Source organism: Amblyomma maculatum, chromosome 4 (genome assembly GCF_055883805.1).
Source record: "Amblyomma maculatum isolate TAMU_Amacu chromosome 4, ASM5588380v1, whole genome shotgun sequence".
Taxonomy (NCBI): domain Eukaryota; kingdom Metazoa; phylum Arthropoda; class Arachnida; order Ixodida; family Ixodidae; genus Amblyomma; species Amblyomma maculatum.
Window position 1 is genome coordinate 124,325,261 of NC_139347.1, and position 63,913 is coordinate 124,389,173.

Genomic DNA, 63,913 nt, shown 5'->3' on the forward strand with positions numbered 1-63,913 from the left:
GGCGATACACGATAAGGGCTTTGGCGCAGAGGTCGGTCGTGTTCGTCCGTTATAATGCGGTGCTTGGCCAGTGGTGTTTGTCGTACCTTCAATGATGACGAAAAGCACTCCCTGTAGTTTCGAAGAAGACTGCGAATCTGGTTTTTTATGCTGTGTGTCAATATGGGTTGATGTCAAATGTGGGCTGACGCAATTGGTCCGGTGCGTCTTCCAGTGGTTGGTTGTGGAGGGCGAATACGTCTTTGAGGTCCGCTAATTCGTCGAGAAAAGCGATGGTCGTGCCCTTGTTGAGATGCCGGTATTCTTCAGTGAAGTTTGTTACCAGCACCTGAGCTTGACCTCTCCGGAGTTTCGTGATGCCTCTTGCAATGCCGATACCTCGTTCCAAGAGTAATTGGATATTTCCTTCTACGATGCCTTCAGCGGTTTCGATGTCTGTGCTACCTACGCTGACGGCGACGCTTGAGCGGGGCGGCACGGTCAATTCTCCGTCAAGGACGTTTAGAGCGACGTGTTGCGTCAAAGTCGTCGTAGCAGGTATGGCTTTGTCTGCAGAGAGCTTGATGAGCTTGGATCGGAGGTCGATGATAGCCCTATTTTCATTTAGGAAGTCCATGCCTAAAATCACGTCGTGGGAGCACTGCTGCAAGACCACAAAGCTGGTGGGTTAAGTACGCCCATTTACGGTTTTTCTTGCAGTGCATCGTCCCGATGGAGTAATCAGGTTGCCACCTGCGGTGCGAATCAGCGGGCCATCCCAAGCGGTGGTAACTTTTCTGAGCTGAGAGGCTAACGGTCCACTAATGACTGAATAGTCAGCTCCGGTGTCTACTAGCGCAGTGACTCTGCGACCGTCGATATCAACTTCAAGGTCACTTGTTCGCGTCCTCGCATTGCACGTGGGCCTTAGCGTCCAATCTCGGCTGCGTCGTTTCTTCAGGTGATGGCCGGGGCATACCGTTGTTACTTCGCTGGGCGGCGGTGTCGGCTTGCACTCTGGTCGTGTTGTCGTCGGTGTCGTCGTGTGGAGCGGCGATGAAATGGTTGCGTCGTCGTTAGTGGTCGTCTGCGGCGGAGGATGTTCGTCGTTTCGCCGTTGAGCAACCTCACCTCCAAAGGTTGCTCTGTTTAGTTTTCCCTGCGCGGGCTTGGGGACCTTCCGCGCATACTCTCATCATAGGTACGGCCTGGCGACGCAAAGCGGGCCCTGTACGGCGATGGAGATCTGAGCCGACGGCTTGGTGGCGCAATCTCACCGCTACGCAGATAGTTGTCAATTTCTTCTGGTCGTTCACCTGGGCGTGGTCGGGGAGCGTCGACTGCAAATCCGCGAAGACCGATTCGTCGGTACGGGCAGTGGCGCAGAATGTGGCCGGCCTCACCGCAGTGGAAGCATAATGGCCGGTTGTTTGCAGTCCTCCAGGCGTCGCACTTCCTGGGGTTTGGGGGCGTTCGTATGCTTTGCGGGCGGGGGCCAAGGGGCGGTTTTCAGGAACAGGACGGTAGCGGCAAGGGTTCGGAAAGTCATCACGTCGGGGCGCAGGGCGACGTAATGCACCAGCGTAGTTCATTCCTGTTGCCTCTTGTGCTGGAACAGTCGCAGCCGTCGCTTGACGAACGCCCAGCGGCTGCTGTACTTCTTCACGGACGACGTCCGCGAGCGTCGCCACCTGGGGTTGTTGCGATGATGGCATCAATCGGCGGAGCTCCTCTCGCACGATCTCCCGGATGAGGTCCCGAAGGTTCTCTCCACTCGCAGATGCGCTGGGGTAGTGGCTTGAGTAGTCTGGCTGAAGTGGTCGCTCGTAGTGGCAAATCCGGGTGTACAACGTCTTCTCGATGGCAGACGCTTCCGTTTCAAATTCCGCCACGGTTTTTGCCGGATTTCGGACAAGATTTGCAAAAAGCGATTCTTTGACGCCTCGCATTAAAAATTTGACTCTCTCACCTTCAGTCATGTTAGGGTCGGCGCGGCGAAAGAGGCGCTTCATCTCTTCAAGGTACGCCAGGACAGGCTCGTTAGGAAGTTGAAGTTTTGACTGAAGGAGGGCCTGGGCTCTTTCCTTTCGGACGACGCTTGAAAAGGCTGTCAAAACGCTTCCTTGAAAATGTTCCAATCCTTCAGAGCTGCCTCATGATTTTCGAACCAAACTCGGGCATGTCCAGAAAGCACAAAGTAGACCTGCCTGAGTTTCGCAGCGTCGTTCCAGCCTTTGAATTCTGCCATACAGTCGAAAAGGTCCATCCAATCTCCAGCATCTTCATCCGGTCGTCCATGGAAGCAAGGGGGCTCACGGGGTTGGATGAAAACAACCGGTGCTGTAGGCTGGGCCATTGTCAGCGTCGATGCCTTCCGAGATCGAATGGGGTCAGGCAGCAGACCGTGTTCGGGTTGTAGGCCTTGAAATCGGCGGCTGGCTCGGTGACCTGTAGGCTGGTCTTCCAGGGCGACAGGAACACGGCTTGGGTCTTCGCTTGAAGGATCAAAGGCAGCACCTCCACCAGATGTCACGTAGTGGTGACGAGGTCGACGACACAAATGAAGGGTCGATGATTGCACTAAAGAAGCTCTTTATTTGGGCTGACTTGCGCCCTTAAAAGAACTAAGAAACTCGGCGGCGGCGATAGAAACAAACGTGATCGTCGATCGTCGAACAAAGAATGCCCGCCATACTCGGCAACGCTCAATTTAAAGGCTTAACAGAAAAATCTAGATAACGTCGCAAACAGCTACCAGCACGGGCTGGAACATTGTGGAAAGACACCCGAGTGGCCGGAACCTTCGAGACAGATCTCGGTGCATCTTGCGCTACGTCAAAACTGATAAAGGTGGGACTCGCGACATCGAGCATTAACAAACAAAGATTACAGAGCTGATACGCGGTCCGGAATCAGTTATAAGCCCGCATGCCGGCGGCTGTTAAAAAACAACAAATACAGTTTTGAAGGTTTCGCGGCAATATGATCGATAGTAGAGTACCGTTTCCGAAAACCTGCTTGATTCTTTGCTTGATTGCAGTCTAAGGTTGTCCTGATTCTATTAGCGATTACCTTAGTAAATACCTTATACGTAACCGACAGTAAGCTGATTGATCTGTAATTTGTAAGGTCCTTAGAGTCCCCTTGCTTATGAATGAGCCTAATGTTTGCATTCTTCCATGGTTCCAGTACCGTCGATTACACCAGGCACTGTGTATAAAGGATGGCCAGTTTTTCTCGTACGATATCCCCCCCCCCTTCGTCCTTTAACAAATCTGTAGTTATCTGGTCTTCTCGAACTGATTTCCCCCTTTTCATATTCTAATGCTTTCTTGACATCGTCCTTCGCCACTGCTGAAACGTTGGACTGTTTTTTCCTGCCGCTAATCTCATTACGGCGAACCCTATAGCGAATAATTAATGAAATAAAAAAGATACAATCCAAAATGACCATTCTCGAAGTAAACCTTGACGAACTTGTGAAGCTACAAGAAACAGTGTTGGGCACAAAAAAATTGACTGAGCACTTATCCCTCAACTATGAATAGCTTAAAACCGCCCTGCAGCTACAAGACAAACACATAACTGGCTTTCGTTTCTGAGTAGAAGCTGTCGAACAATCACAAGAAGGAACAGGTCTTTCTAAACTAAGGGATGCAGTTAGTGAGCTTGAGCAGCACAGCCACCGCCTGAACCTTGATATGCACGGCCTCGAGCCAAACGACCGAGCAGGCCGTTCTGAAGAAGATAACAAAGTAGCGGAGCGCTTAAGAATTGAACCTTTTTCTGAGAACAATGTTTTAAGAACTACTGCATCCACGTCTACACAAAAAAAGAAAGACCGAGTAATTATTCTAAGGTTATTTTCTAACAATGTGGAGACCACTGGTATAAGAGTTTGGTCGTGTTGCAAAAAAAGAGTTAGGGGCGAAGAAAGGAAGCGGGGATGAACGTCTTCGAAACTCGGATGGCCGCAAACAAGCGACGTCTCCAGGTGGCAGACCAAAAAACTAGAGAATTACCAGTTTGCATGAGCCACCGAGGGAAGTGTCTCTGTTTCCAAACAGCGTGGTTTAACTGTGAACAGGTATTTCAACAAAGATTATTTGAAGAAAATTGTCGGAATTGATTCCAGCTTGAATGTTCCAGAATTACAACATGCAGACGCCTATCAAAATTGCTTCCTTACGTGATGTAAGACTCGGGGTTTAATACATGTCCGCTTTTTCTCTCCGCTCATCTACGAATCTGGCGGTAACTTTACATCGGGGCGATGCTCCACAGGGGGGACAGGACACTTGTGTTACTAGTTTTAAGGAAGACCGCTTTCAGTAGAGGCAGAGGGTGTAGAAGTGTATCCAAACGCTTAGTGCGGTCTTTCAGCCGCTGTAGTAGTTATTCGCACTTCTGCATTCTGTGTAAGAGCGGTTACAATATTACACTGCATCAGTTTTACTCTGATCCCTTCTCTTCTGAAACCCTCCATCCGTTACGGCCAGAAGCAAAAAACAGACGCAATGCCAAATTTACTTAAATTAAATATCAAGAATCTTAAGACAGACCTCAAATATAATTGTACAAAATACATAATGTAGTTTTTATTATAGTAAGGCCTTTGGGATACAGTGTATCTCCGATGCTGTCTTTTTAGTGATGCAGATGAAATACCGATCAGTATTGCCACTGCCGAAATAAACGACAAGTGCAAAGTATATACCCACCTGTCATGAACAGCCAGATGCTATATTTCTAGATTTTTAATACATGTTGTCATTCCCTTCTTTGATTTGAAGCTCGCGTTGCCTCTTCTACTGCCTTTGAAATTACTAAAACACCCACCAGAGAGCACAGCTTATAGAATACTCCCTCCACAAGAACGCAAAAGAACACAAGGAAATCAGAAGGATCACAACGTACTTTATTTCGTTTGGCCAACTTTGTCAAAAACCTTAAATTCTTGCCTACGTTGTCCTTCGCACAACTTCCGGAGCTGCGTATTTATTTCATTTGAGCATATGAAACATGTGACATCGATTGCTTATAATCTCGACATTCGGCCTACAGCTACTTAGAGAAGGCAGACTAACGCGTATATATACACTAATGAATTTTTATTGTGCCCACGGAGATACATGTCAGATACATGTCATGTCACAACATACATGTCAGATAGGCCAGAGAAACGGCTTCTCTAGAGCTGCGAGTCATCTTTCGCGCTACTGGCCATTTTATATTTTGCAATTAACTAATTAGTAATAAAGTAATTGTTCTCATTTTCTAAGCATCGTATTTAGACAATGAATGTAATTCCCAAAAGATAAAGGTTGCCTTCTAAAACCCCCTTATATTTATTTTTTATAAAGAAAGCCTCACATGTATAGTTTTTCCAACCTTTAAAGACCGCGAAATACAAAATAATATATCGCGTGACAAACGCATTCGTAAGCCACGACTGTGCTGCTCTCAATCGTGGTTTGAGTGAACGAAATCCGTTGCGGCTGTCACTCTGTAGCCCCGTCCCGATGGTAGGCTTATATGTTGGAGATGGTTGCATCCAGCTCAGTGAGTTCGGTGCGGCGTGCACGGTCATGTGCGCCGACTGCCTCAAGCGGACGAAGAAATCACCACAGACATATCGACCTGCCGCTGTAACAGGATCGGGGAGTCAAAGCTGAAGCTGATTCGTTCACTGCAATATAGATTGAGAGCAGCACAATCGTGGCACACGAATGCACCAGTCAAGAATGGGCCCAGCAGGATGTGACGCCCACGAGAGTGCAATGAGTGCAAGCTAATTACCACATAAGGCGTTTGCTCATGCAGAACTGACGAAAGGTGTCTTGTTGTTATGCCGGGCCCACATATGGTTTTGACCAATACCTATGAGTTTTTCGGTACATCGATGCTATTGCTTTGAGGAGATGTCGAGCAAAATTCTGGTCCCGATCCCTCTGTCACGGAATTGCTTTATAACTTATTGAAGGGCAGCAAGCTACACGCAGTCAATGTAGCCACTAGGCCAGTACACATAGAAAAAGCTCTCACAATATTTGGCCTGCGCGTGAACCAGTTTGAGGAAGACGTGAGAATAATAGCCACAATAACGAGTAGTAGAATGCGTACATGAAAGCTTAGCAGAAGTCCAAGAATCATTAAAATTACAGGTTGCAAGGTTACTTAATCAAGACAATAAAAGTCACAGGAGCAATTTGATTGTGTTTAGCATTAAAAAATAAACCGAGAGTGAAGAAATATTGCGCCGTAAGATAATCGACGAAGTTTTCTACGATAAACTTGGACTTACATGTAATTCTGTTTCCCGCAGTCACAGGTTAGTTCGCCGAGATCCGAATTCATCAGTTATCTTAACTTCCAGTAATACTTTGAAAAACAACAGGTTTGGAGCCGTGTTGGAAAGCTAAAGGGACCGGAGTGTCTATTCAAAAGCACTATTCTGCAGATACAATTAAAAGGCAAATTACTTTGGCTGAGTAAAGAATGAAGGCGATAGCGACAAGAAGGTTTCTTGCCAGCGCCTATCCGAGGAGGCGAGACTTCTGAAAGATAGAGGTTCCAGGCCCAAGCGCATGATCTACGCTTGTTGTCCTTTAAAGCCAGAAGTATCATTAACTACTACTACTTTCTTATGACCCACAAGTTCTTGTTCTTTTTGAAACAAGGTTGCATGATAAAATGAGAAAGGACGAGATTACTCCCCCTGGCTATCACATATTTAGAAGGGATCGTGGTTCAAGGGGTGGGGGTGTCGCAGTAATTGCGAAGTCATTTTTGCAGGTCACTGTTCTCGACCAGATTCCTGATCATGAAAGTCTGTTTTTAAATGTGAGGTGTTGAAATTTGGCCTTTTTATTATGCGCAGTTTGCCGCTCTCCTGACACTAAAATCGCATTTCTTGAGAGCCTGCATGATCACCTGCTAGCCAAGTGTGAAAATAATGTGATTATGACGGGGGATTTTCATTTACCAGGCTTGGACTGGTTGAATTTAGCTTACGGGACCTGTCTTTCTGGTGATGTAATTAAGGACATTATGTTAGCCTTAAACCTTAAGCAAACTGTGTGCGACTAACTGCACCCGTAACAATACTCTATTAGGTTTGATTTTTTTTCAGTGATTTGTTCTCTACAGGTGAATATAGAGTTGAACCTGGTATTTTGGATCACCATTTGTTATTTTTTTTTGTCCTACTGATTACGTTAAATATACGAGAAATTGATCTACTGCCTATGTACATAATTTTCATCATTCTGACGACACATAGATTATTGAATATTTGGATGATTCCTTTTGCTAATAAGAACCAACTCGCCCAGAAGAAAGTATTTATTAGTGATTCCTCTGCACACTTTCTTGCCATCCACAAGGTCGTTTGCAACGCTTTGTAGCCGGGCCAAAACGGCGGTGATACCAGCAGTGCGGCCCTTCGTGACGCTGCTCAGCAAGATTAAGAATGGGTGGTGGGTAAAACGGGAGCCGCAGTTGCGGGTTTGACTCAGATGATGCCTCTGGGGACGAAATCAAATACAAGCAACACCTTATCTGTAAGACCATACAACGCCAGCAACGAGGTGTTTATAATTACGCCTGACGTTGAGCAGTTCCGCAAGTTCCTGAGAAAACGCCGTGCATGTTGGAGCACTAGGTGGCAGCGGATGTTCCACAGCTCAAGAAGCGGCATATGCCACAGATACGGGCCCTTTTTGAGTGTGGCGATGTCCACGATCTTATCCGCATGCTCGACTAAACTTCCAAGTGGCTTGTCAGTTCCTGTCGCCCATGATATCTGCACCGTAAGCAGAAGGGTTTCCAGGAAGAGCTTCCGAAAGAGCTGAATGCCAATAGCGGCGGCGCGGTCACCAAGCAAGCACTGCATTTCCCGAAGAAGTTGGGATGGACGCCGGTCGCTGAGCTCTGCCGCGGAAAGGATCTGCTGCAGCCGCTTACGATCGGATGGCGAAGTGCGTTCCAGAACGAGACTCTCAATTTGTCGTTTGTTTCTGCTGCTAGGGGAGTTGCCAGAATTTCAAGGGCCTTGAACTCAACCTTGACGGGCAGCGAGGCCTGAAGGTGGCCGACACGACATTTTCTAGAGGTAATGTTCTCAAAGCGAAAACGGTTTTCGGCTTGTATACACCATAGGCAGGAACAACGAACAGCACAGGAGTCAACGAAGGGGGCATGGGATGGCGTAGCCTGGAAATGTCATTGTGCGCAGCGTTGCTACCCACACCCGGGTCGCCAGTGTACAAGGTGTTGCATCCAAAATAAGCGAAAGTGACTGATTTATTGTAGCTCTGCGCGTAGGTTACTTCAGTCTTGTTCAAAGCGCGTGGAGCGAAACGCGATGCCACAGAAATAGCATGATGAAGCTGAAGTGTTATTTATTACGTTTGCCGTACTGTTTCTGTTTCTAATCAGTTTCTACATGTAAATCCTAAGAAATATATGTGCGGAAGGTAACAACAAGGATGGTTTCAGACTGGGATCACCAGAGGTTTAAATGTAATTCGCATATATTTCTTGGCATGGAAGTGCCATGGTTTGTGTTATAGTATGTTCGCTACCTTCGTACCTCCGCTCGCTGCACTTTCTTCTCTTGTACGAAAGATTTACAGAATATCTCATCTCCATTACGTCACTATTGAACTAAACTGCTACGAACTACCGCGCCTACTAGTGGGCCGTGTACCCAGCAGCGATAGCTTGGCCGGTTGGTTGACGTTCATGTAGAAGTAACAGCGGAAACGGGCAAGGAGGATGGAGAAGAACAATGTGCACATGCGCTGTCCATCCCGTCTACTTTTATTGCCTCTTTTCGCTGTTTGTAATCACTGCTTCATTCGCACGTATATATTTAGAACGTGGTATGCTTTCTCATTTGGGTACCCTTCACAGATTACGGTATATTTTAAGGTATGTTCCGTGCCCATTTTTCTTGTCGTCAAGTATCTGAACATCGCTTCCTACAAACTCATATACTGTGGTACAGTTTTCTATAAAAGGAAACGGAATCAAAACATATTTCCCAATCAATGCAGCGTTCTTATAACTCACGAGAAAAGAAACAGACTTCTCTGGCGTCAAGCTAAGGCTGTTTTCATTTTTTTTTCTACAATTCTTTGCAAAGCGTTTTGAATTTTCAAAGCAAGCTAAATAATGCATTATATGCAACAGCGCTAATATTCCAGATCTAGTAAAATTCAAAATTGGCCTAAATATCTTCTTATTTTTAAGGTTTTTATGTGTTTCATATCAAGCTTGTTATCTACAATGACATTCTCACATTTCATTACTTAGGATACGCATGTAAGTCTGTCTTGCTTAGGAAGATCTAGCCTGAACCTTGGGATGATGAGCAATTAAGACAATATTTTCGATGCGCTGAAACCATATAATTAAGGCAGCTCCGGAAGTATTTAAATCTAAACTTAGGCAAAGCTTTTGCGGTTGCTCCCAACTCTCTTTGAAAAAGATGAAGACCGCTGTCTTCCTTCCGATTTTTCTGTTGCTCTTGATGTTCTTCTGGACTAAGTATTTTCCTATCAACGGTGCTATATGGTGAATGTTTTTCATAATTACGAAGCCCGTTTCACAGGAAATGCGAACGTTCGAGTCGAACAGGGGAATTGTAACCGGGAGAACGAAACGATGGCTTGCATAATAATTATGACGAAATATAGGCATGTGCTTATTTAACAGGTGCGGGCATAGCTTGTGCTTGCACACAAATATACATGCGAATAATCAGCGCTGTGATGTAAGCAGCAGCGTTCCTCAACGCTATTTCTCGTGCACTAAAACGAAGATCGCAGTGGACGGTAGATCCTTATAAACTATAAACGCCCTAATATAATAAAAAAACTGTAATTTTTATTTTCTGTAATCGATATTCATGTCTGTCTTAAGAGTTCTAATAGTGAATTCTTTTGCCTTCTTTACATACGTAAAGTACTACCTTCATTTTATGCCTCCGGCCGGGACGGCTGCAGGCTTTTTGAAGCAAAGGGTACAGTAGAGAAAACTCAGCTAATGTAATAGTTTGCTGTGCATACATCGACTTTGCATTGTCTGTACATTGTCTGTGCATACAGGCAATATACAGGCAGTACTGTTTAATAAACTCAGTAATAACGTTTGCCTTCCTATATTATGTGCAACACTGCCTCTTTTTTAAACGTGCAACTGGTTATGATTTACTTGCTTGGTCACCACAGGTAGCGGTGCAGCTGAAAATATCCTTGACTACCTACTTTCTTTTCATATAGGTGGTTATATATTTTGCATATGGGTGGTCATATGCTTTGCACGTGGACGTATATGCTTATCATTTGAGCAAGCTTAAGAAGGGGTATGTCCGCAGAGGGGGGGGGGGGGGGGGGGGGGATTATTCCATCGCGCACGCAAGCGCATTCATACATAACAGAGGCACCTCCTGAGCATGGAGGCCACTCCATGCGCATCGCGAAACTCTTGCGATCACGAAATAGGCTATGCAATTCTGAGGCTGCTAACAACTTCATTGTAGCGCTCATACTGCTAGTAGACGTGAAAAGGGCCACGAAGGAACAAATAATTAAGACCCGAAAGACACCAGTTAAGGAAATCTTCCGGTTGAAATAGCGTACGTAGTAACGCTAATCGAGAAGTTTTCCTGTGCTTTAAAGGGCACCAAAGCCCCCGCGAAGCAACAGCTGCGACCGTTGTGGAAAATGAACAGCTGCGCTGAAATCTGCAAGCTCCAGCTTTGAAAGCCGTTTTATCTTTTACATACTCAGAAATAAAGCAATAAAATGCTAATATAACCGAATTATTTTTTTCCACAAATAGATAAAATACCAAAGCTTCGCAATTTTCGTGCACAATATTTGTGTTTCTACCGTTTTCCTACGTGTCATATGAAAAACCAGTTGCAGAAACCATGGTCCCTTTCTGCACTCTGTAAATGCGTTTTGTACACAAAATGTATCAACAATGTTTGGGAAGGAAGTCAATGGCGTCTTTTAAGACCTGCCTAAATTTTATAATGGCATCATAATACCTTGATACTAGACTGATTTGTGCCCGTTTCTTATCTAAGGCGGGCTGGTGTGACCATTGATGGCAAGGACCAAACATAAAATTGAATAAAATGGGCAGGAAAAATGCAAGGTCAAAAATGCCAAAATATGATGACGAGAATCTCTAGGGCAACCTAACTTACTATTACGATACTGCCTAAACAAAATTTGAGCGCTGCTGGCAGCAGCCGCTAAAGTCAGACCTCCGCTCAGGCAAAGCTTTGTTGTGACATCATCAGTAGTGTGACTATGGCGCAGTAGTGCAGTGTACCACGGCGAAATTCGAGTACACTGTAGCACGGGGACTTGTCGCGGTGAGTAACCATAAGCAAAGTTATTTTACCCCACGATGTGCTATATTGCCTCTAATTTCCGTTTACACCTATTAGATAGCGCTTCTCTCTGGCGCAATTCCTCTGGCCGGGTGGCTCAGTCAACTTCCGTTCCTCCTGCATAGGTAGCCACGATGACTTGGGCAAGCAGCCGAACAAACGCGCTACTTTTGTGCGGCTGGTCGCGGGCTCAGATTTCAAACCGATACTGCTGACGTTATACTTTCCCCCTGCGCTTTCCTCCATGGGATCTGTTCTTTTTTGGCTCCTGTCATTTTCCGCTGGGCCTCGCTTTTCCACTCTCTGAACAGCTGCGCTCATTCTCGCTGCCGCTTGCAAGTGCTACGGCAAGGGTCGCCGCTCAACCCGCGAGAATGCTGTGAAGAGCTGCGGTCTTAAATGCTACTCACGGAGATCCGAACTTTTCCCATAAGGTCGCATAAGATTTATACAGCCGAATTGTTTCCTTTCCTCAACATATCTTCATCACACATAACATAACATCACACATAAGGGACCCGCCATACCTATTGGGGCGAACAGCTCATTCCAATTACATTCAGCCTCAGTTAGTGTATGAACTGCTTACAGTGGTAATTTTAAGCTGCATTATATGGTTCCGGTCTAAAACGTACGATGGTAATAGAAACTTTACGGACGAAGCTTAGAACTTTTTAAGATTGTGAAAATGAAAGCCACGTTTGGACGTTACAATAAACTATTACACCTAATAATCAGACTCCATGGCATCAAACCATCCCAGTACTCACTTCAATCACCGCAGTATATATCTTTCTCATTCCCCTCCCGACACCGGTTACGACGAGTGGCATTTCAAGCTACGCCTTTCCCGGTCTTACCTGCGTGCAACTGGGGTCTGTTGCGTCGTTAACCGTAGTTCTGTTTAATAAAATTCACGGTACACACATCGACCCATATAAGGCGGGCGAGCGTGCTGCCGTCGTTGGCTTGTCCCTCCAGTGGTGTTTACTCCGGTTCCACCTGTGAGATTTCTTCCTCCTAGCCCTGCTCCTCCTTCACGTTATTTGATTTTTGTTTCACTCAAGGCTGTTAGGTGTTCTCATGCTGTACACATAAAATTATGGAGTCATTCTCGACAGGTTGGCGTGGAGTAGCGGTCAGCGCGCTTGACGATTGGAGCAAGGAAGCACATTATTTCGAGTTCTAGCGTGGACACAATTAAGTTAGCCTTATCTCTTTCACGTGATCCTGTGGCTAGGCACGTTTTTGGACGCATATTGCTGTCAGGCTTTGAAAAACATTCCCACCTCTCGGGAGCCGGCAGGAGGCTTTAGCGTTGATCAATGTGGCTATGAATGTTGATTTCTTTGAACACCAGAGAACTGCCGGAAAATATTAGACATATTAGACCAATAGCGACGAGGATAAAATTTGACGTCCTAAAGCTGAAGGGGCTAGTAGGATTTTTACGAGTGCATAAGGTTAACATATCAGGTCACATCAGCAGCGAGGGGTGCCGTAGGGGACATGCACACACAGTACACCAACGCGTTGACTTGGCTTCATTGCAACACGGCTGCTTTAGCTGCACTTACGCTCAAGTTTCATGCACATCAGTCGTGTTCCCTATCCGCGTGCTTCCACGAATGGGAAATCACACAAAAAAAGAAAGCATGTTAGTTGTTCTAATATTGCATATTAAATACACTTGCTGCTCTTGAATAAAGCCTTGCTTCTCTCAAGATGGAAAAGCCTTCAAAGACGCGCTGTGGTTATTATTTCTAAATTTTCTGCCTTTTGACTAAAACACCATAAGCATTTTAGCATCAACGCGGTTTATAAGAGAGCCTACTAAATTACGCACACGACGAAAAATAACTTTCAAGTCGTTAAAAATAAAAACATGGGACCGCTATTCATTTTTAATGCGTACTGCGTTTCTAGAATTTACCAGGCCACAAGTTCCGCTTCCCAATCATCTACTGATACATTAACATCTGCCCCGAGGTACAAAAACGCCGTAGTTCAGAGAGTGCACAGGTTTATCCTTCATGGTCTTCCTCAGCCAGAAAGCTTACTACCTCCTTTCGCATACGCGCCTGGACGAGGAAAAGCGCACGTCGGCACCGGCTTAAGGCGACAGCCTCGCAACGGTTGCGCAATAACGCAAACGCGCTAGCTACGATCAGCAATCGTGTGAAGCGACCATGAGGACGTCTATCATTTATCTGAAATCGATTGATGGAAAGACTTCTGAAACTGACATGAACTGCCTTCCAAGAGACACAAGCAACGACGCATTGCTGGGCCATGTGACTATTAGAATCTTCTGGCAGAAACGATGTTGTGATTGGTAACCAAGAAATAGAATCCTCCCTTCTCCTGCGTTCTGCAGGCATGATCGGAAGAAGTATAGTTCCCACTGACTCTACTACTCTGTTCGCCGAGATGTCTAAATCCGGGCAGACATAGCGGGCGTGGCGCCAAAAGGCCACCATAGACGAATAAAGAACAGCATCAAGAAAGCCTGTGGACCCCTGCTGAGCGGTATATCAAGGCCAAGTTCCCTAAAACTTGTACCTAAAAAATATAAATCGAGCACCTGCGCTGGGTACTCATCTCCTTGCAGAAAGTGAAGAAGGTAGCGCAGAGCCAGCAGCCAGCAACAGACAGACAAAGAAGGGAAGGCAAGCCCACCCTTCGAACGCGGCTGGCCGAGTGCCACACGGCATATGAGTTCCGTGCGCCCTGCCCCCAAAAATGAGCTGACAACCGACTGAAGGGAACGTAAAACCCTGAGATGATGATACGTTACATGCGCTGGGTACCAAATTCGGCCGCAGAAAATAGTGTGGACAAGATAGCGTTTCTCCAGCATGTGTAGTTCAAAAGCACTAGCCGTTGCCACCTTGCTGCGCACATCATCTAAGGCAGAACACCATAAAGAAGATGCTATCCCACGTTGAAGTTTAAGTCGGATTATGCGGATCATGTCGCTGTGTTCAATTTGTAGGGCACCATTGAGGCGGGCTTCTGGTCTGACATTTACAAGATATTCACCTTTGCCATATGGGAGATTTGTGCTGTTCGCAATTGCCCACGATGGCAAGAGTTGTTAGAAGCCTTTGGCTGTAGGAGGTCATTTGAGGGGCAACAACCCAGCCTTTTTCCCTTCTTCATTAGCCATGCCGTCAAGGTGTGAATGAACTATCGGCAATTTAAAATCTGCGTCCCCGAGGAGCGCAACGGAAAATAAATTGGCGGCAAGTAAGGCCATAACGAAAAAAGTGCACTAATATACACACCAATCTCACAGCCATTTCATTTAGTTTCAATATTGTGTGGAGAAGGCCATTGTTCTCACCAGTTGTGCTGCGAACGAAATATCTAGTGCAAGGAAAGCATTCATGGCCATTTCCACCAGGGGCGCCGAACTATGTACAGTGGCGGAGAATATGTCAAATACTAACCTATGTTTGTGAGATCAGTGCCTCTTTGATTTGTTGATCCCACATTTCTTAAATGGATGAATATTCGATTAAATGAAAATACGTTACATTTGAGAACCCCCTAAAATAAGATCTGATTTATTTTTATAGCATAGAGGGAATAAATCAAAGCATGTGGAGTAAATTGACGAATTCAGATGGGTGTACGTTATAACTGGACGGAAAATAAAGGCAATTATGTCCTAAATGGAGCATATGGCGCTTCTCCTCCGCTGTTTTCTCGCTATAGGAAGCATAGAGTAAACAGTGTGTACTGTTCTCGTTTAAATCCGAATCACATATAGACTTGTTCATATTATTGCTGTAACGCTTTCAGCTTTGTTAATTCCGTATGAAGAACCACCGCTTGTTAATAATTCTACACTCTTGCTTTCTCCTGCAGAAGAAGATATTGCTTCCACAAGAGCCACAAGTAAAACTGATTTATTCCAGCCATTGTGCGTTGTGAGGCACGGAGATCGGAATGAGAAAGGTGGTTAAGATCGTTGAAGCGGGTGCGGCGTAAAGGCACAGGAATACAAGGGCGTGGGTGTCCAGGGACAAGGTTCACGTCACAAGTAATTTCGACGTCAGAATGAACGCCAGAAAAATAGCGCAGGTGCAAGAATGATTCATGTGTTGAACAAAGTTCTTGAAGATCTTCATCCTGCTGTAGTTAGAGAGCCATACCTTTCAAGGTGAAAGAAGGTGTAAGGCAGATTTACAGCTAAGGGCGTCTGCGAGAATGTTATGGACCGCCTTGATGTACCATGTGTCGGTAAAACCTTTGGCTAAGAAAGCCAAATGCCGAATTTCTCTGGGTGAGAAGCTGACCTTGGATGACGAGAAGGCGCTCGTGAGTTGTTTTTGTTCTGTGAAGATGCCGAAATGGCGTCCCTCTAAAAAAAAGGAAGTGTTTCACGGCGAGATACGCCGCGAGCAGGTCACGCGCGAAAACACTGTACCGCTTTTCTAACGATGAGAGCTTCTTAGCGAAAAAACCCAGCAGACGCCTTTCCCCGTTAAGACATTGCTGCAACACGCCACCAACGGCAGACCTTGAAGCATCGACCGTGAGGCTCGTGGGTGAAAGAGAAGGGTGAACAAAAAGAGTGGCAGAGGCGAGACGCTCCTTAAAGGGAAGGAACGCAGCATTGGCAGCATCGGTTCAAGTGAGAGCAGGTACCTTCGTTTTGGCCAGCCGAAGTATATTTTCGAGTGTATGAAGAAAAGTAGCGCATCCAAGAATGGAACGCCTGTTGTAGTTGACAGGCCAAGGAAACGCTGGAGCTGCCCTAGTGAGTCCGGGTGGGAGAAATCCGCGACTACTTTGGCTTTCTCTGGAGGCGGTTGGGTGCAGTTGGCGTCGACGAGATGTCCGAGGAATGCCAAGGGTGGCACGCCAAACACACATTTTAGGTGTTAATGATTAGTACGTGGTCAGTAAAATGTTCGAAGACAAGGCGCAGATGATAGAGGTGCTCGGCGGGAGAATGCGGATTAAACGCTGAAAGGTTTACGCTGATTTCAGAGGAAATAAGGCATTCTCGTGATTTCAAGAAGGCCAAAAGGCGTAATGATAACTGTTTTCTGTATTCCGCCAAGAGAAACTGGAATCCGATAGTCCGCTTTCTGAATGTTAAGCTGAGAAAATATCACGCAGCCACGTACATGTTTGGCAAAGTCCTGTGTATTCGGCTAGGGCAGCGGTCAAGATGCGCGGTCAAGTTGATATCACAGTAGTCCCTGAAGGGGCGCCAGTCACCTGATTTCTCTGGGAAGATGCGCAGAGGGGCCGCCCCAAAGCTGGAGTATGGCTGAGGAATTCCAGTCTCCACCACGTGCTCGAACTCCTGGCGAGTAAAGCGTAGCTTTTCGGGAGTGGGGTGACGAGCTGTGGCATGCGCTGGCTAAGCACTGGTAATAATTCAGTGAACATTGTCGTGCTTGACAAGTTTTGTTCAGTAAGGAGTAGCTGTACTGTGAAAAACTGCGCCGAAATAAACACACCACAAGAAAGAAGACGGGACAAAGGCGCTTTGTCCCGTCTTCTTTCTTGTGGTGTGTTTATTTCGACGCAGTTTTTCAGAGTACAAATATGAACCAACTAGTCCAAGAAACGGTATTAATAAAGGAGTAGCTGCCAAAGAGGGAAACTCTCTTAGGAGGTCCCCGTAAGGCGAAGGGACGGTAATGCAGATAATAAAGCAAAGGGGTAGAAAAGGGAGAGTGTGCCAATCACAGAGAGGTCGCGGTGGTCGAATTGCAGAATTTTTTCCACTTCATGTCCACCAGAAGAGATAAATGGCCATAAAAATTCGCTCCAATGATGGCATGGCTAACCTCTGCAACCAAGAAAATAAAGCGAAATGACCGACGTAGTCCAAGGTTGAAAAGCAGAGGGCGTTTCCTATACGCTAGAATATGAGAATCACAAGAAAAACTGATTTATTCCAGCTACTGCATGTCTGTTCCTCTTTCTTCTTCACAGCGCGCGACGCTGAAAGTCCTATCAGAACACTTCCTCCTAGCGCGCGGGGGTCGACGCGCCACCAAACTCCAGTATGACCAATACATGATACTAAGTTGTCTAATCCGGAAGCACGCACGATGACCGTTTGCATTAAATGGTCCTGTAAGCAGTACTGCAATGGAAGCATTGGTTGGGTTTGGATTATTCCTGCTAGAATTACACTCGATGCATGGTCTCTAGCGGCCCATAAAGCTTGTGAGTGCGTTGTCCGCTATCGCCGTTATCGCGGGTCCTTACTACAGCCGTGGACACAGTAGCCCTACTAGTCGTGGAACGGGCTGTTTGGCCAGCGTTGACTGAAATGTCTAGCAAAACTCATTGCTCATATGTGGCCATCAAGTGTAGTTCTAGCAATAGTGATCTAAAACGTGTGAACATAGGGAGTGTAGTCGTTTGTAATCTTTTCTAACATGGTTAAGCTACTGATAAGCGCAGCTATTCTCGCTGTTGCCTAGATTATCGGGAATATGAAGTTTGGCTCAGGGCATATTGAAAATCGGGCGACTGTGCATTGTTTGCTTTCGTCATCGTCGAGGGCTTGAAAATCTGGGACTACGATGATAAGCGACCGTTGGTGGTGCAAAGGTCTTCACAGGTATAATTTGCAAGATCGGTGAGTCGATAGCTAAAGATTCTACCGCTCAGCTCACCGAGTGCGGCCATGTCTTAACCTATATGTGCCCCCAAAAAAACTTAACGTTGTGTAGCTTTTGCTCAGTAATTGCTAAGTATTCCTGCAAGCACGATAGCTACTTCAGTCGTCATAAAAACAACGAGAAACATATTATTTGGCTTTTGCTGTGGCTGCATTGCAGACGACGCTCTGCCATCTATGATGCTCTTGTGATGTCGCACGAGAATTTTAAAATGGCGGTCGGTCTCAGCGGGCGAAGTTTCCCGATATTATGAAGAACTATACTATATAGTGAAGTGGACAGGGACTCCGCTTGTCCCCGAAAACGAAGACCGTCCCAGGCCAATTTCAAGTCAGTGCGACCGCAACCCCACCATAAAAATATGAACTTTTATGGCGCTTGAGCAATTGGTGTTTTGCTCTCCAAACACTGTCGGATGACTGAATGCGCAATGAAAAACAAATATTTCATTGCTTACTTGGCTTAGAGCAGCGCTGCTTCTTTGTGCCTGATTATCGAGGACCGCTGTTCACTGCACTGTATATTCTGGTTGATTATACCAATACTAATCTCTATCAAGATTTTTTTTATAAGCTTCATGGCACAGAATCAAAGACGTTTCTATTTTTCAAAGAAGCGTAAATTGTATTATATGCAACCACCCTGTTATCGGCAAATTAATATTTCCTCGTATTTAAAAAGTTCATCATTTTAGCAGGCAACGGTCACTCGATTACCGAAACTCGTCGGTGCTGTTCAGAATTTGTAGTTGCCCGCGAACGTTTCTTCGTGGTTTTTTCTACCAATAAATGTGGAAAAGAACCAACGGGAGCGCAAAGTTGTCTCTTCCGCGCGTGTGTGCGTGCGTGCGTGTGTGTGTGTGTCTGTGTGTGTGTGTGCGCGTGCGTGCGTGCGTGCGTGTGTGTGTGTGTGAGTGCGTGTGCGTTTGCGTGTGCGTGTGTGTCTGTGTCTGTGTCTGTGTCTGTGTGTGCGTGTGCGTGTGCGTGTGCGTGTGCGTGTGTGTGTGTGTGTGTGTGTGTGTGTGTGTGTGTGTGTGTGTGTGTGTGTGTGTGTGTGTGTGTGTGTGTGTGTGTGTGTGTGTGTGTGTGTGTGTGTGTGTGTGTGTGTGTGTGTGGGCTATTAGCTCACAAAATCTCTGCCTGCTGCATATCAGATGCCAGCTTGACGACCGCCCCAAGTCTGCGATTCATAAGTAATCAATATGAGCAATTAATATGATTAACGCATATGCTTTTATGCAAACATTGCAGTTGGAGTAACCACAACGGCACACTCGGTATGCTGTGGCAACTGCAACTTCAATCGTTTCATGATCCAGGGGATAAAAATGGTTTTACATATATTCAATCAAAAAGATATTGAAATTAAGTCGCTTCTGTGCTCAAATACGTCCCGCAGTCTTCCAAACGTTTGGTGCAGTGATAGCGCGGTCCTCTCTTTTAAGCTATTACTGACCACTTTTATTTGGAAACTGTGGTTACTTAACCCGGGACGTCTTTACTTCCAATGGGCTCTACCTAGAGGACATCAGAAATTCTGCACCTTCGCTGACACATCACCTACTTTCGAATTGTTGACTGCATCCTCCGCTGAATACTGAGCTTTAGGGTTTCTGTATAGAAAACTTTAATTTCCTTTTCATGTCCTTAGCGGACCCCTGAGCTCCCAAATAAAGCTGTTCATTCCATTCAAGCACGCAGCACGAGTTGTAAAGACTGTCATTCCTTCGGAACACTGATTTCCTTGTGACATCTGTTCTGTGCGTCTATCCCAGATGATGCACCTTCCTCGTGCACTTAACAAATTCAACTATCATTTCACGAATTGCACTTCCTTTTACCTATTGTCTGGTATTGGTCGTTTAGGTGGATATTTTTCATTGTTATGTTTTTGGTGTTGATATTGGTTTTGCTGATGACTACAGACATTGAATGGACTGTCTTTACTTATCGCTTTTTTATTTTGACAACTCTTTATATTATTGAGCAGCTTTCGTGTTCCACATGCTAAGTTTTAAAGTCAGCTTGTCCAGTATGTCCATCGTATAGGTCCACTGAAGCGAAACGTTGCCACGTTTACCGCAGTAAGCGCAGACCTCACGCACAAGCTTAATGCTTTAAATTCTTGTCGCGTCGTTAATGAAAAACCATCATTTTTACGAGGACTGATCCAAGCTACGCGCTCGACCATGTTCGATTTATTTTTAAAAGTATGGCTTTTTGTGTTACCATGGCGAGCAACATCCCAAGTAGGCTTCGTCGACAGAAAGTTTGGTACTGTGGCCGCCATCTTATTTGCAAGTGGTAGCAAAACCCAGTCACAGAAAATAATTGTAAGAAGCAAACTTCCTCCCCTTTATTTACCCCAGTTTTGATAAATATAAAATGCATTGCGCTTTAATACACAACAATTTAGACTAACTCTGCGAGCTTTTTCATTAAATAAACACCGTGCAGGAAGTACAATAATGTGAATTTTTTTGTCGAATTTTATGTTCTCATAGAAGTCAATTCAGCTCTTTTTCTTCATTTTCTGAGGGCAAGAAATCCTATAGATATATTACAGAAGTCAATTAAATGCGCCTTCGCAAAAACAAAATGTAAATTTGAGAAAATTAGTTGTTTTATGAATTTTCCTACTCAGCTGCGTAATTCAGTGCTCCAGTGAAAGTATGAACACAAACTTGCACAGCAGCGTTCAATGCCATTTATTTAGGAATGTTTATTGAAGGTGTCTCTTATTTGCCGCGGGAAAATAATCCTAAACGTTGGCCCCTTGCTTTCAAGTGCGGCGTTGCTTCGTGCAAAATACTTTACGCAACTGCAACTTCACACTGAACGAGCGCTCCAATGCTTTAATGCAATTGCGCGCTAGGCCTAGGCGCTGCCAGTATCCACAACACTGAAAACGTCTAAAGGACACGCATAAAATAGTTGAAAATTTAGCCTCAGCGTGGCAGGAGGATCAAGATGATTCGCTAGGTAACTTCAGATGCGGATCAAGGCTTCTAAAGGTGCTCTCCTGAGCCTACAGCTGTGAAGAAGACTCTCAAATGTAGTGAGATGAAGGCGCCATATTTTGTCAGAGCTCAGGCAGATTTACTATTCACCCTCAATGTAAACTGAACTTGCTAACCTTTCGTCTGGGAAGGGAATTTCGCGGTCTGATGAATTAAACTAATTTACTATAACGTGCTGTCTTTCGTCTTAGTCAAACGTAGTCAGATATTTAGACAGGGCAATATAAGGAGAGTCCACTTATAGTCACTGTAGTCGCGTTCACTGTAGTCAAGAGCAAGCACGTAGCATCGACGGGTTCTGACGCTTGTAGTTAACTGGCTAAATTATTTTATCTATTAAAACTGAAACCAATTAAACTTTCAGAAATGCATCCCACTGAATGATATTGGGCTACATAATATCTACCATTGTTTAACTAAGAGCATATTGCGATGCAGTTGTCTAACTGATTACGCCTCAAGAAACAAAGTTGAGTTATTTAAAAAAAAAATTTTGATGGCTAGAAATCAAAGAAGCTATATTCAGCGAAACAGCGTAAGCCGTTGAGCCGACCAAAATTCGGAGTTTGTGGAAATTTGACTTTAGATTCATATTCAACCATAAATTGTGCACCCAATCGGTCTTCGTACAGATATGAACGATAATAATTTCCTCAATATCTACAAAACTAAATCGAAAACAAAAGAACTGCAATTCAGTCTCCGTTAAACCCTGTAACATTTCTCCGTGCTTGGTTTCCAACACCAATGGATGCCGAGGCCAAAGACACCGAGACACATAAGAACCGCTGTACGGTGCTCTGAATGGGTAAGAGAAGCCATAGTAGCGGATAGTCAGGCGCTTCCTGAGCTTCGTGCTTCATACTAGCGCACAGTATTTGCTTTGTAAACTGCCGCGTGCTCGTAGGGCCCTGTTGACCAAGGTACCGACCATATGCGAGCGTAGAAGTAGCAGGTGACACCACAGACATATGCCAATTAAAACACGTGCAAATACAGCTGTCGCACTCTTTCCGAGGCATCTGATCCCAGTGTTGCCGTCACTTCATAGTGGTGCTCCCGCAGAGAGTGACGGCGGAACGTGTATCTTCTAGCCCCCACCCCTTCTTGAGCTATTGATGCGCGACGGGCCGCGCTAAATGTACCTGTACTGGGCGCCTGTTGTTCTGCGCAGCACCTAACAGCACTCGGATTTTTATGAGTGAACGACAAGTCCCGTGTTTACGCAGAATTAACGGCAATATGGAGCCAGCTAACAGCGGTGAGTCACAGGGTTAGGCGCCCCTCCCCAGCGAGCTAATCACGCGGTTAGGCGCATGCTTTCAAGGCCACTGGTGCAAAACGACAACATGTTGGGCTTCGCATGCGAGAAGCCGAGTTCTGGCCCAAACCCATTGAACCGGCTGGGTTTCGAACCTCGCCAGAACGAACAGATCAGCTTCCTTGGCCGAGACACGGGAGCCCTATATTGTCACTGGCCTGACGAAGTGCAGTCGTAGACGTGCTGGGGAAGCGTAGAATGGCCGAGGTTTTATCGCCCAGACCAGAACCAGCTTGACCACACCTCACGCAAACGCGAGCACTTCGTCTTCGTCACGGCTTAGCAAGCGGTTAGCTCGAGCCAGGTATTTGGCATTAGTCCCCCTAAAAAGAAGAGCATCGTCCCGATGCAAGGGCCTGTACGAAATAGAGATAGACGCAAAAACACACAAAAAGAATACCGTTGCATAGTGTGCATGAATAGAAAACGCATGAATAAAATGGTGAAAATCAAAAATAAAATAAAACGCAGACCCGACCACAGTTTGAAGTGGAGCATTATTGCGGTCACGCGACAAGTGCGACTTAATTCTCATTACATGCACAATGTGACTCCCTGGTTGCCGAGGACCAAGAGCCGCAGCTCCACGTAGAACAACATCATTATCCACGTTGTCATCACAACGAAGCGCGTCATAAGGTCAGAAATATCGGTATAGTAGTTTTTAAGACGATCCTTTTTGGCAGACGGGGATCCACACCTACACACGGTCACCTAGATGGCAGGTACCTTCCCTGTGGCGCAAGCTGTAGCGTCTCGCGTCCGTGCCTTCTTGAGCTCTGATATGCAAGCGAGCAAGCTGGCGAGCTTGCCCGCCTTGTTCGAAAAAGGAGCCCGCGTCTGGTGAAAGGTCATCGTCCGCGCACGGGAGCATTGCGTCCAGCATCATCTGCACTTCTCTTCCGTACACTAGACGGAATGGCGTAAAGCGGGTTGTTGCTTAGTCAGAGTGTTGAACGCGACTGTGCCCTAAGGGAGTAATCAGTCCCATGTTTTGTGGTCCACATCCGGGTACATCGAAATCTTGTCAACCAGTGTTTTATTCAGGCGTTCTGCGAGCCCATTTTTTTTCGGGTTGGTATGCTATCTTAGTTCGATGGCTTTTGTAGGTCTTCAACAGCTGGCGACGAAAGTCCTGCCACGTCCGAAGACTTGCTCGCGAAATTTATACTAGATCCGAGCGGCACCTTCTAAGCTGAAGTAGGAGTCTGGATCGTACCGTTGTCGTCTCAGCTGTTAAAACTCGTGACGGCCTCGAACTGCTCAAGCCAGTCTTGGGCTTCCTCCGAGTACCCGCCGTAAAAGGGTTTCGGGATCCGGAGAATTTACAGACTCACAAAATTAACAGAAATGCACGGACGCTGTCTCACCTTGCTGTCTTTGGCACAGCCATGGGTGCGCTCTCTTGAGGCAGGAGTGCGAAATCCGGAGACAAGCTGCGGAGCCTGCGGCTGACGCGATGAACATATAGGATCTCAAAAGATGCACAGGGCATGTGCTTCGGCTCTCCGAGGAAGGATGGAGCATCTGCTGAGAATACCCAAGCGACCTCCACCAGGTGACAAAGGCCAGATGAAGCGCAGTCGTAGACGTCTAAGGAGACTGTAGAACAGCCGAGGTTTGATCGCCCGGACCAGAGCCAGCTCGAGCATACCTCACCCTAGCGCGAACACTTCGTCTTCGTCACGGCTAAGCGAGCCGGTAGCTCGAGCCAGGTCCGTGGCAATATTATAGCCGCAGTAGATCACGCCTCAATTAAACCGACAACTCACTCTTGCGCTGTGTAGTAAGTATTGTTTGTCCTCATCAAAATATGAGAGCAATACACCCTCGCGCGGCGCCGTCAACATCGCCTTCATGGAGTGCTCTGTACCACCCATTCATTAATCCTATGGCTGACAGAAAAACTATTGAAATATAAAGGAAAATGATGCGTGGGGTGGGGTTCCAAGTTCAGAACTCCAGCGGCTGCCGTTGCTATCCACGCACGTGTCACGAGGGCCCTTTGTGCCTCGAGTACGGAGATGGATAAGGCAGCCTCCCACCCCTCAATATTTGAAATTGCGTTTCTGTCATCAGGTAGAGTTCTTGGGCAATTTCATATTATATTGTGCAGGGCTGCTTCTCCCCGCATAATCTTTTCCATTTGGGGTCGCACGAATTAGATTTCTTTGAGTTTAAATGGGCTGGCCAGTTGTATGTACCTGCCTGAAAGCGTCTCTATCAAGCTTGTACTAAGTAAATGGGCCATGTTCCTAGTTCATCTGGCCGAGTTTGGTCAAGACCGCTATCGTACTGTCGGACAAATCTACCACGCGGCATCACAAAACTCGTAAGACTTCCGCATTACTCCGCCTAAGTGCACTCCGGGAATTATTTGTTCATAACTTTTCTCTTGTCTCGTTTCCAGGAATGATGCTCACTGGTGTGACATCGGCCCCGCCACTGTAACGCCATATGTAAATCTGTATTTAAAATAGCAAAAACTAGGTTTAAAAAACACTAGCTGTAGTTTATTTTCTGGTTAAAGCTGGAGTTATGCGAGAGCCATCTGTATCGCGACGCTTTAGGTTCGGCTTGAAAGTAAAGATATAATTTTCGGGCACAGTAGTTTACTCTATGGATTCAGCTTTATTTATGCCACAGGTCGAAAGCCTCTATCACGCGGTGGTCCGAAGCCATTCACTACGGCACCACTCTCTCTCTGTTTTCACACCCACCTTCTCGATGACGCAACAGCGTAAGCTACCAGCCAACATATAAATTCCATCTTTAAACGAGCCGTGTGAACGCGCCTGCGTTGCCTAGGGATAACGTAAATGCAAGGGTTTTGGCAGGCTGATTGTGGTGTCACCTTCCCATATGAAAGGAGAGGTCTGCGTTGGCAGCACCTGCCAAATATATTGTCAGGAAGCCCTACGCCCAGTTGGTCATCGGCCATGTCAGCTGCCAGCTACCGCCTCCCACGTCTTCTTCTTCTTCTTCTTCTTCTTCTTCTTCTTCTTCTTCTTCTTCTTCTTCTTCTTCTTCTTCTTCTTCTTCTTCTTCTTCTTCTGCTTCTGCTTCTGCTTCTTCTTCTTCTTCTGCTTCTTCCTCTTTTTCTTCGCTCTTCGAACAGGCGCCGACAGACACGGCGAAATTGTGAGAATGTGGCCAATGCAGCTCTGGCTACAAAATTCCACTGCAGAAATGTGCTCTTCCTGCTGACCACTTCAATCTCATTCCCCCCAGCAACCTAGCTCGTTAGGAAGCCACTATATGGCGAAACATGGAACCCGGCGGACTATCGCGGCCCCAGATCTCCACAATCAGATCTGGCCAGCGCAACACCGCACAAATGCATGTCCGGCCTGCGGCGAGATTTCCGACGCCCTCCACATGGTTTGAAACTTCCCGGCGCAACATAAAGGAATTGTTTACAGGAACTCAGCCATGAGCAATGCAAAGCGAAGGTGGCTCACATACAGCTCCCCGTTCAGCGCCAAATCTGCGGTCAAGCTGAAGAGCCATAGTCGGAAAAGGTTTTCTTGACCCGGGTGAAACACGCGCGCAATTATTTTAAATAAATAATGTTGATTCTCTCTCTTTCTCGTGATGCAAAACGAACAACGCAGGAAAATTTCCCGTAAATAAATTTTTCTTCGCATTATTCCTTCGGTCGCTCGTGCGCACCCAGAGATTCCGCACCTTTTAAGAAATATCTGCTTTGTATCACGGGCCTTCATCAGAGTCTGTTAGCCAGAATATTACACATGAAATGCTTTCAGCGGCCGTTTTCCCCTCGGTGTTGGGATAAAATATCCAGTCAACTTAAGGAGAACACGAAGGGCAGCAGAAGAGACTCGTACCCCAAATGGGCTTTCGCAGTTCAGCGCATGTGCTTTCATTCCCTTCTGGTTTCATAATGCAAACCTTTCAAGGTTTAAAAAATCCCGCTTTTCGGCGGACACCTCAAAACTGACAAACGAGGTGAGCTGAAATAATGAGGCCCCTTAAGCGTGCTAGACCCTCAACTATCCGAAACAGTGTTAGCGCATTTCGCCCAGTATTTTGGCATTACGTTTTAACCAGTATTCATATGTCAAGGCATCTATCCTCATAAAATATTATTCACGAATACGTTGGACACTTACGGCTGCTATTTATGTAGGATTGAGGAAAACAATTCCTGGAGGCACCTAAGACTGCTTATGTTTAGTAAGGGTAATCTTTTTGTAATACTTCAACAATCTTTTTATATCTGTATTACTGCACTTTTTTTTACATTTTTTGTGTAAACATAGAATTCATCATTGCCTTGTTTCGTCCACAGGAACCGAGTCTGGGCTTCTGGATTGACCTTTCTGAATTCGCTTACGAATTTTGGCAATTGGCTAGACAGTGTTCATACACTTAAGCCAATTCAACCATTGTTGGCTTGCTATGTGGTTACTGAATAAGAGTCTGGACTAGTTGATTGATCTACAATTTTTCTAGATTGCCTTTAGCTTTTGGATAATGATTACCCAATGCGCAGGTAGGTTAGGTAATGCTGGCTTGTGTAGCTACTGGGTTAATTTTAAAATTCTTGATTGATTTACTATATCTCTTAATTGAGTTGTGGGTTCTTGCTGTTGATTAGATAATGTTTACATATTTAATTCAGGTAGCTAATGTTGGTTGGTTATGTGGCTACTGTTAGATTGACTATAGAGCTGCACCGTTTGACGATTTCTTCGAACGCCCCTCATGAGCGAAGAAATGCTTACGCTTTAATAAATTCGGCATATAGTGGGCTAAGCGACATCAGCACAGGCACAATTATTGCGCCTTGTCTGTAGATAACATGCTTCGCAGACGACTTTGCTTCCATGACCCTCCAGAATGCTGTATCTGACGTCCTTGACGTCAAGGTGCGCTTGGCCTCGCCGCCATTTCACTGGGTTCACTGGATGTGCCAGCCAGCTCGCGGATATATTTCGTATCTACTTTGCGGATCGCAATCATGGTTTAGAATTCATCACCATGACAAGCATCTGACGTGCTATTGATGTCAACTTCACGCTTCAGTGTCCAATCATCGATATATAGAGTTCGGCGATTTCAGAGATAACGGTTTATAACAGCTTGTTCTACGGATCGTGCTTCAGTCTGCTAAGCAACAGCAGCCCAATCGCGGTAAGTTACCGTCGTCTTTTATCGCGCAGTTCACGGACTACTTTACTTTGTCCCCTTCGTGGCCCTCAAAGCTACTACGCATGTCCCGATTCTGAAGTACTTGGCCGGACGCTGATTGGTTGAAAGGACTCTGCAACATCAGAAGACAACGGAATATGACCAATTTGACAGGCACAAATAAAAATGTTGAGCACGCAGTTCACTGGAAGCAAGTACTGCAAACTTTTCTTTAGTGGGAGTGTACATTTCCGCAATCGGATGACTTCTCGGTGGCTTCTTTTGGTGGGACCAGCACGTGGTCGGGCTTCCCAGTGACCAGCCCGTGCTCCTCTTTGTTCCCCACGTGGTGTTTCCCCCAAACGATCTTGTCGAGGCGGCCCAGCGGCGCTTCGCAAGCCAGGAACAGCAACAGGGCCAACAGGCAACTCCACACGTACACTGACACACTCTCCGAGAACTGCGCAGTTAAAAAAGCACAGCCCGATTATAACAAAAGCCCACATTTGTTAGGCTGTAGAAATACGCCATATAATGGTAACATATAGAGATTAATCGCCATGGCTTGTGTATAAAGTTTATTCGGACACGTACCGGCGCGGACAAAAGTAAACGCAGCGTGCTATTTCTTCCTTAAATTTTTCACGTGCTACATAATTAAAACTGACTCATATGGTATGTGCAGACTCGTAGTAGATGTCAGTACGCATTTACTTCAACAAAGAATGTTTTCGTATCTCCGATAAAGAAGGCGTCATTGTAAATTGAACCGCAAAGCGTACTTCGTTATTTATGTCCGCACCTGTACACAATGAAGCCACTGTATTCATGTTAAGGCGCAAGAATTGATGAGCACTCATACCACACTTTTTTGCCTCCTTCTTGGGGCCGATAGCTGTCAGCGAATATACGAGATTAAAGCCAGTGCTGCGTATTGCAGTCATGGACAGCGCGAAAAAATTACGGCAGTCAGAATGCCTTCTGAATAATTATTTGTACTGCTTCAATTATAATGTGATATTCAAGCACTTGTGTGCAAATTTCCATTAATACAAGCATGTCATTTCACCTCACTTCAAAACACAATACCAACAAAAAGAAAAATAGGGAAAACTTTCATTATTTACGTGCCATCAATCTGTAGTGTACAGTAACGAACATCTATACACACCTCACTGAGTCGTTTTATATAGGAATATGGGGCTAATTTTGCATCAATTGGTGCTTAAAGCACACATTTCTTTCATATCGGACGCAGCTATAAACATTCACGCGAGGAGTGGCAGTTCAAACTGCGCGCTTTTTCTTCATGAGGGCCAAAGCAAAAAAAAGGAAGTCCTACAAGCATTTTCGACGACAATTCTGAAGCAGAACATTAAAAAGTAAACATCATTGCGTATACTCTCAAGCTGATGGTAAAAGCGCATCTGAAATATGACATCCAGTATTTGAAGATCATCAAATACATATATGACAAAGCTCGAGGCCGAGTAGTTCAGACCACTTGTTTAAAAAATCCTGAGCGCTACCTTTTAGTTTTTCTAGTAATAAACTTCACAATAGTTAAGAACAGAGCTTTATGGGATCTAACGTTTGTGACGAATTTGTCGGTTGTAACATGGTATGAAATATCGCTGGATGATGATGGCACAAATAGCGAAGTTCATCCCAATAACTGCAATAGAAGAGACATCTGAGCGAGTTGGTATGGTGACATGATGGAAAAACAGTGCTACAGACGTGGACAGAGGTGAAGAACAAACAGGACGGGCGCTGAACTCGCAACTGAAGTTTATTGAAAAAACACAGTATATATAACCCAGCCAAACAGCACCAAGATAATGAGGTTGAGTTTCTTGAACGTGGTGTGTGTGTGGGGTCATCATGATTTTTTTTTGTTTAATGTGCGGTTTGGTGCTGCTTGGCTGGGTTATATATACTGTGTTTTTTCAATAAAATTCAGTTGCGAGTTCAGCGCCCGTCCTGTTTGTTCTTCACCTCTGTCCACGTCTGTAGCGCTGTTTTTCCATCATGTCACCAAAAACTGCGCCAGTTACATACACGATCGCAAAAATAACAAAGCAGGCGTATTCATTCTGGAGGACCACCTTTATTACTTCTCGTAAAGCGGAAATTGATGTTGGGAGAAGTGGAACTGTATGAGTTAGGACTTTTGAATTAAAAATCGCTATCTACATGTTCACTCTACATGCGATCTAGAAGTCGGTCGAAAATTATTCCAGACGTAACTTCCATTATATAAAGTTTTGAAACTGAATGTTTAGTCATTGGAGGAAGGTTTATTCCTAAAGGATTTGGTGCTCTCTACCTCATTCATTCAGAGCCACAATGGCGTTAGGTAAGGGAATGGTAGCTTTAGGTAATTCATTTTGTGTACCCTATTTTGACCTGGGGACAGCACGTTTGAATAATGTTCCGAGTTTATTGCTGACTAATCACTTATTGGCTGCTGAGTTAATCCTCGTACTACCTGAGATAAATGGTCATTTTTTTTTCCTTGGATGAAATAACTTTCATTTTGGAAATAAAGAAATTGTAATAGGCGGGTTTAGAGTTGCCGAATGATATGCATGCCTGAGATAACATGTGCGTAAAATTCTGCATTATTGCATAAAAAGTATTGCCGGAATCACTGCGTAGGATCGCTGCGATGCATATCGAAGGGTATATTCTAGATCTCCGTGAACAATATCTGCCTTTATGGCTAACGACCAAACGCCGTAGTGTAAGCAAAGCATGCTTTACCTAAGCAGTAAGCACATCGTCGAAGAACGGCAACATATATGCATACTCTGCATTGAAAATCACCGTGAGGTAACAGTAGTATATGAAATATGGTCACAAATTATATATACGCGTTCGTGATAAAGATAAAATTCACACTTTCACTCCTTTCACCTGCGCATCGGTGATCTCTCGAAGGAATATTGGTAGTGTAATAAAAGAAACATGATCGGTTCTCGGCCTCTCCGCTCGAATACAAAGAAACTATTGCTACCGATAATCTGCAGAAAGCAAAGTTCTTCAACAAATTTTACATTTCAGTGTTGTCTTATTCGAGAAGCAATAGCCTTCTTATGTTTACCCAGTAATTTATCAGCGTCGCACTCGTGACTGGCGTTGTGTTTACAAGGTTTTACGTCTCAAAGTGACTCAGGCCATTAGAGACGGAGTAACTGAGGGCTCAGAAAATTCGACCTCCTGTGGTCATTTAACGTGCACTGATAGTGCACAGCACACTAAAAGTGCCGTGCAAAGCACACTGATAGTGCAAGCACACTAAAAGCGGCCGCCACAGCCGGAATTCAATCTAGCATTCAAAGTAGAGCCGCCCGAATATCACGAGGCACGACGCAAAGTGCGGGACAGGACCAAGAATAGGAGCCACTCCAAGGACAAAGGAGCCTTCTTTATGGGTGTTGTGGGCCTCTGCGAAGGCGTCACAGTAGCAGCCGTCACTCACCTATGCCATACAGGAGCAGGTAGGATGGCTATAAATTAAGACGTCGCACAAATGGAGGCGGCAGCGATCGCATTAGCCGCAACCCATGCCGATTCCATATACGTCGTCACCGACACCCAAAAAAGCCTAAAAAAACTACATGCGAGGGCGCGTTTCTCGCTTGACCTGTAAAGTCATATCCCAAGCCAGACACCAGGCCGCAGACAAAGGACTAATATGGGTACCTGGTCCTCAAGAGATGGACTGAAATGAGAGTGTACACGTCGCAGCCCGAGAATTCTTCCGGGATCCCTCATCACTCCTCACATGACGACACATAGCGCCTCACTACATATTGCGAGATACTGCAACACGTTCGCTTAGATAGACAAACATTCCCAGTACCATCTGAAGGACTCAAAACATCAGCGGAGTGTCACCTCAGGAGTTTATAAAAATTGTCCCACAACCGCCCAGCTCGACTGCAAAAAATTACCCCGGGTACTTTATCACCTGAATGTATATTCTGCGGACAGAAAGCAGACCATTACTATAATGTATGAGCTTGACAAGAAAACCAAGGCATACCACGCAAAACCCTTCGTGGACCGATTTGGAGGTAACCCTGCCCAGCGCCGACATTACTGCACAAAGGACCTTGCTGGCGAGAGCTCAGGCAGCGCAATCAGCCTACGGAGTCCCAGACTGAGGACCCGACCAACTTCGCCCTTAACCCATATCTTATTAATGCAAAAATTGTTTTAGTCTACTACTACTACTACTACTACTACTACTACTACTACTACTACTACTACTACTACTACTACTACTACTAGGTAGAGCAGCCAAGTACCCAAACCACTCTACCACAGCAGCGCGAGCTTTGACCAAAGACTAATTCGGCTGCTTTATCAACGCCTTAAACAAATCCAGTGACACCGGTCTGGGTGATGTACAGTCCTGCTCTCTTCTTTTCTATTATCTCTGTCAAGGTACCTGGAGATTTTCTTCCCTCTATCGTTACACACCAACCCATTGCCTGAGGAATGGAAGCGCGCAAATGTAACTGTATCTCAGAAATTGTTTCAAATGTCCGACAAGTGTCTAATAGAGCCTGGATTGGTGGAATTCGTTTATCTTCAATACTTTGCGAAAATACCAGGACACTGGAGACACAACGAACACAACACACACAAATAGCTGCGTTTTGTATGTATTGTGTCTCTGTTGTCTCATTATATTCGCAAAGTTTTGACGACAAGTGTACCTTAGCCAGCCTTATATCTAAGTTTTGAAGCTTGTGTCTTACTTAACAATCATGAATTACTTTAATGTAGACTGCTCAATAAATTTCCAACTGCCTGAGTTTCTAATGGTTGCTTATGTGTCACGCAGCTTACCGAATTTTATTTGGCCTAGGAAGCGCACTGTAATAAGAAATGTTCTACTGAATTTATATCGTCGGGCTCTAGACAAGCCTTTCACTTTGATTTGTAATCGTTAGTATTTAACAAAATTTCATAGCATAAGATTAACGAGAACGCTATCAGACTGATTAACGATGTATTGGTTTGGTTTATGTAGTTTAACGCCCCGAACCGACTCGGGGTATGAAAGGCGCAGTAATGGAGGGCTCCGGAAAGATCAACCACATAGGAGTCTTTAACATGCACTGACATCGCACCTCACAAGGTTGCCTTGCTTTTCGCTTCTGTCGAAAAGCGGCCGCCGCGGCCGTGATTCGATTCCGCATCCTTGAGTACAGTACATACGAGCGCCCTGACTACTGCACCTCCACGGTGGGTAGATCGATGAAACATTATTTGAGTTCTAGATGTCAGATGGTTGTTATTAGTAAGCCATAGTCTCATGAGGTGGATGTCACCAAAAGGGTGCCCCAATAACATTCAGGCCATTATTGTTTATCCTTTTCATACTTGGCATTTTGAGGCAATATTTCCATCCATTCTTCCTTTCGCGGATGATTGTAGTATCGAGTTACCGACAATCGAAGCGTCTGGTAAATAATTATAACTGAACCTGAGCAACTGCAAACTAGCACAGTGTTCTGAAAATTGAGGCATGTAGCTGGTCCTATACGATCTGTACATATGTGCTTTACGAAGTCAAGCACCCTTAATGGCTTAAACTACAGCAATGGCTCTCAGCCGTGGATATGAGTCCCCTTATAAACGAATGGAAGTGATGGGGAACGCCTTGAGGCTGCATAACACGTGTGGACTGCTGTTGCTGTTCCAAGAGTAGGTGGCGGAATGGGGAATGGGTTAAAGCTAAACTAACTTTAAAAAACGTGCACTTGATAAGCCAGCTCACCGCTGTCTGCCTGCGAGACGCGTCGGAAGACTTGTCGCTAGAAGGGATTGGAGTTCTCGTAATACTGCGCCACTCACTCTTTGACACCCGAGGCGCCATGCATAGCAGCCTCGTACAACATTGCCGCCAGAGCTCGACGTTCACTGATGCCGGAATCAACAAACGCTGCTGTCGTTCTTTCCTACGGCCGCTCTCCTTTTCTACACTCATCCGGCATTTCTTCCGCCTTGAGGAACTAAAGTTGCTTTTGAACTTCCGTGCTTTTAATCCTTCAAAACTGTGTCTAGTCAGGCCAGTACTATCGCGTGACCTTACATTTTAGGGGAGGTGGGGACAACGAAAATTGTTTGACCGGGATTCACGGCCCCCTCTTCAGCAACACTTACCTACAATATTTTTAGTTACAATTGATGTCAATTTTGACCTTGAATCTTTTGGCGTATGTTTAATTAGTGGAGCGGTCTGACACTGGAATGTTGACTTTGTTATATCCGAGCCCTGTCAAGTTTAGGAATTTTTGCGACGCAGCGCCAAACAATTTGCGCTAGAAGCTAAATAACGTCTGTGTATTTTGCAGCTGTTGGTCGTTTCTGTTTGCTTTTAGTTGCTTGTAGTTGCTTAAATCAATTCTTACTTGCACAATTTAGTCTTTGGTACTTCCAAATTGCTCGCCAATCCTTTCTTGTGCCCTTTTTGGATGTACTTCCGGTTGCTTGACGTCACATCCTCTACGTCATATTAATTCATTTCTTGGTTATTCATTTTAGTCTTTGGCACTTTTAAATTGCGCGCCAATCCCTTCCTATGTCCTTTTCCGGCTCTACTTCCGGTTCCGTAATGTCACATCCTTGACGTCACATTATTTCACTTCTTTTTTACCCATTTTAGTCTTCGGTACTTTCAAATTGCACGTCAATTCCTTCCTATACCCTTTTTCGGTTCTACTTCCGGTATTTTGAGCGTCACATCTTTGACGTCACACTAATTGCCTGATTTTATTAACTACCTTATATTTGATACATTCGAATGTGGCGCCAAGTCATTCACTAATGAGACCCTTTTCGCCATTACTTTTTCATTTTTTGCCTTTAGTTCATTACCTGATTAACCTATTGGCCTAATTATTTTTCGCACACATTACATCACCCTAGTCTATCGATAGACACCACTCATTTACCTCTATGACTTCTTAATTACTCTCAACTTCTGCGCAGACAATGTTACAAATTGCGCGCCAATCCCTTCCTATGCCCTTTACTGGCTCTACTTCCGGTTGCGTGACGTCACATCTTCTACGTCACAATAATTCACTTTCTCGTTTATCCATTTTAGTCTGGTACTTTCACACTGCCCGCCAATCTCTTCCTATGCCCTGTTTCGACTCTACTTCTGGTTGCGTGACGTCACGTCCTGACGTCACCTTAATTGACTTATTTATATAGTATTTTAGTATTTGAGGCATTCAAATGCGGCGCCAAGCCATTCGTTAATGAGACCATTTTAACCTTTACTGTCCCATTTTCTGCCCCTAATTATTTACCTAATTAACTTATTGGCCTAAATATTTTTACCACTCATTACGTCACCCACTACCGATTGACACCACTCATTAACCTCTACGACTTCTCAATTACTCACAACTGCTACGGACACGATTTTGCGTGTTTTGTCTAATTATTTACCTAACTATCCTATTGGTCTAAGTATTATTTATGGCACAACATCGCGTCACCCTCTATCGATTGACGCCACTCATTAACCTCTATCACGTCTCAATCTCACACAACTGCTGCGGACAACTTTTACATCTTATGCCTGTAAATAATTACTTAACTTATTGTTTTAATAATTGCTTCTGCAGCAACATTACGTCCGCCTTAATTGCTCGCAACTGCTGCGGACACGATTTTGCGGACGCGGTGTGGAGGACAGAAATCTGTGAACAAAGCGAAGTAACGTTTTCGCGTTAATAAATAAGTTTTTATAAAAAGCGCGCTTCGACACCGTCATATCGAGAGATTTCGCCACCGAATATATTTCATGTAGGGTTTGATGCGGCATAAGCATATGTTCTCTCAGGAAAAGAAGTGTGGAAAATTTACTCTCAGTTTTTCAAGGTTAAAACAGTTTTTTCGGACCTTCGTAGACGCGTTTTGACTATGGAAAAGATTTCAGTGGAAAGCTAGTGGCATATGAGGGGCTTGAGGATGTCAAAGATGTACAGGGGGAGAGGGGGGGGGTTCAATAGTTCCCAGGCCGCAGATTCTGCTTCTGGTCAGCATATTTTGACACGTTAGACCACACTAAAGCTATAAATGACCTCATAGGTTAGAATAATGCTTCTTCTACCCTCCACATGTATTTTGAGATTCGGGGCTGTCGTAGCTGCCTGACTATACTGCTAGAAGCAGTCCCTTTGGCCTGGGAACTTTTGACCTCGCCTGTATATGCTCTGTTTTTTTTTTTTTTCGAAACAATTTGTCCACGCAAAAATACATGCAACCGTTACGACCGCATGCTTGTGCTCTTGACCTGGGTATACTTCGCATCAGGCTGCTTTCCAACAGCCTCCTTTTCCACGTACCCAGTAGAAGACGTTCATGTACCTCTTGACCCGCATGGCGTTGCTGGAGAGGAAATAGAAAGGGAAGTGGAGCAGGTACACGCCGAACGACAGCCGGCTCAGCACAGCCAGGGGTGCAGCCGAGAGAGCCCTCTGCACGACACCTGTGACGAAAAAAGAGAATGAGGCCGTACAGTTAATGGCCATCTGCTCCAGAGGTTATGTGACGCTGTCAAAAAGTGATCTCGCGCAACCAAAAGCCGAAGCTTAATTTTTTCACTGCTTCTTGCGGAAGCTCTCTCGCCATTCGTACGCTTTCAGTGCCAGAGAAATCATACGATCTGGTTCAGCAAGAAATGTAGCGTTAAGACAGGACAAGAGAGACTTCGTCATACAATTCCATTCAGTTGTAAGTTGTAGCTCTGTCCTGTCGGGTCGTGGTCTCTCTAGCCCTGTCTTAACGCTACGTTTTTCGCTGAACTGTCTGACCAACTGGCCCCATAGTATACTCTGTTATATCCAACGTTTATAGATCTTTTTCAATTCCGCATCTCCTCGGCGCGCCCGCAGGAAGCAGGCGGCCCGCCGCTGCGCCCGCCACCGAGGCGCTACTGTCGACCTTTGCGCCAGGGAAGAGCGTCGTCTGCTACAGAAGCGCCGCGCTTCTCTCTGCTTCCCGAACTGCTCTGAAGCGTTACTCGCGCTTTGTGGCGTCATTATCTGCGCTCTATAGATTTATGGACTTGAATGACGTGGCAGTAAGGACAATTGCTGCTTAGAAAAAAAAATGGGCGTCTGCGATAGTTATCGCTGTGGGCAGAATAGTCACTTTTTCGTGCTCCAACACTTAACGGTGATTCAATCTTGCCAGTCGCGTTAGGTGTTAAGCGATATGCATGGTACTCCGGTCGAAAATTCGTCGGAGTAGTAGTTTTCGTCGAAATTCGTTGGCGTGCTTCGGAAATAATAGTGAGCCTGAGTAAAAGAAGTACTGTGGTAATCCTTAGTTCTAGTGATTGAGGACCGATTGGTTTGTGGTAGACGATGGTGAGTTAACGTAATCACTGAAGCTAATTGAACGAAGAATTAAAGAAATTGGAAACAAATATATATGAAAGAGGGGGTTCAAGGGTGTCAAGATGCTCAGAATGAAAACCAATGCTCTATGATGCTAATTAGGTAAATTTCAGTGTGCAATTGATCAATTAAATAATTGAAATAGTTGAAAGAATGAAAACTTCGTTAAGAGGTGTACTGCTCAGAATGGAAAGACAATGTTAGCAGATGCTAAGTATCGGTGAGTAAAAATTGTAAAAATAAAAGATGAAATGTGACAAGCATTGTCTGTATGTGCGAAACGATTTAGCTTCTTAACAGCGGAGTACCAGTGTCCCATTATTTTTAGATTTTCCGGCGTGATCGAGGTAGGTTACCTTGGAAGCGAGTGTGCTCGCCGTGCTCACTCTTTTTTCATCGCGTTCCGTACAAATGAACGTTTTCCTCATCATTATACTTTTGAGCAATAACAGACACGCCATCCTGAAAACAAAATGTGCGAGGCGTACCTTTGAAGCCTCTGACAGTTGATGCCATCTGAACCCGAGGATTGAGGAGCTTGAAAGATTGCCTATTAGAGGATCGACACACCGCCTGTTATTAATTTCTTTGATTTTTTTCTGCTGGCTAAAACGGCACGAATCAGCCAGCCTCTTCACATTACGGCAGTGAAGCGCACTTTCTTCATGGGTTAAGATAGTGCACTTTATATTTTCTTAACCTTCATCATTTTAAAAGGCTTTACACCCCTTTTATCTTTAATAAGAAATTCGTCCTGTTTGAAGTAGACAGTCCTTCTGCTGTTAAAGGTCCAACAAGCCTTGCATAGTTTAAACAAAATATATGCACAATCGTCTCTACATCTCTTAGCGAAGTGATTGTCTGATCCATATGGGCAACGTCGACACCATGCAGTTGTCCGCGGCCGGATATTCCGCAACTAATGACTTCGCGAACTGCGGCAATAGCTCTTAGTAATATTCCTGCATGAAAAAAAAAAAATAAGCCTATGATCAATGCACATTTTTATCCAGAGCTGCCGATCTCAAAGTAACCATAATTTATTTCCCCATCAGTTGATTAAATTTCACTAGGCTGATTTGCTTAGTATCTTCCGCACATCGCTTTGCATTGTGTCACTGAGTGCAACTTCGGTGGCTCTTCTTTTTAGATTTTTGTTGTTCCTAGTGTAGACAGATGTATAATATAGATGATTAGGTCATATGCTAAGCAATGCATGCTGCCTGAGGGACCATGCCTCTCACTATATTTTGACCACTTCTTCAGTGAACGCATGTTTGTAGAATTTAGCAATATAACCTCGTCCCAGAAGTGTGTGTTTCGCACGCTTCATGTTGTTTTCAACAATTTGGCTCTCCGAGGTACCGTTGTCTCCCATTTGCAAGACAAACGACCATTTGGCGGCGGAGAGAAGTGTCTCTTAACTCTCCTGATTACGCCGGTTCCTACTGGAATATTATGGCTCAAAACGCGTTATGTTTCCTCAGTCCTGACACATTCTGAAAAAGATAACATAAAGACATCACTTACCCTCTGAATGATTATTTTCAAAATTTTGCGCTCGATAAACGTTCGACAGCGCGTGGTGCCTGCCCACATTGAACTGCAGGGTAACATGTGCAGTGCAGCTGAGGATTCGCAGTCACTCACATAGAAAAAAATGATATTTGTATGAAAATAAACAACACGAAATTAGATCACGCAGCTACTGCAGCATCGGTCGCGCTACCGTATCGGCGCATAGTCGGCGTGGAGCAAACTTCGACCGCAGCGCCATCTCAGTTCCTAGGCGCGAAGCGTGGCCGCTTTTGGAGGTGCAGTTTCAGAACTGAAAAGGATCTATAAACGATGGTTATATCATACGATCGTCAAAGCCGAGCCAATATCACGCTTCTGCCTTGATGGTTGCCATAGCGACTGCGCCGCCAAACGGCTATTCTAGTTCGATATATTTTAGGACAACCAATTAAAACCTTCTTCTGTGAAGAAGCCCAAACCTCATGTAAAACCCGTACAAAGAAGGCTTAGAGGTATGAATAAATAAGTAAATAAATAGATTTCCTATTCCGCAGTTGTATGAGGTTTTGTTTATAGTTTATTTTTCAGTGACGCCATAAAATACAAATCTGCAGGATCCTGAAAAAACGTGCTTTCTTGCACCTGACGTGATTATGTATGTTCAGCACCCAACACGATCAGTACACTAGTAATGCAGTGGCATACAGTTGAAACATGAAAATACAGTTTTGTATGCTCAGAAAGATAAAAATAAATACATAATAGAAAAAACATGTCAAACGCCCAAAATACAAAATGTTTAGTATCACTCACCTCTACGCACATACACAAACAGAAATTACATACGTAACCAAGAACAAAAAAAAGGTTAGTAAACGTTTTAGCAGCTTTTAACATTCTAAGAACTTTCTTTCTAATAAAGAAAAAGTATATTTCGTCCAAAGCACGCTTGAAAGCATTAAGTGATGTGTGCTGTGAATTAAGAAAACAAGAGGCTTATTTTTATTATAAAGCATAACTAATTGGAATCTTAGACCATAGTTTTTTCTCAGATTTGGCACTCTATGTTGTTTACTTCTTAGATCAATGTTTTTATTTAGAACCATATACCTTTGTGCAAAATTTTCACGTTTTTTCACCTTAAGTGAGGCTATGACACGATAGTCTCAGAGGCAGACTTTAAGTATCCCCCGTAATGCTTTTCTGGCGCAACAGCTCCTCTGGCTCCCAACAACTGTGCTAATGTCTGAACCTCCCCAGATGATTTACTCATTTGCATTGCTTCTGAGGCTTTCCTTACCATGTTATTGCTTTTATTTTCGTCGTTTTTATTGCGCCCGAAGATTGTACTTGAATTTGTTTAGAATATAGTAAAACAACATACCTAGAGTTATGCAACTCTTATTATAAGACACTTTGGGAAGCTTAATAGCTCATGATATATACCTGTCTAGAATACTACGTATCATACGTGATTGTTAGGCCAAGGTATGTTCTTTTGTGTACTGTATTTCCGCAGTTTGGCTATTGTACTGTACATCGGTAAAGACAAGACTGCCCTTGTGCTAGAAACAAAAATGTTAGGTGTCAGTTTTAGCAAACATTTGGTGTAGAGCTCGCATTTGAAGCCTATATTGTTAGCGGAAGTTGTTGGGCTGCTGTCATAATAAGACATATTAGTTTGAGCCAGACAATATCTGAACAAAAAAATTTCCGATGATTACGTTACTTCCTAATGCGAAATTTGAGCGCAGCTGTCAGCTGTTTCGCCTTTTTTGATAGATTGAGGCCAAGATTTCGAGCAAAACACGTGTGTACAATTACAAGCAACTATTTTATTCTTCACACATATTTCTTCAAGAAACACTCCCTTACCATTTCTTGACTGTCGTGCAGGAAGCTTTGTGGTCGGAAAAATGAAGAGACTAGTTAGGTTATTTGCAGGTTGCAGGAGGCAGCGCGTGGGCCCATGCTTTTCTCTGTGTGTGAATTCTCGGTTATTGCACATGTTACCCTGCAGTTCGGCGTAGGCGCTCGCATTATTCTTGAATTATTATCTTTGCAGTGTGTAAATACGATTCGCTAAAAAGGAAGAGGACGACAATTTTTTCCAACAACAAGTTATGACCGCGTTAGATCACGTGAACGCTGCTATAGCAGATATGCGCGCAGAACTGGCAAGGAGAGACGAGAGAATTCAGTTGATTTATCAAACAATTCATAACGTTAAAAATGGCTCTTTATTACAGTTGAAATAGTATTTCGCAGAGGAACTGTACGGGCTTCGGTCGCAAATGCGTGGTACTGCAAACATTTCTGATTATATTGACAAACCCAAAGTAATCGTGTTGAAGGAGTCGGTAAGCACGCTAAGCTAGCGAGTTACAAATCGCACGCAGGGCGAGATGATAACACGCGAGTAGTCACCCTTGTCAAAAAAAATACAACGGTGTTGTAGCATGATACCGGACACAGAATCTTTGATCATGTATTGATCGAGATAATCCCACAAAAAAAGAAAATTCAAAAGTGTATTCATTCTAAATGTATACAGCCCGCCTCGACAAAAACATCAATGCGGCTTCGATGAGCTCTTTGCCAAAGTGCGAGTGATCGCGAAAACAGGACCCCTGCTGATATTAGGGGGCTTTAACCCGCATCACACGGCATGGGGGTATAGACACGCGAAGGTAAAAGGACGCGAACTATGGAACAGCATTCAGCAGAATGGCTTATTGCTTCTAACGGATCCCCTGAAACCAACCCGCCAGGGCAACAGCGTTTCGATAGACACATCCCGGGACTTAACTCTAACCGGAGGCTGCGTTTCCGCCACATGGTGCAACACGGGTGAAACTTTAGGCACCGACCATAACATAAAAATTGTGGTAAACAACGGCCCACCGGTTGCCCGCACCAAGAAAGCGACATTGATAAACTGGGAGTTTTTGCTAAATGACGGCACAGGTGACGAGGAAGGCATAAATAACAGTCACGATTGGAATAAAAGGGTGCAAGCAACGAAGCAACTAAGGAGGTAGAGGTTGACGAGGATGTTGATGGAGTCATCATCATCATCATCATCAGCCTGATTATACCCACTTCAGGGCGAAGGCCTCTCCCATATTTCTCCACTTAACCCGGTTCTGTGCTAGCTGCATCCACTTGAGCCCTGCGAACTTCATAATCTCATCCGCCCACCTAACTTTCTGCCGCCCCCTGCTACGCTTTCCTTCCCTTGGAATCCAGTTTGTTACCCTCAGCGACCATCGGTTATCCTCTCTTCGCACTACATGTCCTGCCCATGTCCATTTCTTCTTCTTAATTTCTACTAGAATGTCGGTAACTTGAGTTATTTCTCTGACCCACTCTGCACGCTTTCTATCTCTTAATGTTATCCCAACAATTTTTCGTTCCATAGCCCTCTGGGTTGTCCTCAACTTAAGTAGAACTCTCTTGGTTAGCCTCCATGTTTCAGCCCCATAGGTGAGTACAGGTAAGATGCAACTATTGTATACTTTCCTCTTGAGCGATACCGGTAAGCTGCTAGTCATAATCTGCGAGTACTTGCCAAATGCGCTCCATCCCAATCTTATTCTTCTTATTTCCTTTTCATGGTCCGGATCTGCGGTTACTACCCGTCCTAAGTAAACATATTCGCCTACTATTTCCAGTATTTCGCTACCTAATGTAAACTGCTGTTCCTTCCCGAGGCTGTTGAACATTACCTTAGTCTTCTGCATATTGATTTTCAAGCCTACCTTTCTACTTTTCCTGTCTAGGTCATCAATCATTATTTGCAGTTCATCCCCCGAATTGCTTAGCAAGGCAATGTCATCGGCAAATCGCAGATTACTGAGGTATTCTCCATCTACCCTTATCCCTAACTGCTCCCATTCCAAGTCTCTGAATACTTCTTCTAAACAAGCTGTGAATAGTACTGGGGAGATTGTGTCTCCTTGCCTAACACCTTTCTTTATGGGAATATTGTTACTTGCTTTATGCAGAACTATGGTTGCTGTGCAGCCACTATATATATCTTGCAGCACTTTCACGTACGGCTCGTCTACCCCCTGATTTCGCAATGCCTGCATCACCGCCGAGGTTTCAACTGAGTCAAATGCTTTTTCGTAATCAATGAATGCTATGTATAAGGACTGGTTATATTCCGAGCATTTTTCTATCACCTGATTGATGGTATGGATATGATCGATAGTAGAGTACCGTTTCCGAAACCCTGCTTGATCCTTTGCTTGATTGCAGTCTAAGGTTGTCCTGATTCTATTAGCGATTACCTTAGTAAATACCTTATACGTAATAGACAGTAAGCTGATTGGCCTGTAATTTTTAAGGTCTTTAGAGTCCCCTTTCTTGTGAATGAGGATAATGTTTGCATTCTTCCATGGTTCCGGGACCGTCGATGACACCAGGCACTGCGTATACAGGGTGGCCAGTTTTTCTAGCACGATATCCCCCCCGTCCTTCAGCAAATCTGTAGTTATCTGATCCTCTCCAGCTGATTTCCCCCTTTTCATAGTTTCTAGTGCTTTCTTGACCTCGTCCTTCGCCACTGGTGGAACGTCTGACTGTTTTTCCCTACCGCCAATCTCATTACGGTCCTGACTACTTTGGCTACTCTAGAGATCTGTATAGAACTCCTCGGCTACTTTGACTATCTTTTCCATATTAGTGATGACGTTGCCCGCCTTGTCCCTTATCGCATACATCTGGTTTTTGCCTATGCCCAATTTCTTCTTTACCGCTTTAAGGCTTCCCCCGTTCTTTACAGCATGCTCAATTTTCTCCATGTTATACTTCCTTATATCGGCCACCTTGCGCTTATTGATTAGCTTTGATATCTCGGCCAATTCAATCTGGTCTGCTGGATTGGAAGCTTTCATACTCTGGCGTTTCTTAATCAAATTTTTCGTCTCCTTAGACAGCTTACCGGTATCCTCTCTAACTATCCTACCGCCTACTTCTACTGCGCACTCAGTAATGATATCTGTGAAATTATTGTTCCTTGCCTCTACGGTAATGTCGCCATCCTCAGTTAGAGCTGAATACCTATTCTGTAGCGAGATCCTGAACTCTTCTGCCCTCCCCCTAACCGCTAATTCGTTGATGGGTTTCTTTCTTACTAATCTGTTGCGTTCCCTCTTCAGATTTAGGCTAATTCGGGACCTCACCATCCTGTGGTCACTGCATCGCACTTTCCCGATTACCTCGACATCTTGCATAATGGCGGGGGTTGAACACATTATGAAGTCGATTTCATTTTTAGTCTCGCCGCTAGGACTTTTCCATGTCCATTTCCGGTTCTTCCGTTTGTTGAAGAAGGTATTCATGATTCGTAAGTTATTGCGCTCTGCAAACTCAACTAGTAACTCCCCCCCTGCTATTCCTAGAACAAATGCCATAGTCACCTACTGCCTTGTCTCCTGCCTGTTTTTTCCCTACCTTGGCATTGAAGTCGCCCATTAGTACAGTATACTGCGTCTTTACTTTTCGCATTGCCGATTCTACATCTTCATAGAAGCTTTCAACTGCCTGGTCATCATAACTACATGTAGGTGCATAGGCCTGTACAACCTTCAGTTTATACCGCTTATTAAGCCTAATTACGATGCCTGCAACCCTCTCATTAATACTATAGAATTCATCTATATTACCCGCTATATACTTATTGACAAGAAAACCTACTCCTAGTTGCCGCCTCTCTGGTAAACCTCGATAACACAGTACATGCCCATCCTTCAGGATGGTATATGCCTCATTTGGCCTCCTAACCTCACTAAGCGCTATGACATCCCATTTCATGCCCTCTAGTTCCTCTAACAGCACTGCTAAACTAGCTTCACTAGCTAGGGTTCTAGCATTAAACGTTGCCAGGGTCAGTTTCCAATGGCGGCCTTTCCAGCGGAGCCAGGCTTTCTTAGCACCCCCTGCTGCGTCACAGGTCTGACCGCCGCCGTGGTCAGTTGTTCCGCAGCCGCTGGTGACTGAGGGCCGGGGTTTTATGGAGCTTATCATAGGAGGTTGCGGCCAATTACTGCCCCAGGGTGGCCAAATCCTGTTCTGGTGAGGGAGTGCGTTGCCGGAGGTGTTCACCGGCATCAGGTCGCACCCCAATGGAGTAGATCGCACCCAATGGAGGAGTTGATGGAGTAGATCGTCACAAGGTCAGTCTCTGGCGTAAAAAGAATCTAGAAACACGACTCACACAAAAAGGAGGAAATATGAACTTGTGCAGGCAATTGGCAGTGCTGAACAAGAAAATTGAAAAATGCGCAATCGTTTTAACGATGTAAACCTGGGGCAACAGTTGGGACAAACGGGACAGGCACTTCGGAAAGGAAAGTACGTGGCACCTACTTTGGCATGTTTTTGATCCCGACACGTCTCAACGAGCCAACGAGGCCAGGCAGCAATTTCAAAGGCTAATACACACCTTCAACGGGACCGCGGCTATACTCTCATATCCCAAGTCCGAGACCGGTACTTTTGGACTGCGCAAATCTTACAGGTCAATGAATGGATCGCAAACATGCGGGAATGAAAGAAGCTAACCTCCTTAGGATAGTCCAGTATTTCATAATCAGCAGGATAGTCTATGTGGCGCCGTATTTACGGCTTCACAAGGCGAAAAAGAAGAAACTAGACGTTCTCATTCGTAACAGGATCAAAACGGCACTAGGTTTATCACCCAATATATTGACAAACGAGACTTTGTTTCCAATACCATCGAAGAGCTCATTGAGGCTGCAACGACCTCACAATACCATAGAATGTTGCGCAGTCGTACTGGTCGGAGCATTTTGGGGAAACTGGGCAATGAGCCGCAAGCATGCTCCAGACGTACAGACAAGGTTACAAGACAGGTTAGGGGCAAATTAAAAATACCTCCGCTCCCAACAAGCACGCACCCCGTCTACCATGACAGCCAGAGGGGCGGGGGGGGGGGGGGGGGGGGGGTAGAGCAGCAGCGCTGCAAGGCCGTTCTGAGTGCAGACAGGACGTTTAGTATACAGGTGCCGCACAATGCGCGGACGATATGGGACGAGTTTCGCGTAAGATTGGGACGCGTTTCAGTAACAACTAGAAAGAACTGGGGCTCGGTAGTTTTCTGGAGCATCCGACACTCGACTACAAGGAAGGCAGAAGAGGTGGCCATTGCTCTAGCTCTAATCCAGCAACAGGTCAAAATTATAGTTACAGACTCAAAATCAGCGAATAGACACTTTGACGCGGGCCGCATTTCTTCCATAGCAGGAAGAGTGTTGGCCAGTGGTCCACCACCGGCAGATCAGGTCGCGCTCATTTGGACACCGGCACACCAGGAGTTGAGGGAAAACGAGAAAGCGGACGCACTGGCCCGAGGATTAGCTACCTTCCGAGATCCCAGTGACGTCTTATACGCAACCCCGTAACCGTTGCGCGATGAGGAGTCCCTACAGTTCGATGGCGGCCTTAATTCATACTACGATATCCTAAATCATTGCAAATTAGACATATCAATATTTCCAAAAGTGTGTAAGCAACTCACCAAAAGCGAGGAAGCTGTGTGGTGTAAGCTACAAACTGGAGTATTCTCGAAACCCCAGCTTTACAGCAAGTGGCACCCGGAAATTTTCAGCCCCAGGTGCAAACGTTGCGATGGCATAGTGGACATGATCCACATGATACGGAAGTCTCCTAGATTTGGAGAACCTGACAGAACAGATGTGTCCTGGGAGGCACTACTTCACAAACCGGGGGAAAAAGGGCAACGTGACGTCATTCGTCTCACAGCGGCAGCTGCTCAGATCCAGGACATTTCGGTCGACAGCTGAACGGGAGGACATGGCTGAGACAGATCTGCGCATCGGATTCTCGCCAACCTTCTGACGGGTGCAATAAGTGTTATTTCTCTCTCTCTAAAGTGTGCACCATGTGTGGTCACATCTTCCACTCGAGCTCTGAAGCGTACCTTTCATAATTGGTTCACAGGAATTGAAAGGCGCAGTATCTGTCGCACTTGTTTCTGTGGACACCTGAATCGCACCGTAAGGGAAGCAAGGAAGGCAGCTGGAAGTGAAACTGGTGCTGGTTTCGAGGGACAATGCCGACGACGACGATGACGCGAAACCCAGGAACGGGCGCCAAAGAGCTGTGCTCTAAAATGCTGATGGTGGCCACTCACTCAACCAACTACATGCTAACCAAACCGGACTTTAACCGCGGACAGAGAGAGCAGGGATAGACCGAAAGGTACGCACCGAGAGGATTTGAAAAGTGTATCAACTTAGACATCCCTTAATAAGCATACACATGCCCGCTTACACATGCTACGCGTAGTCGTGCGGGTAGCGCACGACTAGGTTCTTATGCTAGTGACAATTATAATAGCACAATGACAATTATATGTCCTTTATTTTTTTTTTTGTTTCTTCTGAGACAACCAAAGACAATTATATGTCCTTTATTTCTTTTTTTTTTTTTGGGGGGGGGGGGGGTTGGTTAGTTGGTTTGGTGGGGTTTAACGTCCCAAATCAACTCAGGCTATGAGAGACGCTGTAGTGAAGGACTCCGGAAATTTCTACCACCTGCACGTGCACTGAGATCGCACAGCACACGGGCGCCTTGCTTTTCGCCTCCATCGAAAAGCTGTCGCCGAGGCCGGAATTCGATCCCGCGTCCTTTGGAACAGTGGTCGAGCGCTGTAACCACTGCGCCAGCCCGGCGGGACTATTTTTTTTGTTACTTCAGGACGGTTGTGTTGCATGTTCACTGCGTGTACGTGTGCTTCTCACCTCCTCTTCCGGTGACGCACAGGAAGGTAAACGCGGCCAGCGCTGTGGCCCACAAAACGCGGTCGCCCAGGGCCAGCAACACCTTTGCCAGATTTCCGTGCTCGGTACCTCGCGTCCACTCGTACCTGTAGATGACACACGCCGAACTCAGACCTATGGCTGTGGCCCACAGCGCTGCCTCGACGCCCTGCGAGTGCAAAGGTTTGTTACTGTAGGAGCAGTACGTTACTCATCTGCTCAATAAAATGCATCGAGTAAAGAGCCGCATCTCGTTACTGAACATAAAAAATACTCAGTACTGCGTCAGAACCTGTATTTAAGGTTACGGCTCTTTCCAAACACAGTAACTCGAAGCATGCTCAATGTTCCAAGCTTAATTGTGATCAGTTGTTGTCAAAATATTATCCTACGGTGATGGAAATATGGATAAGCCGTTAAGATTAAGCATGATGCGATGACCTGCATGGCCAGTGACCCTTAAGTCTCGTGGCCCTCCTTTCTTAGCAGAGGCGCCAATTTAACCCCGATCGTGATTCCGTGCAGATTTTTTCCTTCTTTTGATTTATTCTCCATTGCTCTGAAAGGCGTAGGCTGAAAGGGGTGATCCACAGTAGATCATGCAATCGTGCATGTTTTCAACAAAACTTCAGTGAACATCTAACATTCTTATTAACAATACCACGGAGGACCTTTAATGGTTCCAATGTGCCGGTAACTCTTCTAGATCATCATTCGTCTGCGTTCACTTTGCTATTGGCTTAATCGCTAATCTTAAGAGTTCTTCTACTATCTTAAGCTTAATAAGCAAATAAGTCATGTGAAGCTCATGCCGACATAGATGCTAAACTCTTACCTAATCAAACCTTAGCAATTTCCCGGCGTGACCTACGAGTAGCGCATCTGACTCGAAATCCGAGAATACCGGTTTCTCTTCTTATCTCAGAAGAAATGGCCTAGTCGGTTGTTCCTGCCATTCTGGTGCCGTGCGCACTCATGACTCACAACGCTGCCACGAAATCAATAACCGGTCATGAAGCCTTCAATTTACCACCTCCAGAATCATTCTCGGTATTGTTATCCTAAGCTGTGAAATACATCACCGCATTTTCTACAGCAGAGCGCATTAGCACTCACACTTTAAAACTAAGGTCTTACTTTGATAATGTGTCGTTTAAAAAGCAGCGTCTGCGACACAGGAGACGAGACGAAACACAAACAGGAGGTTCTGAACTTAAAACTGAATATTATTCGAACGCAAGCTGTTATTTTAAACACTTATATACACGTGCGCAAAGGTGCCTTATCAAACACAGATACACTGCAACCACTCATTTGCGATATAAAAATAGAAGATGGAACATACTGGAAACACTGTTCCAAGGAACGTGTGCTATTATCCCAAACCCGCTGCCCACAGTGAAGCATCCTCATTTCCATGCTCGATAAAGTTATTCGAGGCTTTCCTCACACGGCCGTCTCCATTTCTGAATACCTGGAATGAGTCAGCAATCTCTTTTGTACGCTGGTCATCGTGCGCAAACATTGCTGTGTAAACAAAAAAAAAACGGAGAACACAAAGAGAAATTTATTCAACTCCAAACAGAAAGAAACCTATCAATCGCACGCAAAGCAGTGTTGTGCTGTATTTCTACTTTCCTTGCTGATTATGGATTTGCAGAGTTCTGAGACGCGAACCTTGATGCACCGAATGGTCTCGTCGATGTACACACGTCCACAAGACAAATGGAAGAGATAAACCACGGCCTTCCTACATGCAATATACTTGCCTTTATGCTTAATATTGCAAATATTCTTACTAACCTTCCCCTCGCGTTTCTTCCGTATTGCAGTCCTTAGTTTTCCAGTTTCTTGGGAGCGGAAAAACGAAACCTTGTTCTGTAACGGGCCCCTACTCTATTAAGCCGGTGCGACAAGGCGTGAATGTACGGCATAACCGCCAACCTTCTTTCTTTTGCACCAGAACAGAGTTCTTCGGAGGGCCCGGATGCCTTCACCTTTTAGACATCCTTTCAGCACAGGACGCGATGACACCCTCCGGATAACTGCATCTTTGCACCTGCTCACCTGTGCGAGGAGACTGTTTCCCATCTCACGGGGTAAGATTTATTCACGGCCATACCTATGCGGCTCTTGACAATAAAAGGTTTTACAATTTTAGAATAAAAAAAAACTATAATTGAGAAAAGGATTCTCGCTCCTAGGGAGTACTCCCAACGTACATACTTGAGATCAGAGGTTATTTTCAAGTCCAGAAACTGCAAGTATCCTTGTTGAGGAACTTTGTGTGTGGACGCCACTCCCAACTCATTGTGGTCAAAAGCATAAAGGGAAATAAACTCTGCTCACGGAGACCTGCCTAGTACCAAAAAATCATCTACGTAGCTCAAACTGCGAGTGCCATTTCTGGCCAGCTCTTTCTCCACTAGTTTGTCAACCCTACCCAGAAAAATATAATGGCTAGCAACAAGCAAAATAATGACAAGCAACTGAACGAAGAGGGTAAGCACCAGCAAGCGAAAATGACAAAGAAGGCGGAACAATCAAGACGTGAAATGTATTTAGCCGCCGTGCGGTTTTCCACGTTCCAGATAAACGTGGCGACATCGAGGTCTTTTTTCATTTCTACGTAACAGGATCAACCAGCAGCATAGCGTCCAAAGAAGTATACACCAGTCAGCAGAAGGCAAATGAGAAGGAAGAGAGCCACATCATGTCCTCGAGGCCAGTACTGTAAGCGGAAATCGCATGTTGATTTCAATTACAGGTGTATGCTCCTGAGTACATTATTCAATTTTGTTGGGCGTACGAAGTAAGAGTGCGTATGTGTTGGCCGCTGCGTTGAGTGCGCTGGAAATAGCGTGAACACGACGCTTTTAGTCACCCGTGCCGCAGCGTCCGCCACAAGCAGGGACCACAGTGGCGCCATGTATTGACACTGAGTAGAATCACATGCACGCTGGTTTGTAAAACTTATAATCTTTAATTACTGATAAAAACAACAGCCGCACTATTAGCCTTTTTGTTGCAACGAGAAAAACTACACAATGCCAAAAATGAGAGCGCTGACAAGAATCCTGAGACTGCATTTTGATGCTGTGACGACCACACATAAATCTTGGCGATATTCCTTGCAGCTTGAAATTCGCGATGACATTTATAAAACAAGTAATATTTCTAGCTTAGGCCTTGGCGCATTGGCGAGGGAGAGAATGTGTGTAATAAAAGTGAGAACAACCATTTAAGGCGAGCTAGAGCGTCGGAGAAAGCAGCACCGAGTTGTATTCGTTTCATGCGGACGACCAGGGCACCGCCAAGTTGTCAACCTGTCCCGCAGCGTGCGCAGCAACCAGCGTACGCTGGAATTTGATGCGTGCGTCCACCCACATGACACGTAGAGTTACGTACGGATCTGTGCATGTACATTCGTTAACCGCATCGTCGCTCGATACATATTGTCACTTGGGGGCGACAACGCCGATGACACAAATGAGGAGTCTGGGTGTGCACTGAAGAATATCTTCATGGGACTGACTTGCGCCCGCAAAAGAACTGAGCGGCCTGGCGGCGGCGATAGCAACAATCGTGCTCGGCTGTCGTCGAACAAGGAATTTCAATTACACGCGCCACCGCTAGATTTAAAGGCTGTAAGGAAAGATCGAGATAAAACCGCAAACGGTGACTAGCACAATATAGAACATTTTAGAAATATACGCGAGTGGATGGAATCTTCGAAACACATCTCGAAGCATCTTGCGCAACAAAAAACCTTGTAATGCTGCGTCTCGCGACAAAGAGCATGAACAAAAGCAACAGACAGAATCTATCCTCCAGCTAGAATCACTGTGATAAGACCGCAAACCGGTGGCTGTCACAAAATAACCAAAAAAGATCTGAATAGATCGCAGCAATACCGTCACTACTCACGCCCAAATAAAGATGTCTATCTCCTTTCTATTAAATGAAATATACTTTGGTTGGGTGGCGTTTAAGCGTTCTACTAGGCCATTGTCTACCGATGCTACATTGTCGCATGTCTATGGCTGGTCTGCATCATGTGCTACACAGCGTCAATAATGTGAGCTGTAAGCAACTCAACGATCAGTACTAATGACCGCAGCAGCGCCTTGGCGCAACACAATATTTGGCACAAACCTTCTGCTGCTGCAATAACGGTATCATTTTAAGCAATAAAATATCATTTTATCCATGTTAGCTTGTACATCGCGACAATTCAGCGTTTCCCAGTGGACAAAGATAGGACAAGGCCAAGTTGATTCATGTCTATTTGTTAGACCGCTCTTTTTTGCGACGCATTTTTCTTAGAGCCCGCTGGTTTCGAAATAGGGCCGTTCCGACGCTGCCGCTTGCAGCAGCATTTAACTTCACTACTACTTCATGACAAGAATAGTGCGGGTCAGCATTGCTTTCGCTGAAGCCATGAGAATTTACGACGGAAACCCAACTTGCCGGCAGACAGTCCGCTGTGACAAGAGCTTGAGACCTGTGGGAGTAACACGAATGATACCTCAAAGACGTCGGGTTGTTGCTTTCAAAGTAGCGCTTGCAGTAAATGCCATGTCACAGACTGAAGGACTGCACCCTACATAGAAAACCTCCGCGAACTCGGGAATTAGTCTTCTAGGCAGTATCACAGCGTTACATATAGCGGCGCAACTCATAGGTTGCCGTTTGAAGTTGCACCATACAGGCAATGTTACCGCGCAAAAAATGGTGAATATATTCGATGGTTTCTTGCTGACCGGTTCTGCAGGCGCTCACGGCAGTCTTTATCTTGATTTCTACCGGCCCGACTTGTAGCCGTGTTACGCCCTGCTCTTGCAAACGGAAGCTCCATTCCGCCAACCGGCCCCAAGGGATGTTGATCCTATTTATTTATTCATTTATTTATTGCAACCCTAAAGGCCCATTGAAGGGCTATTACATGAGGGAGTGGGGTACAGGGCATAAAATGGCTTCGATGATTTTAGTATTGATGGGTCAGTATTGAGCACGACATCTGCAGGCAAGTCATTCAAGTCTTTCGCTGTGCGCACAAAGCATGAATACAGATGTGCATAAGTAAGGGCTTGCGGAGAATGCGTAGTCTTTCCGTGCTTTGTCGGCTGGAGGATAACAGACTCGCGCGGAACGTGATAATAGAATTTATGAAATAGAGATAGCCTTGCGATGCTACGCCGCTTAGCTAAATTCTTGAGATAAGCATTTTTTTAACTGGGTCACATTTTCATGATAAGAATGGACTGAGAAGATGATTCTAGCGGCGCGATTTTGTTTCACTTCTAGTGTGGTAGAAAGAATATTTTAAACATTGTCCACAGTAGCGCATGCATACTCTAGTTTGGGCCGTTCAAATGTTACATAGGCTAGTGATTTTAACGATGGCGTTGTTAGACGTAGTGTTCTGCGAAAATACTCTAGAACTCGATTTGGTTTCTTAGAAAATTGTTTGCTTTCGTTTCTGGGGTGTAACGTCCCAAAGCGACTCAGGCTATGAGAGATGCCATAGGTAGTAGAGTACTCCAGAAATTTCGACCCCCTGGGTTTCTTTAACGTGCACTGACATCGCACAGCACACGGGCGCCTTGTTTTTGCCTCCATCGAAACGCAGCCGCCGAGGCCGGGATTCAGTCCCGCATCCTTGGGAACAATAGTCGAGCACCGTAACCACTGCACCACCCCTTCATGTTTTAGAAACTTGTGTTACGTGATATGTCCTGTTAAAATCATGTGTTGAATTAATGCCAAGGTGGCTACATCCGCATTTTTTTGAGTTAGCAAATAAGTACTTCAAAGATGGTTCAGACAGACGCCTGTGAAAGGAAAGTAAAGAGCTTATGTTTTCACGTAAAGAGACATTAGCCATTTACTGCACCAAGTTAAAATGCGATCGATGTCGGATTGAAGAAGCTGGCGATCACTGAAACTAATCATAGGACAGTAAACAACACAATCGTCAGCAAATAAGCGTATGTTAGAGCATATGTCAGTTGGCAGGTCGCTCATATAAATAATGAAAACCACCCCAGTACTGTACCCTAGGCTACCCCAGATAGAACAGAGGAGCAGGAAGATGAGCCTTTTTTAGTGAGAACCAACTGTTGCCGGTTCGTTAGAAAGTTACGAAGCCAGTCAAGAACCAAGGAATTGAGATTAAGACATGAAAGCTTAAAAAAGCCATATGTGGGGAACTTTGTCAACGGCCTTTTAGAAATCTACGAAGAAGGCGTCCACTAGAATGTTGAGATGAAGTTTGGAGCTCAAGTCAATTATTGATAGAGCTAACTGAGTGTCGCAAGGAACCCCCTTTATAAAACCGTGTTGGTTAGCTTGAAATAAATTAACAGATACAAGACATTTCATGGTGCCAAAGAATTACATGCTCTATTAGTTTAGACGGAACGCTAGTAATGGATATCTGACGGTAATTATGACGGGAAGATGAAGGGCCTTTTTGGTAGTAAAATGACTTTGCCCACATGCAATGCCTGATGAAGCGATTGCTGAAAGATATGAGGCAACAGGACACTTATGATATGTTTTGTATATATTAGTACCTTCGCGTAAATGTCGTCAACACCTCCTGATGAGGTTAGTTCCAAAGAATCAAATCTTCTAATAATACCGTGGGGTTCGAACGATATATCACGCATAGCAGGGAAAACAGAGGACGGAAAATCAAGTAGGTCACCATCTGGTTCCCGTGTGCATGCAGAACCAAAATGTGCGGTTTAATACTTCAGTGACATCAGGTTCTGCAAGTGCATCCATGTCATCATCACAAAGTGTTATTGAGCTGCTAAGGTTAGGACTGATGCATCTCCAGAACTGACGAGTGTTTCTGCGTAGCATTTCGTGGAGTGTGGTGTTCAAAAATGATTGATTAGCTTTAAAAAAATAGGCGCTAAATAGTTTTTCGGCTTCGTAAGACTTCTGACAGGAATTACGGTTGTTATTTCGTTTGGTTGTTCGAGAAAGAATTTTCTTCTTGTTATTGAGGCATTTTATTGCATTATTGAACCAAGCGGTAGTAACATGCTCGCTTACAGTAGTTGTAGGAATGTACTGTTGTATAAGAATGTTCATTTTATTCTTAAAAAGAGGCCAGGTAGTCTCGATAGATATTTTCTCAAAGTCAATAAGAAACGAAGTACATAAATTGTCAAGTTCACGATTAACGATCTGATAAAATCTTTTATCGTAAAACGTGAATGTTTTAGTTACTTTTTTATGTTTTGGTAGGTAGTTCAGAAACGTGGTGAGGATTATCGAATGGTCACTAGGGCGACGAAGATGTGAAAGAGATTACAAGTTACGAGCATATCGAGTGACAGTCGCAGACAGCACTAGATTGTCTTCTGATCGGAGGGGCCTGATTGCCTAGAGTAATGATAACCTCTGGCGTGGAATATATAGTTTCTTTTCGAACGCCAATTTGCTCTGTTCTCATTGGTGGTAACTTTTCAGAACCGTCCTACAACTGAATAAGGATGGTCCTGAGGCGCAAGTTGCTGACGTCAGTACAGACGTCCTTTTTTCGCGTTTTTATCGCACGGTCTAAAATTGGGGGACAGTGGAGGCGACATCAAAGCTTATTAATACCTTCGACCTGGCTTACCTCCCAAAAATAGTGTGTATCTAGAGAGAAGGTTGCTGATTGTTGAGATATTATTGTAGAGCAATGTTGGGGGGGAGGGGGGGGGGGGAGAAAGCACTGGTAATATGCACAGACGCTCAAAAGAGGTCAAAGGGTCTTCTTACTGGTTGGTCTCAGAAATTTGGAACTGGCTGCGGTATTGTCGGGCTCTGATATGTTCTTGTACGCTGACAGAACGACCAAGGAATCGAAGTTCCCCGAAGCCGAAATTACTTTCCTTGGGCTAGGTAATTAGGTCAAAAAAATCGGTAGCTTATTTGAAGCACAGTGCGAAGCCGCTCCAAGTGTTGATCAAAGTTACATGAAAAAACGAAGGCGTTACCCTGATACACTAGGCCCATTTCCCGCTTCCACAAAATGAATAGTGTTCCTTATGCGTTCGAACGTGTCCGGAAGTATGCTAATTTTAGATGTAAGCACCTATATCTGCCAGCATCCTCTTGGCCCACCTGGTGAGGAGATTAGTCTGGAGCAATGTGGGTCATCGAGTGCGTCATCTATCCTATAGACAGCCAGAAAACGCCTCCTTACTCAGTGTCCGGTATTCATACAGAACTGTCTTGTTTTTCTTTTTCACTAGAACCACCAACAATACTCACGAGCTTATGGCCGACTTGGTAATGTTTTGGAAATGACATCGCTCGCCCAGCTGGAAAAGTGCGCTTGCATTTTGGAAACAAACCCTAGCAAAACCTTTGAGCGTGAAATATACGTTACGATGACTACAATCGTCGCTCCAGCCATTGTGGCGGGCAACTCTCTTGAAGTTGCCGTGTCAATTTCCGCACCTTCGTATAAATGACCTTGAAAATATGGTGTTTTTTGATGCTGGCATTATGGGTCCTAGGGACCTGTTATCAGTAGTCATTTCCCTGTTATCAGTGCACCCGATGGTCGAGGCTGCGACGGCATTGAGAGGGCGGCAAAGGCCCGCAATTCAGGTGACGTTCCGCTGAAGTAGAGGCGGTCGGTGTTGATGTTGCAGTAGTACACATGTAAGCAATCGTGCCCAGCACTGCTGCACCACATGTGTCTCATATATGGTACACAGAAGAGCAGATTCCAATAAGAGCGGTACTTGCTGTAGCGCCTTAAAATTCTAGTTCATCGACTCCTAACGCATGTCTCAATAGCTTATTGGTGCGAAGCATACTTTTCATATTTGCTTGACCGAACTTAGAATGAGAGCACCAGACAAAAAGGGCTGAACATCGCAGCGCCAAAGTGGGCTGGTAAACAAACTGACTTGGATGCTGCATGCATTAATAGCACTCTATGTAAACTCTGTGCCTTACCTTTGATATTTTGTTCTTCTTGTAGTGTTCCACTGCATAGAAAGTGATGCAGCCGCCGAAATAAGACGCAGCGTGGTAGGTAGGAAGCATGTAGAGGTCGGTTAGATTGTCCAGGAAATCACTGGGAAATGAGCACATCAAAATTACTTAGTGTATGAAAAGTATTCTTATGCTGCAATATTGCATATCTGCACTCTCTATTTCGAGATATACACTTTCATGTTACTTTAAACAGTTGCACTTTCGGGCAGCGAATAATCATGTTGAAAGCGCTAAGCATTTCTTCGCATATTTCTCCAAGCAATAACCTGAATTTTAAAAAAAAAGCTGAAATGCTGGAACATTTTGTGTGCAACAGCACATTATTTAGCGCTAATCGACAGGAGAACAGTAAGACAAGAACACAGGCGCTGTACTGACAACAGGTTTACTGAAGGGAGAAACGAGGCATATAAACATGTAACAAGCCCGCGCAGGCACAACTAAAAAGGAACTTAGTACACATGCACAAAATGAGCATTCGCAAAAGAAAATTTATCTCAGCATTACACCATACGATAGATGTTTAACTAGCACCATTTCGTCCCCCTTTCCTGATAAAGAATGCTTGCAAGGTTTGACGAGCAGTTTATTTTTCTGTAACTTCTGCCAAGACCATGCTCTGCGGAAAGGCTGTCAAGATGATTCGTGCACTTCTTATTTCCAGACATTTTACATGTTTCCTGAGTTGGCCGCTCATGCACTGTCCTGTCGTACATCTTTAACCTGAACGCACGCGCGTCGACGGCGGAACACAGCGTCGGAATGAGCGAGAATAGGCGCGTGCGCACAATGAGCACTCCGATGCAGCTGTCCTCTGCTAGGCTATTCTGTGAACGGGACCTCACCCCTGCTTCTTTCGAGCAACCCCCCCCTCCCCCCCATTATCGTTTTCATCCTTTCTATTTTCTGAACGCTTCCATCAAGTTATAAATAAGCGGGCAGGTGGTAGCGCTAGCGCTGGATGTAATGCGATATACGCCCGGTGATTATACTAGATGCGTATCAGCATTTTTCTCTTTGCTATGGGCCACGTTGCAGTCTCCGGCGGGAAGTCATCCTGTGGCAACGAAATCTGATGGGATTACTTCGCTTACCAATTCGCATCTACCTCTCATACAGAAAAGCAGGCGCTGCCACGTGGCCTTTTCTAATAGAGAACAGAAGGAAATGCGATAACCCACAAATACGCAGGTGGGGTTGGATCCGCTTCCCGTAACAGCCTTGCCGAAGACAGCTGCACCGGAGTGTTCATTGTGCGCACGGGCGTATTCTCGCTCATATCGCCGCTTATCGACTCGGCGGTCGACGCTCGTGTGTTCAGGTTAAAAAAGTGGGAGGGTGTACACCAGGTAACTTCTTTAACAGTACCGCGCGAGCATCGACTGCCCAGGGCTGCTGCACAGGACGACGCAGAAGAAGACAAGGCAAGCGAAGGCATGAGTATGCCCACAATTCTTGCCGCTATAGTGAGCCTCCTCTGTGGGGCTATATTTATTAGTGCGAAGCGACCCCCACCCGCTATCGGTTGGCATGCATCTGCACGCCAATAACCTGCCACTAGTTTTTATACGCTGGATAGGATAGGTTAGGATAAACTTTGTTGCTCTACTCTAAAGGTATTGCCGACAGTGTTCCTCCATCTTCTTTGCGTCGATGGCACTATAGCGTGGATAACATCTGCAATGAGGGCAAATTTAAAGAGCTTAGCACGTCGAATAACTATTTTCAATCATTAATTTTGGAACAAGTACTTGTCGAGGAGATTACCTAAATATCGGCATGAGTGAATTTAAAAGGAAACCTCCAGATGACAGTCCCTGAAAATACAACCAGTGGCAAATATAATATACTGGGAATGTTATAAGTTCGCACGAATCAAAGCCACAAGCACACAGCAGATAAAAGAAGTGCTCTCAAAAATCGGACATAAAACTTGATGTGGGTGCTTGCTTCCGACGAAGCAGAACAGACGAGGAGAACACGACACTCGCTCGCGTTAAAGCCCGCTCATGAAGCATGATTCGGCCCCATGTTCTTTCCCTCTACCAATTTCCGCTTTTCTCTGCCACGGCGCCGCTGCTCCGAGGAGTCAACGGTCGCGCGGTACTGCTAAGAAATTGGCCGGATGTACACTTTTCAACGTAGACGACATTTATAGCTGAATGCACAAAGCGTTTTTCATCGCTCTTCTGACAGCCCCATTTTTTTTTTATAACCTTTGCAAGTAGTGCGACGGCTCAGCTGAGCAAGTTTTCTGGGGACAGAAAGAACCCTCGGTACGTCAAACTGATTAGACACTTTTTTCAGGTTGTGGGAGATCTTCTGCAGGTTTGGGAGCACTTCCAGCCTCTCCTGACCATATCTGCCCCCTGAACGCTCCTGCGCTTACCGGGCTTCGTTACTCTTGAGAAGCATTTCCGAAACAATTATCCGGACCGAGCTAGGGAAGCGGGTCGAACATAGCCTCCACAATTATGAGCAACTTGCTCTCATTCGATGGACCCACGGTCTCCGTAGCGCTGAATCTAAGCATAGTTTCAATGGCTCTCTGTACTGTTTTTCAATTGGAGGTATTGTCCTTTGGCAGGATCGTTTTGTGCACGAGAGGAACGCGCCCTGCTAGCGTGACTTTCCCGGAACTTTAAATTCAAATATAACAACTAAAGAATGTCTTCCGCTGGAAATTAGTATATGTAAGCTATTTGCCAGAAGTTTAAAATAATCGAGAGCACACTTTACTGTTCACTCATTAAACATTGAAAAAAGCTTGCTTTAAAGAAAAATGAAATAAAAAGTTGTCCATATAACCAAAAACCTCGAAGTAACGGACTAAATGGTTAAAATGACTACATGAAGAGCGATCCCCGGCATGTTGCACACAACCGAGGACATACATGATCATATATAAATGATTTTCTCTTGAAAATACAACTGACCATCTAATTGGATAAATGTGCTATTAAAAAGTCTAATAGAACTAGAACGGTGTCTACCCACAAGGCTACTGAATTTTGGAATGCAAAATTACTGTTTTTGTCTATGCAAACTTTACGGCAGAGAGCAGTTCAGGATGAAGCACTGGCCAAAGCACCTCCTCCACATTCATAGCGAAGGAATAATCCACATCGGAATTGTTTTGAAATCAAGCGAACAATATCGGTTTATTTCTTCGCGAGGAAGGAGTCAGTTATTTCGAGACCATCAAAGCCTTCAAAAGCCACTTTGATGTGTTATGCGCACGCTTGCTCCATTTTGTCTGCCCTGTTGGCAGCTGTCGGGATTAATCGGCGTCATATTGCAGCCTACACGTGCCTTCACAGCCTGGGCTTCCTATAGATGATTGACATTTGCAGGCTGTATCTAGGTCGATCATTCTGAGTGTCTGACTTGCCATGCACGACGTCAAGAATAGAAGCTGGCAAGATGCTGGCGACAGTGGTTAGCGGATTGTTTCGGTTTTGCTCAGAACACGAAATCAATGTTAAAACGGCACACGCTCAGCTACTGACTGCACTATATTTCGCGCTTACCTATGGCATACCTGCCCTCATTGTTTTTCTCAGGAGAATAGGTTGTTGGATCGTTTTTGAAAATTCGATACGAATTCATGAAAGAAACCGCTAGCTGGCATTCTCGGCATGCGAAGAAAAGATAATTAGCTGCATTTATGTAATGCGAATCGCACATTGATTCTGTCACGCATCGAGTCATGCATATATACTTGTGAATTTTCGAAAATAAGATCAGTTTTCAGCCAGCGCTCTGTATATGTGTTCTCTATCTTCGTCCTCGTCCTTCGCGCTGTTTAAAATTTCATCATGAACAACTAAATAGCCAGCACCTCAACACTTGAATTACTGACTGGTGTGTCTGTCTAATTAGTGTGCAAAACATCCGCAGCACTGGGCACTGGTTAGGATATTCGACTGCTGATCCCAAGGATGCGGGATCAAATCACGGCCGCAACGGTCTCTTTTCGATGGACACGAAATGCAAGGCATCATGTGTGTTGTGCAATATTAGTGCACGCTTAGGAACCCCGTCGTGGTCGAAATCCCCCCCCCCCCCCACCTCCCCCCACTTTACGGCGTTTCGCATAGCCTGAGTCACTTTTGGATATTAAACCCCGGTAAACAAACCGAACCAATGTGAAAAACCAAACAGATTGTTTAGAGGTGCATTCAGTTACGCCGCACTAAATACAAATTTCGTATCCTAGAGTAGACGTATAATGACATGGTTATTGCAGTTCAATGCAAAGGTTTTAATATACGCATAATTTATTAATTACAATTGATATAAAACATATCCTAAAAGCAGTATTCTAGTACTGAACATTTGACGTTGTTCTCTTTAGACTTCTAATCTCTGTTAAGCTACCGAGAGCCTCAACGTGCAGATATTTTAATAATAATAACAATAATAATAATAATAATAAATATTAATAATAATAAAAATTGGTTCACAGGAACGGAAACATGCAGTATCTGTCACACTTGTTTCTGTGGGCACCTGACCCGCTGCGTATGGAGAAGGAGGAAGGTGAGAGTTAAAGCAGATCAAGATAAAAGGGCGGCTGTAGTGAAGGGCTGCGGAGTAATTTCGACCCCTTGGGGATCTTTAACGTGCACTGACATCGCACAGCCCACGGACGTCACTACATTTCACCTCCATCTAAACGGAGCCGACGATGGTCGGGATCGAACCCGGGAAATCAGGCACAGTAGTCGGGCGTCTTAACACTGCACCACCTCGGCGGGGCCGGATAGTCATATATTAATATTTATGAGTTTTCTGCTCGTACATAAATAATAAATACACCTTGGCTAATGCCTGTTGTTCCGTTTAATTAGTTTCCGTAAACTAAGGAATGTCGGGAGAGTCTATTTTGAATCAATCCTTTGTGCTCTATATAAGTAATATTTTTGCAGGTATTCGCTCATCATTCACTGTGTATAATGGCAACTGTAACGTTTGCAATATGCTAAGGAATGCACGTGATCAGGAGCCATTGCAAAACGATCTGGATAAAACTATGGCATTGCGTTTCAAGTCGCTAGGTTTCTGGTTTGGTCTATTGTGTACAACGTCCCAAGGCGAAATGGGCTTTGAGAAACGCCCTAGTGAAGAGCTTGAAAACTTTCGACCACCTGGGGTTCTTTAACATGCACTGACATCGCACAGCACTTGGGCGTCTTGCCTTTCGCCTCCATCGAAAAGCAGCCTGAGAGATTCGCTCCCCCGCCATTGTGCTCAGAAGTTGAACGCCCTGCCGGGATAGGATGATAGAATACAGCGGTTGCTAACAAACAATTCAAGGAGTTCGGCTGGGAATCCGCGTCGTTCAGATTTTATTGACGAAATTAGCCCATTTTTTCCATGAAAAGCACCTTACATGCGTTAAGCGGTCACTTTCATTTGCAGCGCATACTAATAAGTCGTAGAAACCAATAAATCGCTGCCAGGCTCGTGAAAACGGCCGATGCTGTGGTTCATTTGCATATGGTCAACGTAACATTTAGGGAAAATGTAAAGTTAGTGACATCTCCGATGAACTGTTTAGTGCACCGGGTAAAGGGCAAAACTAGAATAGGAAGTAAGCGAGACCTAGCGACTGCTAATTGCTGATACTGCTTAGCAAAAAGCAATGTGTGGAATTATCTGCTCACCTCGGTTGGGATTCAGCTTTCGAAACTAGGACACCTTTGCTGGATCTCTAATAAATCTATTTTAAGCACGTGGTGTTCATATGACGAAGTTTTTAATTGTTCGAAGGCATTGAAAGAATGACCATTAGGGACGCCTTTTTTCACTTTGTGTCAGATTTTAGCGGCTACAACTGGAACGGGCATGGGAAGTGCAAAAACATTGTCATAATAATAAGAAATTTAATTCTTATCATTATATCTCATGTCCCTCTGGATAAGAAAATGCTTGTTACTCTGTGCGCATGTCAATATAAAACCTTCACTACAGGTGGAGTCGTGTGCGTTGAAGCGGCCGCACTAGTCTATGCCCGTTCAGTGATATTTTAGCGCATAGCGCCTCTAGCGTTCAAATCTCCTTCCATTGCGGGAAGAACCTTTTTTATATTTATAAAGACACGGTATTTGATATAGACAGGGTATTTGCTAATAGCAGCGGTGAGATGATCCAGCGAGACCACCGCAGTGGGGGAAACTGCTAGCATGATCTTATGACTTTCTGCGACCAGAAAAAAACCGGGCTCGTCAACAGCATTGCAATCTCATTAGCTTTCACGGTTATTGTAAGATTACTCACCCAGAATATCATTACCCCGGAATAGCGAACAGCACAATCGGTTATAAATCTTCGATTTCACACTTGGAGAGGTGAAATTCAGAGGTTATAAAAGCGTTACATAAAATGTGATTACCAAACACAGTTCAACGCAGACGTCATTACGACATGTAAGTATACAAACAAATGATTTGCTGTGAAGAAAAGAATTGGATCATATGCCAATCGAACATGAAACCTATGAATTCCGAGTCAGAATGCTAACTCTGTGACATGCAGGGAGGTAAGCTATCCTGTAGCCTATAACACAATGTAGTAGCTTAAGATTATATGTCAATAGGTGGGATAAGAGGTAGTAATATATGAATGGTGGTTTAAAGAACGGTAAAGTACCTTTCCGTAAGCGGCAAATATACAACAGCGAGAATGTGCAATAGCAGTAGTGACAAGGAACCATTAATCTATAACCTCGGGGCTTAAGTGTCGCGCAAATGTTACAGCATGACTCAGGAAACGCCTGATATTGTGTACGTTTAGCATGCAGCCAACATACCAAAACAACGCCCTTCCATGTTCCGATCTCTCTAGGACTAGGTGGTGGTTCTACACTCAGTGTGGCACCGATCCGGTGGAAACCCCACCAATTAAATAATTTACTCATTTTGTGAATGCGCTCAGAAACAGCACTGCTTTCATTTTTCCCTTCGCTCAGCCTATCGGTGGCGGTGTTAAGAGCAAGCGAAAAGGGCTCACTCGAAATTTTTTGTCATCATGACGATGACCGGTGTATACTTGGTCCCGTACACTTGCCACGCCGTGAAGCAGCAGCCGGCAGCAGACAGCAGCGCGAAAGCAGCTACGATCACCCGTCGCCTGTGGGGAACGACACAAACGACAGCTTTTCAGAATAAGGAATGCACTCCGTTGGGTCTCAAATTTTAATTTCGCAAAAAAAAAAAAAACAGCGCCTCGTATATACAAGTGACATGCGCTGGCGCTTCCGTTGCGGCCAACTATGCCGCCAGTCGCAATTTTTGGTGTTCACGTCTTGCCTGTCTGCTCCGAAAGTGTTTTCGTCCTGCTGAGGCAAAGCTCGCGTGCCAGACTCATGTTGGGCTTAGAATCCGCATGCATCAAAATGGGGCGTGCAATTGTCGCCGGCGATAGTTGCATTGCAATGCGACGTAACCATTGTACAAACTTCACTTCAGTGTGGGCACACGAGCTGGCTAGCGCTGCTCGAGTAGAGATACGCGAAATGGGCGCATTGGCGAACGACATTCGTGGATTCATTTTTCTCTATTCCGGAATGAAAACTTGTAGAACGGTG

The 63,913-nt window shown here is 45.0% G+C and overlaps 1 protein-coding gene across 1 annotated transcript; it reads right to left on the reverse strand.

The window, feature by feature from the left end:
- Nucleotides 1-27,768: 27,768 nt before the first annotated feature.
- LOC146192293 (nose resistant to fluoxetine protein 6-like) lies at nucleotides 27,769-56,381 on the reverse strand. The gene is made up of 4 exons (XM_084600035.1): nucleotides 56,281-56,381; nucleotides 47,290-47,476; nucleotides 35,924-36,066; nucleotides 27,769-28,002 (listed from the first exon to the last, which is right to left on the reverse strand). Exons 1-4 carry the CDS (start codon nucleotides 56,368-56,370, stop codon nucleotides 27,775-27,777), a joined length of 648 nt encoding a protein of 215 aa, XP_084456161.1. The 5' UTR covers nucleotides 56,371-56,381; the 3' UTR covers nucleotides 27,769-27,774.
- Between the last annotated feature and the right edge of the window lie 7,532 nt (nucleotides 56,382-63,913).

Coding starts and splice junctions, on each gene's coding strand:
- LOC146192293 (XM_084600035.1), bottom strand. CDS start 56,370: ATGCTTCCTACCTACCACGCTGCGTCTTATTTCGGCGGCTGCATCACT. Junction 47,477..56,280: donor AGAAGAACAAAATATCAAAG/GTAAGGCACAGA, acceptor TTGCACTCGCAG/GGCGTCGAGGCAGCGCTGTG. Junction 28,003..35,923: donor ACATGAACGTCTTCTACTGG/GTACGTGGAAAA, acceptor TTAACTGCGCAG/TTCTCGGAGAGTGTGTCAGT.